Source organism: Canis lupus, chromosome 3, assembly GCF_011100685.1.
Source record: "Canis lupus familiaris isolate Mischka breed German Shepherd chromosome 3, alternate assembly UU_Cfam_GSD_1.0, whole genome shotgun sequence".
Lineage (NCBI taxonomy): Eukaryota > Metazoa > Chordata > Mammalia > Carnivora > Canidae > Canis > Canis lupus.
Window position 1 is genome coordinate 78,281,741 of NC_049224.1, and position 72,089 is coordinate 78,353,829.

Sequence of the window (72,089 nt, forward strand, 5' to 3'; positions counted from 1 at the left end):
TAATGATATGAAATAAAAAAAAAAACATGGAATTACTAGAATTAATACACTTTAATTTTAAAACTGAATTCATCAAGAACAACTAAAGATGACTTTGTATAACTCCATGCAATATGCTGTGTATGATAGTCAGAATTCTGTTTAAATGTTAGCTCTGAGATCCATTTTTCATATGTTAGAACAGGAGAAAAAAAGGGAAGATACCTGTTGATTTAGAGACAATCCCACATAGAGATGAGTTTGAAGATCTAGGAATCAAAAAGAAATCACTTATAGCTTGATTCTACCTATAGACATTTATCCCCAATTGTGTTATTGTGTATTACATTCTGGGAAGTAATACCACTTATTCAACATTTGGATTTACCTCACAAAACATTTTAAGAATTGCCTTTTCCTGAAAAAATTCTGAATATCCAGCAATGCCATGCCAGCATTCTTTATTACAACTGCCTAAGATATGATCATCTGTTATTTAAAATTTCTACAAAGCAACCACAAGTTGGACAAGAAGTGAATCACAAGAAAGTTCAGGTCCTCATAGTCTTGGTTAAAGGTTTTTATATAGCAGACACATGCCTCAGTAAATGCTAGAGGTGGTTACTGACTATTCCAGAAGAATATAAATGCTTAGTATTTATTCAGAAAAGGAAGAAATATAAGATGTCTTACATCCTAAATATTATTAGAAAAATATATTTGTCTTAAAAAAGAAAAAAAATATAGCTTTGTCTTAAATTCTGGAATTGTTTTCAACCAAACATGTACTCTCCAAATAATATTTATCAAACTTTTAAAAGTAGATCTTCATGTCATATAATGATTGATATAAATAAGATTTCATCTGATTATAAAAAACTCTGAACTGTGAGCATATTTATTTGTAATAGTCAGTCATTTTTGTTGAATTAAAAATTGATACAGAGAAACATGCACTTGGCCCAATTATATAGGTAATTATGATTCTATAATACTACAGCCTTAAGTAATAATTCTCTTTTAGTTCTATATAGTCCAGAGGATTGGGGTCTTAGATATTCACTTTTTAAATGATCTAGTCAAAAGAAGCAATCTTGGGAAGGGAATATATTATTTAATCAATACATATCCATATAAGAGCATCTCTATATTAAAGCTATAGCTTAAACTAAAATGGTTAATGGAATGGACAAAACTATTTCACTTGAAGCAATTAAAGTATTTGTCACATGAAAAATTTATTACCATATTAATTTGCTTAAAATATGATGTGAAAGAGACCCAAATTCAGGCTGTCATTTAATTAAGGTCTTTATATACAGAAATAGTAAAGCTGACAACCTGAAAAGTAAAGCAAAAACATATTTTAAAGGCCTATTTTTAATTGTAAAACAGAATTCCAATTTCTCATGAGTTAGGATGAATAAAGCTTTCTCTCAATGGAATTAGCATTTTCAAATTTGGCATATAAGAGAAAGTATTTCTAGTATTTCCCTGTGGCTATCATGACTCCATATTCTTTCTTTACTTTTTTTCCACACTGGATAATAATAATGGCCCCAGGTCAATAGAGAAGTCGATCTAGATGTACTGTATCCGCTATCAGAATTATGACTAATTAATTAAAACAGTTGTGTAGTCATTCTTAAACTTCACATGTGTGCATTTGTATAGGTAAATCATCAAGGGATCTTAATATATATTTAGCCTTTCACTGTACACAGGGATTAAGAATTTATAGAAATATGGGTTTTTCCCCCCTTAATCTACCTGTATACTTCTCATGATTCCATTAAGTAGTGATTGTTTTGCTTAGTCTTGGTCAAGGAAATAAACTTCACATTTATTCTCTTTGAAATTCATATTTCCTTTAATAAGGGGGTACCTCACCAAAATATTACCTAATTTATAATACCAATTATTTTGTGTTAAAAATTTTATCCTTTAAGAAGTCTTTACCATCACCATACCCAGCCTCCTAAACTCTCCCTTTTGGGATCCATGTGTGGGCATACAGATCTTAAAACCAATGTATCTTCTTTTCACCATGGCTTAAATGAGATATTTGTGTGAGTAAAGAAAAGCTGCATTCTGCAAAAGTGTTCTTTGTGAGCTTAAGATATGGTTTTAGAGGAAGTTGCAGGATTTCCTTCCCTGGACATTTAAAAAATGAGATAAATTCTCTCGTTTCTGAGTGACTAGAATTTTTCTGCCCGAGGGCAAGAAAATGAACTCTATGGTTTTTAAACTTCCTACAATCTGAGCAATTCTAACTTTTGAAAAAATACAATCAACTGCATTCATTAAATCAATACTTATGCAATAGCCTGCAGCACTCCATGCTAATTAGTCATTTTAAAGGGCTTGCTCTCTGAAAGAAAGAGCAGATGTATTTTCACATTAGTTCAACTAATTGCTTTCATGATTTTGTTCCTTCTACTCCTTCCTTCCCTCCATCAATTTCTCCCTTCCTCCCTCCAGGCATTTATCCTACTTACATTCCTCTTCAGTTATTTCTTTCTTAACTAATGGTTCTACCTCATTTTATATTAATGAGATTTAAAGTTTTATTAATTTGTAACATAATGTGAATTATTTCAGAGTGTTTTGAAAATATATAAATGGAGTTTGAAAAATCTACTTATATTTGTAATGCTTCATTCACATTTAAATCTAGTTAAGGGGAAAGATTCTATTTATTTATTTATTTATTTATTTATTTATTTGTTTATTTATTTATTTTAAGGGGAAGGATTTTAAAATTTCATCTTGTATAAATCTTGGATTGATAAGATATTAAAAATGAGTTTAAAAATTACATACATGAAATAAAGGTATTCATATTCAAGATGGTAGTAGGAAAAGTATACATGTATATGTACCTTTCTTGTTTATGGATTACCATCCAACATAAACTGAGGCCATTGTCACATAAACACATTAACCACATTAAATATTCTGATCAATGATTATAGATTGTATTTCCACTTATTTAGATCTTAATTTTTCTCAAAAATGTTTTCAGTTTTCAGAGTATAAGTTTTGCATTCTTTTTGCTTGATTCATAAGCAATTAATCCTTTATGATGCTATTATACAATGAAATATTTCCTTAATTTCATTTTCAGGTTGTTCATTGAAACTATATAGAAATGCAATTGATTTTTATATATTGATCTTGTATCTTGCAACCTTGCTGAACTGATTTTTAAAAATCTAATAATAGTCTTTTAGTGAATTCCTTAAAATTGTCTCTCTATGAGATCTTGTCATTTATACATAGATATATTTACTATTTCCTTATAATTCAGATATATATTTTATTTCATTTTCTTGCCTAGTAGTCCTGACTAGAGCTACTAATACAATGTTAAATATGAGTGGCAAGAGTAGCTATACTTGTTCCTAATCATAAGGTGTCTTATTTTGGATTTCTGTAACAAAAATTCCATAAACTGGGTGGCTTTAAAAAACCACAAATTTATTTCTTACATCATGGCTGCAAAGTTCAAGATCAAGTCCTTATCAGATTCAGTGTCTGATAAGAGCCTGCATTCTTATGCAAGGATTGTTGTCTTTTCACTGGATCCTCAAATGGCAGGAGTAAGGGATCTCTCTGATGTCTCTCATATAAAGGAACAAATCCCATTCACGAGGGCTTCTCTTTTATGATTTAATTATTCTACAAAGGCCTCACCTCCAAATACCATCACTGTTAAAAACTAGGTTTCATCATATGAATTTGGGGGAAACATAAATATTCATTCTATTGCGTTCCATCCCACTCCACCAAAAGTCATGTTCATTAGTCTATTAGAGCTGCTGTAACAAAATACCATAGGATGAGTAGTGTATAAGCAACAGAAACTTATTTCTTACAGTTCTGGAGTTGGAAGTCCAAGATCAGTGTGGCAACATGGTCAGGTAAGGGCTCTCTTCTGGGTCACAGATTTACCACTATCTTCACATGGTGGAAAGGGCTAGGGAGCTCTGGGGGATTTTTTACCAGAGCACTAAATTCCATTCAGGAGGGCTCACTGTCAAGTCCTTATCACTCCACCTACTAATAGCATTACCTTAGAGGTAAGAATTTCAACATAAATTTTAGGTGGGGTGAAACAAATAGACCACAGCAATGTCCTTCTCATGTGCAAAATATATACATTCCATCTGAATAAATCCAAAAATTAACTCATTCAGCATCAGTGCAAAAGTCTAAAGTTCAGAGTAGATATACTAAAAATATAAAAATCATCTAAGTCCAATATGGATAAGACTCAATACATGACTTATTCTGAAGCAAAATTCCTCTCCAGCTGTAAAACTATTAAACCAAATAAAGGTCCTTCCAAAATACAATGGTGGGTTAGGAATAGGATAGATGTTCCTTCTTCTACTCCAAAGGGAGAAAGAGGAAAGAGGAAAGGTGTGACAGGTTGTGGGTGAGTCCAAAACCTAATAGCGTACACAATATTAAACCCTAAAACCTCATGGACTGGCTCCCTCACTCTGAGGACCCACTGCATTCTACCTCCAAACCTCTCGAGGCTTAGAGTTACATACCTGTCACTCTCCAGTGGTTCTGCTGCCTTGAGACTACACAGCTCCACTGGGCATTGCCCTAACAGATTTTTTTTGTGTTCACTGTATATAATACTTTTATATATTGATGGATTCTACTTGTTAGTATTTTCTTGAGGACTTTTTTTCCAAACTATATCTATAAGAGATATTGGTCAGTAGTTTTCTTGTAAAGATTTTGTCTGGTTTTGTGTCAGAGTAACACTGACGTCATAGAATGTGTTGGAAAGTGCACTTTCTTCAGTTTTGGGAGAGTTTGTAATGGGTTTTATTAATTCATCTCTAAGTGTTTGGTAGGACTCAACAATTAGCCATTCAGGTCTGGAGTTTTGGGGGGAGGGTAGTTTTTTTGATACTAATTAGTTTTGCTTTATACATTTACTCAGATTTTTATTTTTCTTCGACGTCATTTTGGAAGTGGTATCCTTTAAGAATTGGCTATTTCATCTAAATAATCTATTAGGATACAGTTGTCTATAGTATCCCTTCATAATCTTTTTTATTTCTGTAAATTCTTCAAATTATTGCTAGTCATTGTGTCCATTCTCAAAAGAGAGGTATTGAAGTCTCTCCAATAAATATTGTTGAATCATCTGTGTCTTCTTTTCTGGAATTTTTGTTTCACAAATTTTATTGTCCAATGATCAGGTATGATATGTTTATAACTGCTATATCTTCATGATGGGTTGACTGTTTTGTTATAAAATATTCCTGTTTACTTCTAACTTTTTTTCATTTTAAAATTTATTTTGTCTGATATTAGTATACCAGTCAAGTTTTCCTATGATTTCTGTTTTATTCATATATTTTTCCATCATTTTTCTTTCAATCTAGCTTTGTCTTTGGATAAAGTATGTCTTCTGTGGACAGCATGTGTAAGGATATTTCTTTCTCATCCAGTGTGATAACCCCTACCTACCCTACCTTTTAGTATATGCACTTTAAGCTATCAGAATCTATTAGAAATGTTTAGCAATTCTAGTGAGATATATAAATATTATTTGTAATGCTCTAATCTCTTTCTCCTTTTCTGTGTTATTATCATTATACATATTATATATATGTTACAAACCCACATTCATTGTTGACTATTGCTTGATATAATTTTATGTTTCTTAAAGAAGATGAGAAATGAGAGAACGTGTATATATTTACAGTTTTTATTATACTCATCTTCTTTTTCATATTCTTGGTCTCTTTATTTGTTGCTATATGTTTGAGTTACATGATACTGTCTTTCTTCAGCCCATAGAACTTTGTTCCCACTCACTTCCTTCATAATATTAATGGCAAATATACTACATTTCTAAATATTATAATGGCTTATACATGTTATATATTTGACATTATTATGTGCCCATTGCTTTTGAGAAATTCTGATGCCTTGCTCATTCCCAGAAAGATAATGTATTTCTCAACTCGGACCTATCAGAAATCCTCTGTTGTTGACTGCTCTCACCTTCAAGTGGAGTATTTGTTAAGACACGCTGAAAGAGAGGTTAAGAGTGAGTCATGGTTCAAATGCAAAACACTCTCTCACTTACTGAATTTTAGTAGATTTTCTTGAATAAATGTTTCTTCATTATCTATATGCTATTATGACCATTTTAGGAGACTTAGATGATTGATGGTTTTATAATTTTCAAATGTTTCATGGGGGAGCAGATACATGGAGTACTTCACATTATCAATCCAGAAGTGGAACTTGTATGTTTATTTCTTATGCAGACCAATTCAGGCTTTTTGTTTGTTTGCTTGCTTGGTGCTTCCAAATCATGCCTTCAGAGACTCACCCTCAAAGGAAAATTGGCTACTCAAGGGGTTTCCTTACCCAAGAGAACTCTATAGTTTTTCAAATAAATTTATCTCTTTTCTATATTGCTAAGTTTGAAACATTGTTCTCATTATTGAAAAATAACACAAAAATCATTATGAAAACCTTATAATTCATTTTATGAAAATTATCTTATACTTCAGAAAAATTAATAATAGAGTACATAAAGTTTTAAAAGCAAGTGTATTACATAATCAATCTCCATAGATAGTTAAAATATATAACTTTTTTATTTTCCCCAACTTTTATCATTTGACTTATGTATAAACAAATGGCTGGTAAATGTTTTGTCACCTTATTTGACCAGTCATTCATTTTTTAGATTATTAATTCTATTACTTATATATGTATTGAAGAGACTTTGTGTTAATATATAGGGTATAGAATCACAAATTATAATTTTTAACAAAGTGTAAAATTATTTTGGAACCTGTATTTTTCTTTTTAAACAAGATTCTGTGCTACTCATTAGTCTCTCCTAAAACCTTAGCATAAGTAAAACACTCTTTCACTTGTTATTAAATATGAAATGACCCAGAACACACCAAAAATTAATTGGCTATAAAACCAACTTTAAAAACAAAACAAGTTTATGAGAAATATAAGCATTCTTATTCATATGTAAAACTCCATATTGGCAACTTGACTTTCTTTTTTTCAGATTTATATTCAGACTTAAAACTCTAATTTCTACTGTGTAAGCAAAAAATACAACTCTATGACTAAAAGTATCAGGTAATTAAATTGCTCCTGACATCCCACTCTCATGATAGTAGTAGGAGACATTCCTTTGAGAAAATAACTTGAAAATGTTCTGGTAAATATTATTTTTTCATATGGATGTAGGGTTTAATTTTCAAAACAACTTCTCACATATCAAAAGTAAGTATTTTAATGATCCCATAAGATTGTGGCCTAGGATGCTATATTGTGCCAATATTTATACATATTGAATATACTTAAACTTCACTTAACTCACATAGCCACTATGTTTATATTTAACCATAGATCCTACACTAATTCTGATGGATTTTGGTAGTAAGTATGGCTGAAAAGAAAACAATAATATCAGAATAAGTTCGAGCAGAGGATAAAAGGAAAGAATGGCTATCAGGCCCCATTGAAAGCAATACCATATAGTATTTCAGGTGTTGGTTTATCAAACTCTCATGAACTAGGAACCAGCAAATTGAATTGACAAGACAGGGAACAGAGGCAAAAAAAGTGAGGAATAAGTAGGGTTTTGTTATGTTTTTTGTTGTCGTTGTTTCCAGAAAGGAATATTGTACTCTGGGGAAGTGTACCAGGGGTATAAATATGTCCTAGGGATGAGGACAGAAAGAGGTAGGTGGAATATCTGGACCTGGATATGGAATGGGTATTTAGTATATTGAGTAACCTGGAGGTAACTGCTATTGGAAAAGAGGTAAGACTTATGTGAATGGAAGTCCTTAATAGTGCCAAGGCCCAATAGACAAACATCCATTAGATAGCAAGTAAGACCAAAAGACTTTTAGATTTGCAGATATATATAAAAAAAAAAAAGAAGATTTGCAGATATATGACTAAAAGAAGTATATCATGTGTATTTAATTGACTCTTTTTTCTTCTGGGTGATTGGCATGTGAAGCTATAAGCTGTATTTTTTTTTTTTTCAAAAATGACCAGAATCTCTTTAAATGTAATAATATTCTAATAGAATTTCCTGCTATACTTTGAACACAGTTTGAGAGTATAGGCTCATTTTTTAGAATTTTTTTTAATCATGAAACAATATGGTTATACATTTAAATAGTATGACCAGTTGAATTGTGGATGATAAAATGGTTTTATATTTTTCAATTTCTTAATTTGCCATGAGAGTACAAATCATGAAACCAATACCCTATGTCTATTATATAACTGTAAAAGGATTTTGCCCAAACATTTTGAACAAAGGAGCATGAAGAGCATCAGAAGGGTAAAAAAAAAAAAAAAAAAATGTATGATAATCTCTAAGATTTCTACTCTGGAGAGTAATAAGGGTCATGATTGTAAAGATTATAAAACAAAATTTTCAAGTCATTTGCTTGCTCACCACCTTTCCTATGATCTTTCCCTGTCCCTAAGTGAAATTCCCAAATCCTTAAAATTATATTTAATGTTCTTTATCATAGAGTCCCTGCCTCCCTCCCTAGTGACAAGGCCTTTTTGGTCTATATGACCTAGATACACTAGTTCCCTTTAGATTTCTCGAGAAATCTGTATTCCATCTCCTCAGGGGTTTTAGTTATGCTGTTTCTTTTCCTTAGAATACTTTTATAATATTTATTAACTATCATCTATTCATCTTTCAAATTATCTTAATTATTAATTTTTCAAGGAGGCCTTCTGTGATCTCAGACAAGGGTAAATTTTGTTGTTATATATTCCCATAGCCATGTGGACTTCTCTTTACTTTATACTCATTATGCTAAAAGTTTTAGTTTCCATCAACCTGCTAGACTGCAAATTCTATGAGGACTGGAAAAGCAGCTCTTCTATTCACTGTTGTATCTCAAAGTATATATCCTTCCTATCATACAGCCATATTATATGTTAAACTGAACTGAAATTTTTATTATGTCTATTACTGCATTACAAATACCTCCTGCTCAATGATATTTCCCTTAATTCCCATAAACAGAAATAATTTCTTTCTAATTTATATAGTTTGACCTTCTCTCAAGGCAACATGCTACTCCTTTAATAAAGCAGAGTGAAATGTTTTTAATAAAGGAAAGTAAAATATAACTTCAGGGTTTTTTTTAATGCATGTTTGTGTCAACTATATTGTTTCATTTAAACTACCATAAAAGACAACAATATGAAAATATCACCCATAATTTATATATTGCTTGCCAAAGAGCACAGCTATTAAATGGCACTCGGGTTTGCTTAGTGCTACATTTTCTCTTCTTTTCCCTTCATGACAAGGGAATTCTGCCAAATTGTGGAGGGAAAAAAAAATTTCACCTGCTATTATTTCTGTCATCTTAATGCTGCAAAATAATCTTCACATTTAGTGGCATGAAACAACCACCGTGTTCTTATCCTCACCAAGTCTGCAGATCAGAGATTTGGACATGACACTGACTTTACCAGTTTGCAAATTCTGGGGCCTCTGAAAAGCCTTGGGTGACTAGCAATGAGTTCAGTGTTGGGTAATAGAATTACCCGGAGGCGTCTTCATTTATTATTTGGTGTGTCAACTGGGATAATTCAAAGTATGAGTTCAAAATCGTTGACAAACAAGATCTGAATACAGTTTCTCCATGTAGCTTAGACTTCTTCACAGCATGGAAGCATAAAAGTAGTTGAGCTAGTAGGTGGGTGAAGGATCCAAGAATGAGTGTTCTAAGAAGTATGCATATGGCCTTTTATGACCTAGCTTCAGAATTCACACAGAACTACTTCAGCCAAAGGCTATGGGTTGAAGCAATCACAAGCTGGTCTGACTTTAGGGGAAAAAACACAGTATTTATAGCCATTAACCATGTATCTTCTTCTTCAAGGGAAGACCAGTTGTCAGCAGTAGACTCAGGATTTGAACACAGTTTGTTAATGTTACATATGCATTTTTTCTCATCTTCCTTGTCATTATACTCTTTTTGTGAGAAAGGATCAAAGTGTAAGCGTTGTAAGTCACTCCTCAATTATCTTACTGTATATAACAATAAATAGGATATGGTACAAAAGGAACTCAAAAAGTAGTTCAAAGAAAATATAAGTTTTCATGTTCAGGGTATAAAAAAAACATGCAAATATGAATAAGATTTGGAGCAATAGTTTAAAAAACTAAGTCTTCTTATTTTATAAAAGGAGCCAAGATAATCGTCTACCAATCACTCTTTAAACCTCCTCCTTAGGTCTGCTCTCAAAGTTGATGTAGCCATCTATGAGATTACTTTGGACTTCAGAAGAAAAAATGGAAGAAGAAAAAGTTCAGGGAAATGGACAATAGAGCAATCTTAAAGGTAACTACTATAAAAATAGATGGTTCGTTACTTGAAAAACGAGGATATGGTTCAAATTTTCAGTTTCACTAGTCCATTGATGCCAAGAATAAGATTTAAGTAATTATAAATGTGCTGTATTTAAAATGATCTTGTAGGGATGTTGCATGAAGAAATGCTATGTTACTGGTTTCTTGGTTCAGAAAAATATTTAACTGGAGCAGCTTAAGTTGGGTAATTGTAGTATTTCTAATCTTTTTAATAACCCGTGAAAACAGTTTCTGTTGAAAATCAGGGTTTTGACATTGAGTTAGATTTTATTTATATTTTGAAAATTTAAGGACTCTTGAATCTCCTTAAGTAAATTGTAATTTAATGCAATTTCAGTAACACTCAGCAGTGTAGTTATGTCTTGATTGAAGTCATTATAAAGGAAATGTAATCACATCCTGATGATCTTCCTCACATTTCATTTGAATTAAGGATTAATTGATTTTATTGTGATTACCTTTCAGAAGAAAGAGTATCATCTACATGCTACCTATATTATTGTCTAAGCAACAGCTAGGTGTTCAATTTGCATGTTTATTATCTTTGAGCATATACAAATGTAATATGAAATAATAATATGTTTGCAAAATTATGTACTTAAAATATATGCAAATTATGTATTTAAAATATATTAAATAATAACATTTAAAATAGTGATTTGTTTTTTGTTATATGGTAATGTCATTCCTTGAAACTGATCTCACTGAACTATATGAAAGATACTACCAGTTAGTTATTGGAAAGTGTAAGCTAGAATTATTGTTTTTCTCAAATTTTGTGAACAGCAATGATCTCTAACAGACATGCTGGGAGTCTTGATACTACAACCTTAAACTGGAATTGGTATAAGAAAATTATCTGGAGAATGTTAATTGTGTATTCACCAAGAGTTTCATATTACAATTGCTATTAACCCTACCTGATGTTTTCATGCAAATAAATACTTAAAAAGTCAGTTTATGGTAAGAGAGACTTTCCCGGAACTAGTTACTTTCTTATTCCATTTCTCCCCGATCTTCTCTTGTTTAGGTCATATCTCCTGGGTTTCTACCACAGCTCTTTATATTTTCTTCTCCTTCTCCTGTCTTTGGACATGCATCCTGTCTTACTGATCTCTGTTCCCACCAAGCACTTCTTATCCTTGAATAAGCCATCCTTGGTTATAGGACCACCCAGATAATTCTAAGCAAGATACTAGCATACACGTGTTTCCCCTATTTTGCACTCACAACCTTCAAATAACACAACTGCTTCCTCTGTCTCTGTCTTGGAGTAAGAATATAGACTCACAACTTTTAAAAACTAAGAGCAACAAACACTTCACTGTAAGGATGAAAAAACTATAGTGGGCAATGATTATGAGAAAAATAATAGTCAGAATGGACAACCTCCATAGTATGTGTCATGTGAGCACCCAATAGTTACCCTCCTAATAGTTCCTCTACTTGATGAAGAAAAGTGATAGAAGAAAATCGAACAGCTTCATTCTCTTGATTTCTTGTATTCCATCATAAATATACAGTCCTTCATTTCTGTTAAATAGGAAACCAATGATGATACTGCTTACTGAAAACCATCTGTCCATGTTCATCTATATCAACAAACTCTGGCCAATTTGCATTAGTACAAGCTGTTATTTCTGTCTTTGCCAATGTTTAACAATGTCAGGTGCTTTTACCTCTTCTCAAGGCAGCATATTATACGAAATTCTCAATGACATATCTGATTTTCTGGAAACATAATATTTTTATTCTTCATAGGGTTCAAAATGAATTACAAATTCTGTGAGCAGTAAAATCTGTGGACTGAAATTGTTTCAATTTAATATATAAATAATCTTATAATGGTTATCACATAACTAAAATATTTATATTTCAATTAACTTTATACTAACACTTTGCATTCCTTTATTTTAATCAATCAAAAAGGAGGTATTACCTGTCCAAAGAAAGCTTAGCCATGCATTATGCATTCAGTCTCCAGCAAAGAATTCACAAAGCAGTAAGTTTTGGATGTTAAAATGGGATATGAAAAAAATAAAAACAACTGTTTATTCATAATTGAAACTTTTTAAATCCTTAGTTTCAAGTGTTTCAGGATTGATACTGCCAAATGCGAAGATATTTGAATGAAAATTGTCTACTAGGATACCAGGCTAGAACTTCAATTTAAAGAATAAAATACTATGGTGAGTGAAAATTAAGATTTGTTTTCCCTAAAAAGAACTAATCTTTCAAATCAGTGATTAAAATTTGGAATTGCATAACTATTTTTTAATTAAAAAGTCTGTGGAAACATATTATTTCAGCTTATGAAAGTTCAATTCTAAAAGGACTGAACTGCAAAGCAAGGAAACAAAACATCAGATTTTTTTTTCCTTTGGTTTATTTAAGCAGAATTTACCTCTGTGACTCATATAGTTAGTGTTATAATTATGTACAGATATATATTCATTCCTCGAACCATCTAAAAAATTCCCTAAATGGAAGTCATTTTAGATTAAACATAATCTTAATGATCAAGTTAGCTTTTCATATTTAATGCACATTAGACTTATATTTTACCAAATATCCTTTTGAAAGCCTGTTTTCTGTATTTTTATTCTATGAATCAGGCAGAAATAAATGCTGAACAATAAAAAGACATGCACTTTCTCTCCCTCCTTTTCTTTATAACCATTTTCTTCTGTGATTAATTATTTGCTATAAGGGTTGGAAACATAGATAATTAAAACAAGAATTACTGATATCTCTTTCCCTAACCCCCAGTTGCCACTATATTCACTGCTCCAATCTCTTCTGATTCCTCCACATTTGTTTATAATCTTACTGAGCTGTGAGTCAATGTGAAATTTCACATACCACCTACCTACCATGTTCTGGTTCACAATGTTGTGAACATGTTGCTGGTTCTCCATATATTTAAAAATTTTGATTTTCAAAAATATTTAAAGTAGAGTATCTACAATACAACCTGAGACATAACTGTTCCTTTTTTTTTTTTTTACAAATACATGCAGCATAGTAAAAGTAATATTGTATTTAATTGCAAGTATTTATTGTGGTGGGATTACTCACTGCCTACCATGCTTCCAGACCACCTTCCTCACCAGTCTGTTCCAGAATCAAGACATACACAGGTGGCTGATTGTGAATGTTGTTCCAACTCTGGGGTGCTCCATTTGATGCAATCAGATTACCTCAGGCATGCACTTCTATTGATCACTGGCACATTCCCTTTTAAAATGAGACATGAAATCCTACAGACATCTATCTAAATTCTGTACAATATATTTTTTTTCCTTGGAGTGCAAATCCTTAACGCAGCATTTTACAGGCACAGAGGAGATTGCAATGCAGTAGACAAATTAAAAATCAAAACAAAAGACTTTTATTTCTTAGCTGTACCTTTTGTCACATAATAAATACCATGAATCCACTTATTCCTTTGCATTTTATTTTTGTACTCTAAAAAAATATATTATTACCACCATTACCCTGCCTTTTTTTCTTAATGATGTCCTTCTTCTCTAGTACAAGTGCTGAAAAGCATTATTGATTCCTTAATACCTTTCCAGGAAAACTCTGCTGGAATATTAAATGACAGCTATTAAAGATGAATAATTAATAATGATTATTGTTAATCTGAAAGAGATGAAGCACACATTTGGTGTAGGGAGTTGCATGTTGATGGTACATCATTACCTAAATAGTTGAGGGTTTCTTTTTTTTTTTTAAATTTTGGTTTGGTTTTTATAAAGTAATTGGCAACAAGAATGGAAGCTGTTGCATTCATTTGAAGTATACTATTTTAAATAAAATATATTTATATTGTTTTCAGGGAAGCAGACATTTGTGATGACACTGGCTCTGGCTGGAGACATTCTGTTCACAGTATTCTCATCCCGAGAATTATATATAGGAAAATCTATCAATATACTCTATCTTCTCCTCCCTCCCTTTAAACACAATTTTATGATGCTGGATTTTTAACATTTGTGGTAAATTAGTCTCGCAAAATTATTTTTCATTTATTTCTTGAGAAAACATACCCCAAAATATCAATATCGATTTTTTTCTTTAATGCACTAGGTTTTTACATTTTCTTTTTTTTTTCTTTTAGGTTTATGTAGACCATGCATTTGTATTTTCAATCAATTTTTAATTTTTTTTTAGGAAATAAAAAAGAAATCGTTGTGTTAAATTCATTATTCTTTTCAATTGTTAGTGGATTCTGTTTGACTTTGGCATTAATAGGTTGATTGTTTCATTTTCAGTGCCATTTATATATGAGTTTTAGCTGAGATCTCTGAGGAGCTCTTCCCTTTGAGGAGATGAAATTAATGACACAGGACATTGTAGGAATGTATCATTGCTATTATCCTCGACAAAGCTCCTCAGTATTGAAAAATAAAGTGTTGTTTTTTTTTTTTACTCTGAATTGAATACCATCACACAGATATATTTATATATTTAAAAAAAGGGAGCACCAAAAACTTAAGTATACAAAGAGTTACATGCACACTTCTGTTAATAATGTTAATGTAGTTTGCGTCTTATAACAATCTACACAGCCCCCAGCTTCAGAGCTCCTTTAATATACTATATTAATAGTAAAGTTTTCTTCTGAAAGAGGGGGTCTTGGTGCTTCTATTTATGCATTCTTATTGCAAAAACAAATTGTAAATATGTAAAGAGGAAAGGAACAAATATTTTTTAGCATCTACTGCAAGCCAGACATTGTCCCAAGTACTTTGGAGAGACCATTGTCTATATTTTTGGAGAATTCATCCAATGGAAGCTAATATTTTTAAATTGTGAAAGACACTTCGATTTGCCTTTTCAAATTCATCTCCCACATTTCACCATCCCGTCTGATTTATACAGATGTTGACCTTTACGGATAAGAAGGCTCCTGGGTCCTCTGACTTCTAATTGGTCCTCATCCAGGGAGCTCTAGCAGGAGATCTAAAGGATAAAGCATGAGGTCAGGATATTAATTCCCCTCCCTTCTTCCCTGGAAGTAGCTGAGTCCTTCACTCACTGATAGGAACAAAACACAGAGTCTATAGGATGTTTTAATTTTGATTTTGAGACCTAGTGGTAGTAAGGAAGTGACTGTTAGGAAGTGACTGGTTATTTCACTATCTTTTGTGATATCTCTCCCTCTCTTCAGCATACCCACACTTTTGTAAATAAACTCTCCTTGAATTATCCTAATCTTAGCATACTGTTGGTTTCTGTTGGGACCTGAATTATGTATCCACTATCCAGTCAAAAAAGCTTAACTGATATGTTATTTTCCACATTTGTGGAATTGAAAAATTTCTCCCAAATTTCTGTAAGTGTTAAGGGTCTTGATTTTCTTTTATCTCTGTCTCTGGATTGTTGCTTTTGCTAAATTAATTAATTTTATTAATTACATTTTATTAGCTTTTCCTGGATGTTGTGTCTCACTGCATTAACTGAGTATAGTCTCTCACTTGACTTACATGTAATAATTTACACACATACCCAGATATACATACATAAACATGTAAAGACATTTGTGCTTGTAAAACTTACTGAAGATCAGAGAGATGAATGCATAAAAAAGATGTCATAGTTACGGAAACAACTGTGATTTGAATATTAAAGATTCTTCTTCATGTAAACTTCTTTATCCCATTACTGGAAATTTTGACTCTTGTTATTGGTATTCCAAACTCATGCTACCAATCTCCTGCCAGTCTTCTTTAATCCTTCATATTTTCTGTGTTCTTCTAATATAATCTCAAATATCTTCCTCCTTCTATTTCAGAACTTCAAGGTATCCTCTCTGTCTTACACAGAGAAATTAATGTTCCCATTCTGCATATCTGTATTTGCCATTTTTTAAACAAATTGAATATATCTTCTGTGCAACAGAATCTACTTTCCTAAAAAAAGACTGCCTTGCAAATTGTATACATGTAGTATTCTGTGATATATATGATATGCGTATGCATGATACATAGTTGTATTCATGAGTGTGTACATATATGTATGTGTGTGTTATTATCTTCCATCAACTGATTACTTAATTCTATAATAAAAGAGGGCATCTTACTTTGAGACAATAAATAAAATCTGTTTTGAAAATGTGTTTGCCTTCTTTAGTTGAATTCTATCTGAATTTCCAACAGGAGATATTAAAACACCAGAAAGTAGAAGAAGGACTAAATAGTCTTTCAAGAAATAGAAGCAATTCCCAGAAAGGGTGTAGGCTCCATCTGGCAACAGGATTCTCAAAGAATAAGGAGAGAATATTGGGCCATGGGCATTCAGCCTCCTACCAAGTCCTCTGGATTGGTTCTGTTCTCAGGTAGTCTTTCTTCAAAATGTTGGAAAGTATGGTGTCTTAGTCTGTTTGGACTGCCATAAAGAATTACCACAGAATGAATGGATTCAACAGCAGAAGTTTATTTGCTTACAGTTCTGAAGCCTAGAAGTCCAAGATCAGGGTATTAGCAGATTTGGTTTCTTCTGATACATGTCCCCTTGTCTTGCAGGTGGTCACCTTCTTGCCATATCCTTACATGGTTTTCTGTAGCTCCATAAGCTAATTTTCTCTTCTTATAAGAACACCATTCATATTGGGTTAGGGTTCACCCATATTATCTCATTTTACTTTGATAACTGTTTTAAAGGCCTGATCTCCAAATGTGGTGTATTTGGACTACAAAATATGAATTCTTGGTGGACACAATTTAGACCATAATAAATTATGGCAATTCATTCCTACAGATATTGATGTTTTCTGGTCATTTTGAATCAAGTCTTGATGATAAATTCCAATAGCTTAGCTTGGTTGCTCATCTTTGAACCAATTACTATATTTGGGAGGTCATGTGCTAACCTGGATAATCAGGGAATGGATATTTTCCTATTGAGCAATATAGACTAAAAGGAGGGGAGAAGATTTAAAAGGAAAATAATCAGATTATCATAAAATGCATAGATTACAGTAGGCTAGGCAAATATAAACAGCAAATGTCTACTAGAAACCATCCCAATCATTGCTCAGAATCCATATATATTCTAATTCCCATAGCACACTTTAAAAAATTATCTTGTATAATTAATATAAGTATTTCACATACATTTTTATAATATATTATACTTTCATCCCCAGAGCAGAACTTCCACAATTTCATCCATTCTTCTAGATACAGCTACTCATGTTCAAAAACCTAAAACTAGATGATAAATTTAACCAATCTCAGCATGTTCAACATTCAAAGGCAGACTTAAAAATAAACTATCTGAAGGTCACTTGGGTGGCCCATTGGCTGGCAGTCTGCCTTCAGCTCAGGTCATGATCCCAAAGTCTTAGGATCCAGCCCTAAGTTGGGCTTCCTGCTCAGTGCTCAGTGAAAAGTTTGCTTCTCCCTACCTCTCTGCCCTTACCCCTAGTCTCTCAAATAAATAAATAAATAAATAAATAAATAAATAAATTTTTTAACAAAATTTAAAAAATTAAAAATAAGCTATGTGAAGTGAAGTCTTCCATTTGTCAAATAGAAGGGAAAGTCACACTGAAAGATCACTTTTTCCTAGTGCAGACTATATCCTCCTTGAATTCCTTGCCTGTTGGAGAAATTTATTTCTTGGTCAGCTAGTGTAACAGCCCTTGAGTCTGCTCTGAGATTTGCCACCTGTCTTTGGTTTTCATTGTTATATTTTCAAAAGGTAAAGGTAAGTTTTCCTTCCTGACAACTGCCATACTGTAGTAACCAAAAAGTTTCTGATTCTAGTCCTGTAATTGGTCTTAGAGGTTGAGTAATAATAGCCTTTTGTTGACCAGACTTGTGGTTTCTCTTAAAATTCAACACCTTAAAAATGAGAAGATCTGACTGTTTGATTTCTTTTTTCCCCATTGTTTACATGAACTTTATTTTCGTCTGTCCTAGGGAGTTGTGAAATATAAGGCCAGAAGCCGGGTACACCTAATCTTTTCTTACCTCTTACTGCTTCCCAGAAGCTGGCTCTATAAAGTTTGGATAATTGTCATCTTGTCAGGCATGGGTGTAAGGTTACCAGAATGAACTAGTAAGGAGGAAGAGGACCACATTTCCCCGGATCCCAATTTTGTTTTTAGTTGTATCTATGTCCTCTCTGACTTTCCTTATATGCAATCTTTAGTTTACAATGGAGAATTCAGCTTTCCCACCCCTTAAGCTACATGGTTATCAGATTTCCATATGCTCTCTTGGCAGGCATATATTTTTTTCCTTTTACAAACAGTCTGATATTTTCTAATAGACATATTAGAACATCTTTATAAGGAAGAACAAGATCTGATATCTAAACATTAGTAGGTGACTGTTTAATAAGCTTTTTTATTTCATAGGTAATGTCAACTTCTTAATTGAAAATAAGAGACGATGTTCTGTCTTAGATCCCACTTCAATTAATTAATCTAATTCCACATGCTAGAATCTATCACTTGCAATACCTATTACCAGGTACAACTAACTGACTCTTTCAGAAACATGTTAGAAATCCTACTAAAATAACTTAATGATTAGTGTATAACTCTGTGTGCTGGGAAATATTTAACAACTAGCTCTCAAAAAAAGAAAACAGTGGCAATATGTGCTATATAAATTTATTATGGTTTACTAATGTAAAGATACATAGCATACAACTGACAAATGACAAAATATGTTGTTATTGTAAATTCTATATAGTCAATTTATTTCCAGAGATAATTTTTGTTAATTTTTGCTAAACCCATAAATCCATAGCTAGTTGGTTGCAGTTAATCAATTAGTATAGTCCCAATATAAATCTTTGGTTGCTATTTTAATTTATGTGAATGTGGGGATGCCTGGGTGGCTCAGCGGTTGAGTGTCTGCTGTCAGCTCAGGGTGTGATCCTAGGGTCCTGGAACGGAGTCCCGCATCGGGCTCCCTGCATAGAGCCTGCTCCTCTCTCTGCCTGTGTCTCTGTCTCTCTCTGTGTGTCTCTCATGAATAAATAAATAAAATCTTAAAAAAAATTATGTGAATGTGTAAGGTGAAAGTAAAATTTTAAAAGAACTATTTTGGACCTTTAATCATTCATCAATGACAAGAACAGCCCTCCACTGAATCTTATGATGATAATTTTTGAATATTGAATGTTATAGAAAAACATTTCTATAATATGTTGGGGCTTTTCACAATGTAATCGTTAAAAACACAATTTTGAGTATAATTTGCATTAGTAACATATCCATCATTATTTTATTAACTCTAGATGTTATAAAATAATAAATCAAACCCTGATTTACAGTATTTTCCTATCTCTATGATGTGAATACCTTCTTCATGACAGAATTACAAGCTACAACCTGAGGTTCTAAACATGAAGTTGGAAAGAAATACACATTTGTTTACATTATGCACATTATAAAGTATCACTATACCAATGCAAATGACATAAATAATTTTAGTAGCATAGATAACAGGAAAAGGTAGTATAATAATTAGGAAGTGTTGCTCTGAGAAATTAACTTTATAAAATATAATTTACTTAATTATAAATAACATACTCTTAATAGTTGATTTTTCAATAATCACATTACAAAACTCCTAAAAGTTTAATAGTTGAATATTATAAGCTGATATGAAGCAGCTCCAGAATACACAGTGAATCATTACTAGTTTTAGGAACATAAAGTAAACTAATCTTGTGAGCAATTTATTTCTCTCATCTAGGACACAGAACTAAAATCATGTTTGGGTTGGGCTACATGTCTGTATTTGGGCCAGTTAGTCACAACCAGATGTGTGGAATACATTGGTCAGATATAGGTTGTGAACCAACTTCTGAAATTTGAGGATTGACCAAGTCATCCAAACCTTATTGGCTGAGACTTACAAATATGTTATCCCCCACAAGAAAGTTAAGAAAAGAGATATTGAACATTTACTGCATGATACTTTCCAAAAATATAGTATACTGATAAAGTAAAATATTACTTAGTGTTGAGAATAATATTCATTGAATATTTATTATATATTAAACACTGTGCTAAATACTTTTTATACATTATCTTAGTGGACAAAATAACTACTTTGTCATTCATATTATTATTTCTCTACAATTTAAGATATGATTAAGTCTCCAGGAATATCTTTATATTTAAGATCACATAGCACATATTTGTTAGAATCTGGATTCCTATCTCGTATTGACTTCAGAATTTACATTTCATGTATAGAATTTTATACATTTAGTGAACCCCATTTTCTCAATATCAAAAGTTTATCTATTTTTCCCCTGGCTCTTTTGCTTATGATCTAATAAGACATTTTAGCTTCAGGGGAGGTTGCCTATTGTCTTGCATGTGGGAATAAGTGGAAAGTACACTCAGCTAAGATAAAAAGAAGTAGATCATGGCACTAATTTAGGAAGCCTTTTCAAAATATTTATTTATTTATTATTTATGATAGACATAGAGAGAGAGAGAGGCAGAGACACAGGAGGAGGGAGAAGCAGGCTCCATGCCAGGAGCCTGATGCAGGACTCGATTCCGGGACTCCAGGATCGCGCCCTGGGCCAAAGGCAGGCGCTAAACCGCTGAGACACCCAGGGATCCCCAGGAAGCCTTTTTTATAAGGCAATGACCTTGGATAATAAATAGCAAGTTAAAAAAAACACATGAATAAGTATGTTTGGATAGTGTAACTAGGAAGAGATGACTAGAGCTGCACACTGCAAGTAATGGACTAAAGCTAGGGATGCATGCAAAAGACGACTAGAAAAATCGAGGAAAAAGAAATTTTAAAATCACCATTTTGTCTTTATTATAGGTCTATTTGGCTCAATTAAGCTTTTCTTCCCAAGTCCACATACTCTTGGAAAGACAGAGAACTTTATTAAATTTATTTCTGATATTTTAGATCCTTCTTTAGCTAGGAACTACCCTGTTACTCTTAAATATCATATGGATTCCCAGTCATCTGTTGCAATCTATTTAGATTTTTTAAAAAATAAATTACCAATATTTTATATGTAATACAAGTTCAGAGTAGTAAAAAAAAAAAAACAGCTCAATAAATATAAGCAAATTAATGAATTAATGAAGTCAGTTATTCTCAAAATAAGATAATCACTGAGGAATCTTGCCATATAGGACAACTACTCTTAAACATGAGGGCCAAATGCTTCCATGGGGCCAATTAGTTTCTATAAGCAGAAGTTTCTTTCCAACACTCTCCAACTGTGATACTGTTATATGTAGCCCTGAGTGTGACCTACAAGTCAGTTCTTTATTCTGTTACTCTCTCCAATTTTTAATAAAATGCTCAATATTGTCTGAGGGAAGAACTTGGAGACTAGGAATCAAGATACTGATACTACTGTCCTAGTCTACTAATTACAATTATAGAATCTTAGGTAACTAAATGTTTTGTGATATATATTACCACAGATGAAATATAATTAATAACATATTTGAGAACATGAGATATTATGGAAAGAGTATCAGATAAAGATGAAAAGCATCTAAAAGAAAGTATGGAAAAAATCAAAAGTCACCAGAAGAGAGCATGGGGGGAGCAAAGTTTACTGATTCTTTTTAATAATTACTCTTTAAATATCATAAGCCTATTTATTAAAATTAATGATCTGAATAACAAATTTATTCTGATCTATCTACCTCGTGGAGATTCCCATATCTATCTTTTCAATTTTTAATTTAGGAAATGTTCTTTACTTGCCCCTGCTTCAGTGTGGGTTCACTCCAATACAAAATAAATTAATAAAATGACAGAGTGGACCCAAGGCTTTTAAAAATCTCTTCTAGTTCTAACATTGTAGTTCTTCTAGATATCACTTTTAACACCTGATAGTTAATATTTCAACTAATGGCATCAGTAGGACAAATTTATTTTTAAAACTACCCTTCAGGAGAAAGGTGTAGTATTTTATTTTTTAACACGTGAAATCAGTCTGGACATAGAAACAGCCTTGCCACTAGAAAATATTCTAACAAATGATCTAAACATTAATTTTCTGCTCTGATACATACTAATCTTTATTTGGATCTATGGTATAGAAGACACTTTTTTTACACTGAATATGTCACCAAAAAATAGAATAGTTTATGTTAAATGTAGTTAGGAAATACATAGTGACTCACAATGTATTTGAAACAAAGATTTTATGAAGCTTAGCCTCTGGCTAATAAAAACATTTCTTCCCTTCTGATAATGTCAGACTAGATAGTCAATCTTTGCACACATACTGAGTCTGACTATAAAAATGAATTATCCCAAGTGAAAATCCTCTAAATGCTTACTTACCTATATATGGTGAAAATTCTCAAGCAAGCAAAATTGCAAAGAAAGCCTTAGGGGGAAGGACGGAGCATCAACATTGCAATGAAATCTACAGTTTACCACTTCCAAGTCAGATCATGTAGCAGGACTTACATAAGCCTGTTATGTTTAAAATTATTTCTTGAACTTGCTTGTATGTTTTAAACATTGAAATAATCAATACTGTTCTACCTATAAATTTTGGACATAATTAAACTACCCCAATAGCACAATGTTTGGATGGGAGCTTTCCCTTTTCCAATGTACTCTTAGGATGTTTTTCACTTGTATTTGAAAACAGGAACCACTTGACTTAGAATTCCCTGCTTGATATTGTAAAGAATTTACTTTGATTTAAGTTTTTTAAGACTTAAAATGTTCCACACTGTCACCTCTAATTATGGTAACATGTGGGCAATGAAGCATAACAGGGCATCCAACTTAACTAGGTATGACATACTGGTCCCAAAATACCTCAAATTTGATATAATACCTCCTTTTCCTTTTTTATCATAAATATCTTATTTCACTTTCTCATAATTTTTATATTCTTTTCTTTCTAGATTTAGTAATACAGAAGAAATACTATGTTCTAACGTTTAGTGGCACAAGTTCTCAGGCCTTGAAATAATTAATAAATAGGATAATATATCCTTAAATATGTAGATGCATTTAAATATATTTATTAACACAGGCATTTAGTAGGACCACATTTACACACTGCCTTCCAAGTGTGGAATGCTGTACTTTGCAGCAGCCTAGTTTTGACCTTAATTAACTATGCTCTGGGAAGCCAGTCACTACATTTTACTGGAATGGTGAGATTAAAATTATTCCAGCATGAGATAGTGTTCATCTGCACATACCTCTTATCCTCAAGTCTTTGGTAAAGAAATGTTTGTTTGTTTGTTTGTTTTTTGATCAAAACTCCTTATATAGATCTATTATTATGTATTTCCCAATGTTTATATTATTGTACTGACCAACTGCTTATCCAACATTCCTTCACAGAGATGTTTCTGAAGGGAAGCAAAAAATGCCACCCCAAAATATGCCACTTTGGCTTATTGGTTATTTTGAATTAAAACTATTAAGAAACAGCAGGTACAAGGACACTCTGAGACTCCTTTGTCTCCTTGAAAGCAGGGATGAGAAGGTGACATAAATAAGCCTTATGAGTTCCTCACTAATTTATGACCCTAAATCTGAACATTTTTGTCTTGTCAATTCCTCATAAAATTATTCAGTCTCTATAATGTAAACAAGCTGCCTGTATTGGTTCCTTCTTTGAGCCTGATGTTTTTGGGGCCCCTGTACATACAATTTTTTTTTTCCTCTTTGTTAATCTATCTTAGGGCACCTGGGTGGTTCAGTGGTTGAGCGTCTGCCTTTGGCTCAGGTTATGTTCCCAGTATCCCAGAATCGAGTCCCACATCAGGTTCCCATGGGGAGCCTGTTTCTTCCTCTACCAATGTCTCTGTCTTTCTCTCTGTGTCTCTCATGAATAAAGAAATAAAATCTTTAAAAAAAATCTTTCTTACATTTAATTATTATACCAATTAAAGAACCTAGAAGGTAAGAAAGAAAAAGTTTGGGGCACCTGAGTAGCTCAGTCGGTTAGACATCAGACTCTTGATTTCAGCTCAGGTCATGATCTCAGTGTCGTGAGATAGAGCCCTGCATCATGCTCTGTGTTGAGCAAGGAGTCTGCTTGAGATTTTCTCTCTCCTTCTCCCTCTACCCCTTCTCCCCACTGGCCTTCACTCTCTGTTTCTCATAAATAAATAAATAGAATCTTGAAGAAGGAGAAGAGGAGGAAGAAAAAGAAGAGGAAGAAGAAGAAGAAGACGAAGAAGAAGAAGAAGAAGAAGAAGAAGAAGAAGAAGAAGAAGAAGAAGAAGAAGAAGAAGAAGAAGAAAAATAAAAGTCTCTACTCCACTGCTCTAAACTTCCTGTCTTCATGATGTATTCTTTCATTCAGGTGTTTCTGTTTTTCCCTTTTGATTTTGAGATTCAGATCTGTCATTCACAACCCTGAGAGACAACCATGAAGTTATTTTCTTTTAGATAAAGTAGTTAAGATCTATTCCAAATAGACACTTGGGGAAAAAGCAGACATTATATTTTTACTAGGGCCAATTTAAGAATTTGTTAATTTTGTTAAATTGTTAAAAAAAAAAGTTAAGAAGATGCTAAGACATTATAGAAGGAATTTTAACTGTCCTGGAATATTACTTTATATACACACCCACAAGAAATGATAACCCATGTAAATTTCGCAATGTCAAGCTTATGTGAACTTGTAGATTTCTCTCAGTAGAAAAGAAAACCCCAAAGATTAGTTTATTATTATGTAAGATATTAACAGGTTTTGTATTTTACCCCTTTAATCTTTTATATTTTTCCCCTAAAATATCTTTCAATGCAGTTCTACAAAATGTTTTTCGAACCAGTTTTACCTTCTGATTCTTTCATTAATTAATGAGTTGAAAGCAAACTTTAAATGCTTATATCATGTTCTCAGGAAAGTCATATTTTTAACTTTCTGGAAAAAATACTTTGACAATTCCATTAATTATGGTAACTACAATCAATTGAATCTTTTGCTCTATTTCTCACTTTACATATAAATGTGAGATCAGATCTACTACTCTGAAAGAAAATGAAAATACAAAGTCATGTTGAATGCATAAAATCGTGAATACATGGAACACATGGACTGGGACTAGCACTTTAGTATTTTTTATTTAATTTTTATTTTTCAGGAAACTGAGACACAGAAGAAGTTAAATGATCAAGTATAGCACCACATGAATAATAACTGACTAGAGCCTAAGAACAAACCAAGCGATAAGGAAGATAACTGACCTAAGACATAGGTGGAAAACAAAAATAACTGGAGTGCCCTCAAGATGATGCAGTCTCCCAGAAATGAGACAAACCTGAATGTACATTTGGAATAGATTCATACCCATTATTTTGACATAAGTAAAAGTTTAGGAAAAGGTGTTCTTTTTTAAAAAATATTTTATTCATTTATTCATGAAAGACACAGAGAGAGAGGGAGGCAGAGACATAGGGAGAGGGAGAAGCAGGCTCCATGCAGGGATCCCAATGTGGGACTCCATTCCGGGGCTCCAGGATCATGCCCTGAGCCAAAGGCAGATGCTTAACCGCTGAGCCACCCAGGCATCCCTAGGAAAGGTTTCTTAAATTTGTCTTGTATTCACTGTCTACTACCTGTACAAATGTAAGAAAAGAGAAAGAAAATAAAATATAGGCTACAGGATTAAAACATTTCATAATGCATCCAATTCCATAGTTATTTTTCTGAGATAAATACATAGTACTTTCTTTAAGAATTTTCTCTTAGATTCAAATTATCGACTAATGTCCTGCTGAAATAGTGGAAAATTTCTAACTCTTAGTTCTGTATCAGGTAACAGATAAAGAAACGTGATTGTACATGAAGCATTTTAAAACTTGAATTGGGGAACCTGGGTGGTGCAGTCCATTAAGTGTCTGACTTCTGGCTTCTGTTCAGGTTGTGATCTCAGGGTCACAATTGTGGGGTCCTGTGCTCTGTGCTCAGTGGGGAGTCTGCTTGAGATTTTCTCTCCCTGTCCCTCTGCCTCTCCTGCTCATGTTCTCTCTTTCTCTAAAATATATAACTAAATCTTTTAAAAAAAAATTTTATTAAACACTATAACATATCTACTTAGTTCAATCAATGTTTGTGAAGTGACTGCTTAGGCAGGTAAACTGATTAGGAGGAAGTCGAAAAAAATGCCAAAAATCTGGTGACTTCATTCAAGTCGCCACATAAAAATCAAAGTAAAATATAAGGGATAAAATATGGTGAGTTATAAAGAAACATTTATAAATAAAATATTTTATGTAAATGGAATGCTATGGAATCTGAGTAAATAAAAAATGGCTTTATCTTCAAAATAACTGTAAGAGAATATATGATTTCTACTAAACATTAAGTGTTTATTAAATTTATACTACAAATGATGCTGTATAACATTGCTCAGTAAACATAATTCCTTTAGTTCTACCTTTCTATTTCTAAAACTACCAACCCTTTCATTTGATCGGTGTTCTTGTCCAATGGCTCTCATTTAAGACAATATGCCTCCAATGAACAACTATTGGGATATGCTACTATATGGGGGATACAGGTGCAGCCACCACCTTTAGAGATCTCAAGACTAACTGAATAGAAGCCACAGACAAAAAGCTTTCTGAGTAAATAATCAGTTCTCAACACTACATCACTCTCAGTAAAAACCAGGTATAACTTCATTAAGTATAACCTCCTTTATTTTGGTGGAAATACGGAAATCAGGTGACTAGTACATTTCTTCTGAATCTTTTACTCATAAAAATAATTTTATTAGAAATGCTCACAACATAAACTGTTTAATTTTTCTACTGGGAATAATTTCTGACCCAAAATGTTTCTTTTTTTTTTGAAAAAGGGGATTTATTTATTAAACCCAAAATGTTTCTTAAGTGAGGTTTTATATTTATCTCCCAATATACCTCAAGCACTTTCAAGCATAAATACCCCACAAATACAATAGTAATTGTATGGATAGCAGGTTTATAATTTTTATTTTCAACAGAAAATACTTTACTTAATTCACCTGATAGAGAATAACAATACTAAAGAAAAAAAAAAAACACATTTCACTTTATATTCAAGTAGTTAAAACTAATTAACTTACTCTCAAAATGATGAAATAAAACAATAATCTTGCAGTGTATAAGACCCAATGATATACATGTATTAAAGATAAGTCTTAAAATTTTGTCTAAATACTCTTAGTTTTAATATTTATTTATTTCAGACAGAGAAAGGGAGAGTGAGAGGCAGGGCAGAGAGAGAGAGAAACTCAAGCAGACTCCACACTGAGGACCCCTACGTGGAACTCACTGCAGGGCTTGATCTCACAACCCAGAGATCATGATCTGAGCTGAGACCAAGTCAGAGACTCAACCAACTGTGCCACCCAGGCATCCCTTGTCAAAATATTCTTATTAGCCAGTTTAAAGTTAAAATCTGTCAAAGCCCAAATTATGCCACTGTAGAGGATCCAATACAATGTGTCTGATCAGGTAGTCATGAAGGTTTATGACAAATAGTATAAAATGAAGCAGATCAAGTGTGAAGTATAAGGAAATGATCTAATGCCCTTAAGTGTTGACAAATTTCAAAGACTTAGAGATTACAAAATTAGAAAGGGGCTAATGAGTGGTGTGAGAGGCAGTAAGACCCTCAAGAGTCACTACACAAAAAATAGAATTACTTCACAAAAGCAAAATGGATATTTCCTAGAAGTTATGATGCCATCTGCAACTGCTCTAACTAGTGCATGAATGACTTCCTAAGGAAAAAGAGATCAATCTTTTCTCTACCTTTCTCTGAACATGACAGTCAATGGTGTTCACGTGTCCAAGTGATGTAGTAGGGTAGATAAATTAAACTTTTAATGATAGGATATTCCTGAAACACCTACCCTACTGCAAGAAAAAAACATAGCAAATATGAGCCAGGTTGCTGGTGTCGAGATTGAACATGCCTGTGCAAAGACCTACCGTGGCCACACACACCTCTTGCTCATTCATTTCCATAGGTATGAAGCTACTACTATGTTCATGAAGGGTAGTAGGCGTTGGAGATAAAATGGTAGAAAAGATAGATGTTGTCCCTATGGTCACACACACTTTACTTAAATAAAATATATAGAAGTAAACAAGCAACACAACAAATAGCAGCAGTGCTTCAGTGAAAAAAACACTGTAGTAGCACATTTAGGAAAAAATAATTTTCTATGGAGGATTTTGGGAGGCATATTTATTACACAAATAATTACTCATCACATGAAACACATTTAATTATGCACTTATAACAAGCTATACATTCATATTCTGTAATTTACATATTATATAAACTTATTTCCATTATTCTCATAATATGAGTTTATCTCACTGTAGAGTCCTATTGCTCTCATTATAAAGAAGAAAAGAAAAATCCATACATACATATGCATATGCATATTTGTGTTTGTATAATAACTTAGTTTTTACCAATTGTTTAAAAACAATGTTACAGTCAATTCCAGTTTTCTCTCAAAGCTAGCCAAGATTAATTGCTCCTGCTCAAAAATCATAAGTAGATTTAAAATCTTAAGCAAGCCTAGGATGTACCTTCATGAATTTTTGTTTAAGAAAATCAATATTGAATGCCAAAAATAGAATGCTTCTTGGAAAATAATTGAAAGAAGGTAATTCATTTTGTAACAGAGAAAATCAGCACCTGATGGAGATAAAGTGATTGTTATATGCATGAGTTAAAAGACTTAATTGTATTCTGGATCGTATATCAGAAAAATTTTCCTTTTTTTTTTTTTTTTTTGGTTATCATCCTGGTGTGCCCCTTGGATGACAAAAGCATAATTTACACATGCTTCATGGTGACCAAATACATTTATAACTTGTAAATATGATCACTTTTCACAACATTACAAAGGGTTTGTATGTAAGGTCCTCATTAATTTCACCAGGACTCTTAATGTCAACTTAGGTAAAATTCATTAGAAAAAAACATATTTTAGGAAAATTGAGTAGATGAACAAAGACTACCACATATTTAAGGAAAATAAGAACAGATGAAAGCTGTTCCTGAGAAATGGAGTAAGGAGAGTTTGAGTCAGTGACAGATGGAGAAGGAGGGAAAAAAAATATGACATCTGTTAAAGCAGATTTGGAAGAGTCATTTACACACCATGGACAAACCGCAACTTATTCCTGGAAAGTGCTTGCTGCCGAGGTTGTGATAATTTTTGGTTATGAATAGATTTAGTTATTGATCAATGAGATTGCTTATTTTCTTTGGATTTCTAAAAAAAATATTTATACAAGCAAAGTCCATTTGCTTCATGGTATTAAATCAGCCTAAGGACGTTTGGAGGCCAGTACTCTTTCAGACAAGGGTATTCTGGAAGGCAGATGTTTTTAGGATCATCACCTCATCGAATGAGACAAATTGTGTATATTTATGCCTTACTCTTGGGGAATTGATTTATATATATATATTTTTCTGATCTGAAAGGCTCCTAGAAATATACCAAATTAATTAGCATCATTTTAATTTTTATATTCATCTAAATTGAAATTCTGTTTTACCTCAAATAAGGTATCTTATTCTCTTATCTATTGCCTGTATTTCTTCATCCTGTCAAGAGTTCTTGCCATTCTGTGTGTAAAAAAGAGATTCTGCAACTCCCTTGACTCTGTCCCCAAGTGTTAAAAGAATCTTTCCTTATCTGCTGAATAACCCTTAGTTTCTCTGGTCACTGCATTTTCATTTTCTCATTCTTCTCATTAAATTTCTATCCTCTTTTTTTACAAAGGTGGGCATCTTTAAAATATCTTCTCCATGGAATGAAAAGTAGTCACAAACTAGAAACAGAATGTAAAATAATGATCACAAAATATTTTATGATTTTTCAGTTTTTTTCTGGACTTCTATAGAAAAAAAATTCAAATGCATTTAGGAAAGAGAAAAAGCAATGGGCTTTGGTATATCTTTCAATCTGAGCGGATTTCAAGACTGAGGGAGAACAGGCAGTAAAGAAGAGAAAATAAACTTTTAGAGAAGGACAATAAATGCAAAAAATAAATTATCAAAAATAAAAAAAAAGAACTTAATGTTTTGCTTAAAAGGATTCCCATTAAAGGAACTTACATCAGAATGGACATGAATAAAGCTGAAATAAAATTAAAATCAACAATAAGATATTAGAGCTGGAAAACCTTTAAAGAATCTTTAATGAAAATCCCATTATAGAGATGAAAAACAAGCCCAAACTCAAAAAGTTTAACTGATTTGACTAAGGTCATGTCACTGTGAAAATTTAGATACAGGTTCATTTCTAAGACAGTGCTTCTCCCACTGAGATTAATAAAAGTAAGAGAGCAAAAGAAAAGTAGAAGATAAAAAAATATATCTTAGATCTTTGCTTTACCTAGAGGCCCTGATTCATTTGGTCTAGGATGGAATCCTATCTTATACCCTTGACTGACAATAAAGAACCTTAGAAAGGAAGAAAATAAGATGTGAGCTGAAGTGTAGAAAAGAAAATGGGTAGAAAAGGAGAGGTGAACTTGTTTTTGATAGTTTCCCCTAATGTGTATATTTCTCTCTCCGCAACCAATGATGGCTGAGTCTACATCAGAGTTCAGGTATTTCTCCATTCTTTGGGGAGGTTTATTTCAAAATATGTTCAAGAGATTATCACATGAAAATCATCTGGCAGGGATCATATTTCCAAGATTGTCTCAATATAACTTGACCAAAATCTCTATGGATAGGGCACCTTTTACCAGCTCTGCTGTGACCCTTCACTAACCGTATCATTTGTAGAACTGTCTCCTTGAGTGCAAGGAGGGCATGCTGCTTTACTTCGTATGTGAGATACTTAATGCCGACCCTGAACTTACTAGATACTCCATAAATGTGATAGGTAAATGGTTAAATTGAATGAACAATTATGAATAATAAAACTTACTAAATTTCAATGTTTAATAAATTAATTTGTATACATGTCAATTACTGGATATGAATGTTTTTGCTTTTGTTCGTTCTTAAATAAATTGTTGGCTTTTGCATTTTTCTAAGAAATACCAGTTACTGTTCTGGACTCTAGAATCAGAAGGAAGTCATTTTGGGCACATAAAAATGACATAATACTTTTAAGATGTCAAGAATGCATGTTTTGTTTTGTTTTTTTTAATCACTGTAATGTGTTAAATCAGAAATCTCCAACAAAAGTATCTAAGAGATTTTAATAATCAAAATAAAATACTAATGATTATGTGACTGAAGCTTTAATGTATCTAAAGACTGAAATAAACTTGAAACAGTTCAGTTTCTGTATACCTTTTGCTTTTTCCAAGAAGTTTTTTTTTTTTTGCAGAATAGTCACTAGGCTGCAGAGATAACCCACATAGACGACGTTATTAATATGCAATCTTCCTTCCCAAAACAGTTTACATATGCAATATACAGCATCTGGACCTTGTAATTGAATTTTTGAAGTTCGCTGTGGTTTGGGAGCTGCATATGGGTCAGTAATCATTATCCAGACACCATCGTTCATGGTACACATATAATTAATCAACTCATTAATTATGGAAAAAGAGTCTCAGGGAAGTCTAGCACACCTATTTCTTAAACAAATATTTTACCCTTGAGCGGCAAAAGTAGCATCTCCATTACCCATTGCCTTAGATTACTTCTAGTGATTTATTTAGGGAGCTTTTAGAACAAGGTCCATAACAAGAGTCAATATAAAAATCTTTCAGACACAGGACCCATCATCTATATCCACAGAATTTAATCACTTTCTGGTTAAATCTCTGCTTTGGATCTTTATCTTCTGAAGTTAATGTCAATAACACTTTATTTTTAATGTAACTATATTCAGCCAACTGTAGGAGAAACAAATCATGCTCTTTTTTATTTGTAGTTTTAGTAGATGGTTGCCAGGGTAAAATTGATAATTAGGGAAAGTAAAATGTTTCTCAGCATTTTTTTCCTATTACACATTAGCAAGCCCAGGTTGTTTAATGAAGATACTTTATGGATGCATAAGGGGGAAAAAAGTCTGTAAATATATTTTCTCACTTTCTTGGCTCATTAGCTAACCTGACCTAACCATTTTCTTTCGCTATTTGTCAATCCTACTTTTTGCTATTTTTTCCCCTACTCGTAGCAATTCATCTTCATGATGCTCTGGCTTACGTTATGACCTACAAAACTCCTTGTGGAGAGACATACAGCATTAATATGAAAAAGAGGCTAATTGCATAAGATAAATGCCAATCCTAAAATAATAATAAAATATAATCGGATATAGCTCAAGGTAGAGACAGGAAGGATTGTTTAATCGAGTTGTTGTGAAATGTATGGGGAGCTTAAAGAAGACGAACAGCTGTTTGCTATCTTCACTGAAGCTAGAAATAACTTCAGCTTAAAATGAGAGACATGAAGAAGAGATTTCGGTCTGTAGATTTCTAATGAGATTTCTAGGCAGAGAAACACACAGTCCATAGAATTTTATTTCTGGTTAGATGCAGAGAAACAGGAGATAATTTAGGGACTATTCAATTTAGAGATAGGAGGAAAGATCAATTGATGTTTTAAGGTTCCTTTTTTTTTTTTAATACCGCATTGTACTGACTTCTCTGCGCCTCACTTTTCAATCTCTGAGCCCCTTTGCTTTGAAATCATAAAATTCCACACTGACCAAGGCTTAAACTCCTAGCCATCTGGGCCAAGGCCAGGCAGCATATATGCAATAGCCAACACAAAGCTGACCTCCAGAGGTTTTAGAACTGTCACATCTATCTCACAATTTAATCCAGTTTTAAATGATTTTGGTGGAGAATTGGCCATTGGAGATTTGCTTCTTACTTATTACCCAGACCCTAAAAACCTCTCTGCTACCAATGAGGCATATTCCCAACTATCAAATTGGTTCCTGCATCTCTGCTCTATGGTCCCTTGGGACTTTTTCTCCATCCTGTTACGTAAATGAACATGGGACAGTGTGATAAGTGGTGTGACCTAAAGCTGGGAGGTTATAGGTGGAAGAAAGTATCCAGGCAAAGGAAACATTTCATTTTTTTAAAAAATATTTTATTTATTTATTCATGAAAGAGAGAGAGAGGGGCAGAGACATAGGAAGAGGGAGAAGCGGGCTCCATGCAGGGAGCCAGATGTGGGACTCAATCCTGGGACTCCATGAGCCAAAGGCAGATGCTCAACTGCTGAGCCACCCAGGCATCCCCAAAGGAAACATTTCAAATGAAATCAATGGAAAATCGACGGAATGTCTCAAGGTTGTTTTGCATGGATACAAGGAGGAAAGAAGAGGAAACAGACCACAAAAATTCAGAATGTTAAAGAGTTTTATGCATGGTTTTCAAACACATTTCAGCTATGGATATCTTTTTTTCAAAAGAAAACTATTGGGGAAGTTTTATATGGAAATCAGATCAACACAGAGGTGCAATTCCTCTGGAGAATCCATAGGGAATCTGGAGCTTCTACTAAACCTCAGCAATGCTTTTGAAATAGTTTCATGAAGCCTTTTTCTGTTCACATGCCAAGATTTCAAACCATAGCCCTCGATGCTAGAGGCAAGTTTTGAAATAGCAAAAGTGTATAATCAGATATACATTCTCACCTTTATATATAGCAATATATGGCTGTTTAGACCTTACAAATATAGACCATCAGTACCCCCCTCATGTCCCCTGCCTTAAACCAATGACCATCAAATGCCACAGGGTGCCAGTAAGGTCAGGACGAAAAGAAAGCAAGTGGTCCTAATATCCTAATTACAATAGCGTGGGAGAGAAGTACCACTCACTCCAAGCCCAAGTATTTGGAAAATTGAATTAGCCAGTATAAGATTTTTTTTAATATATTATTTATTTATTCATGAGAGACACAGAGAGAGAGGGAGGCAGAGACACAGGCAGAGGGAGAAGCAGGCTCCATGCAGGGAGCCCGACATGGGACTCGATCCTGGGTCTCCAGGATCAGGGCCTGGGCTAAAGGCGGCACTAAACCGCTGAGCCACCCGGGCTGCTCCCCCAGTATAAGATATTTTAAGACAGAGGAGTAGTTAACAGCATCCCATTACTTCTACTTAAATCAATGAAAGAAAGACTTATGATTTATTTTAGTTTTCATTATTCCTTTCTTCTTGGAATACCTATCTTTACCACCTCTGAAGATCTATCTCTTGTTTCTGCTTTTATTATTCAATCTTCTTAATTTAAAATTTTCCTCTTCTTTAATATCAAACCTTTCATGAAAGCAAGGACCATAATTGACTGATATTTACATACCTGTGTTTACTAATAGGTAACAACACAGTAAATATCAAAATATGAACACAGCACGTAAGACTCTTTAATACTGAGATGCCAAACATCTAATCCAAATAAAGATGTATCCACAATTCACATTTTCACAGCCAATGCTCCATATTAATAAATACAGATTCGAAATGTGTTTTTAATAATTTTGCTTTTGAATCATTAAAAGTATCATTTTCTCTTTTCATTTTTTAGAGCCCTTTTTTTGTTTTGTTTTATTTTTTCCTCATTTTTACACATTAAAAAGTTCATAGATACTAGTGGCTTAGAATGTCATTAAACTAGTTCAGATAATAAAGACCAATCAGAACTAAAACACTAAATGAATGAAAACTAGAGCCAAATTTAGAAACTGCCTCCTCTTCACCAGTAACCAGATTAAAAAAAAAAAAAAAAAGATTGTATTATTCTTCACAGCAATTGCTGTTCTGCTCTAATGTGGTTCATATATTTCTGCCTAACACCATGTAATAGTCACTGACTCTCCGGAGGAGAGTATACTTCCCCATCCCACTGCTGTCAGGTTTGAGCATGTAACCTACTTACTTAGTGTGTTAATCAGCTCGGGCTGCCACAACAAAATACCCAGACTGGGAGGCTGAAACAACAGAAATGTATTTTCTCAGTTCAGAAGGCTAGAAATCCAAGATCAAGGTTGGATTTCCTTTTTTTTTTTTTTTTTTTAAGGTTGGATTTCCGAGGAGACTTTTCTTTCTGGCTTGCAGACAGCTGTCTGTATGGCCTTTCCTCAGCATCTTTGTTCTCCCTCTCTTCCTTTAATGACACCCACCAGTCATAGTGGAATGGAGCCCCCACATTTGTGACTATTAACCTCAATCACCTCCCTAAAGCCCCTATTTCTAAACGCAACCATGCTGGGAGTTAGGGATTCAATATTTTGGGGGAAGAGGGGCACAATTTAGTCCTTAACAGTTGGGATAATGAAATCTGAATGAAGGTAATACTTGCAAATTCTGAGTAAAAGATTGAAGAGCCGTTACAATACTACTTCTGGCACTGAATGCAGTGGTTGGCTTTTGCCCACAAATAATGATAGGATTATATTGCTAAGGTGCTCCATGTAGAATTATTCCTTAAGGCCATTATGGAAATGTTAGGATATCCAGGCATTGGTTTATAATCTACTATATAGTTGGTCATAACAAATGTATTGACAGATGTGGCCAGCTGAGTCAAATTTGATGGTATCATGTGGTTAGCTATTCAGCAGCAGCTGATAATTTTTTGGAATCTACTGTTTTCATTTCGTTTCGTTCCCATATGAAACTGCCCAAACTTCCTAATGTGTCTGGTTTGTGTAGAGTTATCTTTCATAAAAGTAATTGATTCTAAAATGGAAAAAAAAAAAAAAGATTTAAGAGCCAATTCATGGTTCTACTACAGCTCCCTTCTCTGCCATTAGGCCAGCATGTACTTAGGAGCTGCTGCCTTTTCACTCTGAACTCTGGATTAAGAAGGAGGTAGAACAAAGAGGTAGACTGTTCATAACTAACATGTAACAAGAAAAAGAAGTAGACATTTTCTCCTACTAAGATTCTGAAACTGTCAGATCTGTTGATGCCACAGCTTAGCTTAGCAAAAACTTTGATAAAGGAATTAGTTATCAGAAATAGAAAACTGTTTTTTAAACAATTTGGCTTTTGCTTTGGGGTCAGGCCTTAGGCTGCAGAAATTTATTATTAGAGGCTGAAGGAAATCCAGAGACAAACGATTTGGTAAAAATGATACCTGAAGGTACTTAAAAGGCAATTGATTAAGCAAATGGGCTCATGGACTATCTTTCTCAACCATTATTACCTGCATTTGAAAATAGTGCTATGAGAGAAAGATAAGAAAGATAAGACAAGAAAGAAAGATAAGGTATAAAGGGATTGGTCATTGAGCAAGGAATGTTAAAAAAGAAGAGAGAAAAATCCAGAAATTCTGGGACATACAGGATTAAAAGATGTTACATATTTCTCCTATCCAACTGATAAGAGATAATTTGAGACACGTTTTGAGTGACAAAGGCCAATTAGAATTTAGCCTTTGATTTAAAAAAAATTAAGAGTGTAGCCTTCATAATCTTGTTGAAATCAATTAAGTGAGCAACAGCCAGTAATTCTTTCCATTTGGACAAAAGGGCTCAGAAAAAAAGAAACTAATGATGTACCTCTTATGTGAAAGCTTGGAAATTTAAGTAACCTATAATTTAATTTAGAGATAGAGTTGCATATGGAAAAGGATCATGGATGCAACTATAGGAAATTAAGTTTGCTGTAATAAAATTAATATTTACACAAGTTCATTACAGTTTTAACGAATTATACTACCAAAAGAGCCACCATTCTGGATTAAAAGAGACTAGGACCATTTGATTTTACATTTTGGCCTGCCAATATTCTATAAACAGAGAAGAGGCTGGTAAAGTGTCCTACCCCCATGGAGAATATATTCCCCATGCCCTATATGCCTGCTCCAGATTTCTTCCAGGAAAATAAAGAAAAAGAAATAATCTCCCAGAGGTTGTCATCAAACACTGTGGGAAACACTGGATAGGGGAGATACTGCTAGGAACTTTGAAGGAACAGTAACACCACCAGCAAGATGTCACAATGATCAGATCTACTCTGAGCATTCTAGTCTACTATTTCATGAATGGAAGCCTATGAGTCGTATGTGTGTGTATGAGAGACAGAAAGAGGGACAGAGAGGAAGAAAGAGAGAGATAGAGAGATGTTGGGAGGGAGAGAGAGAGGAATTATTCAAAAAATAGACTTTTTTATTCTTTCACAACTTCACAATATGGTTTATAGCATGTTCTACTTTTCTGACACTTCTATTTTACATGTGTTGTGGTAGATTTCTTTAAAGTCATTCAACCTTTTACCTCTTCCTCTTCTCTTACCCTCTTCCAACTCAGCCTATTTCCCTCAAACTCATGCTTACACACACATGTCTTTTAGTAACAGAGAAGAAAGCACTGGGTTTCCAGTTTCTACAGTACAGCTAGCAGCTAATAGGGCAAGTAGACAATGACCTCCATGTAGAAATACAAAGAAGATACCGTGTAGAACTCTCTGTCCAAACACAAAGAAACTCTTGTTAATCCTCCCATAGTACATCTTTTTCTTTTTTTAATATTTAATACCTGTTTGTTTTCCAGTTGTATCAAAATAATATTCGGATGGCATGGGAATACTTTTTTCCCATTTGTATTATACATTTAAATTTTTGTTAAGGGCTTCTTGGTGGTTAATCAGTGAAGCATCTGCCTTTGGCTCAGGTCATGATCCCAGAGTCCTGGGATTGGTCCCCTCATTGGGATCCCTGCTCAGTGGGGAGCCTACAACTCTCACTCTTCCTGGCTCATGCTCTCTCTCACTCACTCTCAAATAAATAAACAAAATCTTAAAAAATAATTTTTTGTAAATATATTATATAAATATTCAAATTGAAATAAAAAAATATCCCAGTGTTTCTCAAGAGAGCAGGACATCTGGCTTGCGGGTAGGCCTTTTTGTTTCCAATGAGGTGAAAGAGTGATTTAAAAATGGATGATATCGACAAGAGCAAGAGGATTTTTGTCCAGAAGTGGAAAAAGTGCCATAACATGGAAAAAGGAGGCAAGCACAAGACTGGGCCAAATCTCCATCGTTTATTTAGTCAGGCCTCTGGATTTTCTTAACCTGGATGCCAACAAGAACAAAAGCATTACCTGGGTAGAGGAGACACTGATGGAGTATTTGGAGAATCCCAGAAAGTACATCCCTGGAAAAAAAAAAAATGGTCTTTGCTGACATTGAGGAGACAGGGGAAAACACAGACTTAGTAGCTTACCTTGAAAAAGCTATTAAAGGAAGTAATAGTTGACCACTGCTTTATGTATTACAAAACAAAAATGTCTCATGACTTTTTTCATGTGTACCATATTTTAAAAAAAATTATCTCTTTATTTCTTTGAGAGAGAGTGTGTGTGCAAGAGAGAAAGTATGGGCAGGGGGAGAGGCAGAGGGAGAGGGAGAAGCAGACTTCTCACTGAGCAGGGAGCCTAACATCAGGCTGGATCCCAGGACCCCAGGATCATGACCTGAGCCGAAGCTTCCGCAAACACTTCACTGACTGAGCCACCCAGGTGCCCCTCATGTGTACCATATTTAAATTGACCACATACATCAGAATTCAGATCATGAATCTCTGATAGAATATTTCTTTTGGACAGTCCTTATTTAATAAGTTTGGCCTGTGGTTAAAAGAATATGACTGGCTTTTTGAACTTTGATAGTCGTTTTGGTTCAGCAAGTACTGTCACTCTTTTCCCCTTCTAAAAATATGATTGTAAGTGATTAATAATGTTCAACTTTTCACAGAATTGATAAAAGCTATGTCTAAACATGTAAGAAATCGGTCTTATATTTAGATGTATATAACTGGTTATATTAACTATGTCAATATAATTAAAATTCCCTGCCTCTAAAATGTTGCCTTTTCCTTAATATAAGGCATTGTAATGTGGTTTATGTATAATATTAAATAAAAAAAAATATTTAGCACTTCTCATATTTTATAGATGATCTGTAAGTTCAGATTCTTTTAAAATTCAGTGTAACAAGATATACCAGCATTAGAAGGCTTAAAGTAGAGGAAATACCTCATTAGTACAAATTTGTAAATTATGCAGTAAGACTTAAGAAAATTAAAAACAAAATCACAAAAATAATGCTCTTCTATAGAGTGTTTGTTGTTTATTGGTTCCTTTAATTTGACATAGTGGTGTTTCATTTACTGTACTATTGAAGTGGTTTCTTAGTACAATGATGAAATATATTTAATATTACAGAACATTTATCTGTTAGATATCACACTGCTGAAGTTACACTTATGGGTAATATTAAGGAGTCTATTTCTCTACAATGTGAAAACTAATGGGAGTTCAAAGAGTAAAAGCCATATTACATCCCAGTTCTCTGTTACACTAAGCTCGTCTGAGAATTATTTTTCAACTACGTATTGAGTAAGTTGTTTATTGTTAGGGGCCTCTGTTGAAGAGGTGAGGAGTGGTTGTAATTGAAGGTGTTTATCTTGGAAGGTTCTGGGAGATTGGGAAAGAAGAGGTCCCAGCACTGAGCCAGTGGGAATGGAATTCAGTGATTGGAAGGTAGCACGATGGGAAATAAGATACAATGAAGGAGACAAAGCCAACAGAAGCAGAGACATAGAACAAGCTTTGAACAATTGATAGGAAAAAAAAATCTAGCCTATTGTACTGATGTGCCTAAGCAATATAGTTGCAAAATTGCAAAAGGTAGGCAGCTCATTTAGAGATCACACAGGGATTTTAAGTGATAAGTAGCAGAGTCAAATTCAATAAAGAAAAAAAAAAAAAACACCCTGCATTTTACCTTACAATTAGTTTCAAGTTTGAATCAGATACTCATCTGATTCAAAATATATTTTGCTTGATATAAAGCAAAATAATCACATACTTTAATTCAAGTTAAGAAATATTTACTGATAACTTTTTATATGCATGTGGAAAATAATAGTAACTGAAAGAATAAGACAGACTCTGACTTTCAGAAACTTGCAAACCAATTTCCAGGGATATAATAAAGGTTGAGAAAGGTAAAAACATATTTTAAGCAAATACCACAATAGAGATACACAGTGAGCAGTATAGTGATTTATTGGATCTATCGGAGGAAGCCAATATACTTAGTTGGAACCCAAAAGCTTTTCTTAAAAGATATGGCATTTGATACGGTCAATAAAAGAGGAAAAAATATTAAAAATAGGAAATAGTGTATACATATTCCATGCAGGGAAAAATGTTTAGACCATATCTCAGAAATAGAAAAGCACAGGATTTATTTGTTCTGATTTGTCAAAATAATAATTATATATATGCATTCATATGCATATATAATTATCATTATATGTATTATATAAATATATATACTACATATGCATCATATGTACACACACACAAACTAAAAAAAGACTGACAAAATAGATTGAGATTCCTGATGTTTTTTTCCCCTCATTACCTTTTCCTAAACTAATAATAATAAACTCTACTCTCTTGAACACATAAAACAGATTTGGTCAATAAAAATTCACTCCACTTATTACAGTGATTGTACATTTATTCTTTTTTCCATTCAACCTACCAAAAGACATCGAGTGCTTGCCATAAAATAGGAAATACATAGTGTTGGCATGAATAAATAAAATCTCTAGCTTCACCAAACTTATACTCTAATGAGGGAAATAGAATAACTTGTGATGGAGAGAATAGAGGTACTGGAAAAATTATACAAAAGTCTTTCTGAGGAAATAACATTTAAATGGCAAACTGAAAAATACAAGGAGTCACTTATGGCAAGAGCCAAGGAAAGAACTGCCCAGTTGTGAGTGTGAGGACATTCTGTGGCAAATCACAGGCAACAATAACCTTGGTAAACTGATTACAAAAATGGTTGCAGTGCTCCCCTCTCTCTGTCTCTATGTGTTGTTATATTATATTCCAACTCTTTCTATCATGTGGTAGAACCTATTTCCCCTTCATGTGAATAGGAACTAGCTTTACAACATCCATTGGCCAAGAGAATATGGCACAAGTGACTTTGTGTCAGTTCCTGTGTCAGGCTTTGACACCTTACTCATGTTCTTGGGAATCTTGGTACTTGCATGAGAACAAGCCCAAAGTAGCTTGTTGGAGGATAAAAATTCTGAGGAACTTAGTTGATTCAGTTTGTTGGCCACAGATATGGGCCAAGATCAGCTAAGCTGAGCTGCAACCGACCTGTTAGATGACCATGAATATGATGGAGTAGGCATGTTAGCTAGATAATGAACTGAAGACAAGATGGTGGTAACAGTGGTTTGTGATTTCCCGGGATTATCAGAGCAAGAACAGCAGATGCAGAAAGCATGAACTCCCTTTCCAGCTTGTCGTTCTGCAGTAACCTATAGCTTCATTATAACATGTTTACCTTGTGGTTTCAGTGCACACACACACACACACACACACACCTCATAGGTGAAAATGGGCATGATGGTTCCAGCAAGAATCTTGTAGGGCCCAAAGCTCACCCTCCTGACCAGTAGAAAGAGTCTCTAAGATGACTGGAAACAACCTCGGTGGGAGATTGCCCTACCTATGACCTGTGAAAAAAATGAAAGAGAAGGCACTTCAAAGCCTGGTGCACTTGACCCCTCGAGGTCATCCTCAGCTCCCATCTAGAGAGTGTATTGACCTTAACAAATGGCTTTGTGCTCACCACTTTCATTCTGGCTGTCTTTATTGAACATTAATCCTCATGTAAATCTTCATAAGGAATCCAAGAAGCCAGGCCTCCATTCACACAATGCAGGATCTCCCACTGGTAACAGATGCTTGCGTGAGCCCAGGCAGTATCAGTCAAGCCTGGTCCAGATCAAGAGAACCAGAGAACCAACCTGTGCAATCTTGAGCGACAATAAATTGCTGTTTAAGCTACTAAAAAAAAATTTAGAGATTTATTTATGTATTTATTCATGAGAGATACACAGAGAGAGGCAGAAATACAGGTAGAGGGAGAAGCAGGCTCCTCACAAGGAGCCCAATGTAGGACTTGATCGCGGGACTGACTGGGACCATGCCTGAACCAAAGGCAGATGCTCACCCTGAGCCACCCAGGCATCCCAAAGCCATTAAATTTTAAGGTGATTTATTATTCAGCAACTGATATTTTCCATGGTCTCTTCTGCAAGAAAATATATTTAATTTTACATTTCAAAATTTTTCAAGTTGGTTCAGATGCTTAGCATTAATGACTTAAACATTTTCTGCTGTATATTGTTTTGTTGTTGTTGTTGTTTGTTTTTATCCTTAGACTGATACTCTGATAAGATAATTGCTACTTTTCAAAACATCATGTCTTTATACAACAGTTTCCAAGATAGGAAGAAATAACATTTCTTCTCCTCATTTCTATTTTGTTCAGAAAGAAAAAAATATATATATCCTACTCAGAAGTCCCTCAGTATATTTCTTAAAACTTTGTTGGCCAAGACCTGGTTACTCAGTTCTAATGCATTACATATATAAAAGAAATTGGAAAGAAATTGACAGGCTTGCCTTATTATGATTTGTTCCATGGACAGGTTACCACCTCAAACAACAGTAAACATCCAAAAATTAAAGAAGGTGAAGAAAGCTAACAGCTAAACTACAAAGAACAAAGGGGGAAAAAGTAACTTTAAAAAAAGTTTCTGTTAATTATCTCATAGGCAGCATATCTGAAAAAGTACAGAGAATAGAGAAAATCAGTTACAATGGTCTTGGAGAAGGGGGACAGGGTCCATTCATACTAGCGGCCATGGTAGAGATTTTGGAATTTTTAAGTGGGAGGGAATGTTACAGCAGCATTTAAAGTGAGTGAGGAATGGATCTTAGGTGAATAATATACGAGAGTAGGAACAAAGAAGAATTGGGAGGATATTTTCCTAAGTCCAAGTGAAAGAATAGGACTAGTGTGACTCAGACTAGAGTAAAAGTATAAACAGAAAACATAAATGGAGTCAGGATGAGTTTGAGCAGAAGTGGATGGATTCTTGCTTATTTTAAGGGCAGACTTACTGATAAAGTACATTCTGTGAAGGAACTAGAGCACTGAAGATTGGTTCCAATGTTTCTGCGTCACTGCAGTTCATGGCCTGGTCATTTCCGAAAACATATAACAACTGGTGCGAGGTTTGGAAGACAGAATGAATGTTTCAAATATTTTAAGTTTAAAACATCTATTAGACATTTAAGTGGAAATAGTCAGAAAGTGATTAAACACATTTATATCTGCTGAGGATTTATGAATGGAAATAGACATATGATCGAGCAATTCCATTATATATATATATATATAATGGAATAATAATATCCATTGTTATTCTGGGATAATAATATCCCAGAAATTATATATATATATATACACCTCAGAAATTGAAAGCTGACCTTTGAGCATACATTTGTACATCAATATTTATAGCAGCATTATTTGTAGTATCCCAAAGGTGAAAACAACCTACATGTACTTCAGTGGATAAATGGATAAACAAAATGTGGTATAGACATAAAATGGAATATTATTCAGCCTTAAAAATTAATTAAATTCTGATACATGCTACAACATAGGTGAACTTTGAAGTCATTATGCTAAGTAAAATAAACCAAAAACAAAAAGACAAATACTGTATGATTCCACTGACACGAAGAACCTATAATAGTTAAATTTATAGAGACATAAAGTAGAATAGTGATTATCAGGTTCCTTGAGGAAGGAGGAAGGAGGAATTATTATTTAATGGATATAAATTTTCAGTTTCAGAAAATGAAAAAGTTTTAGAGATACTTGGTGGTGATAGTTGTTCAACAATCTGAATGTAGTGAATGCCACTGAACTGTACACTTAAAATAAGTAAAATGGTAAATTTTATGTGTGCTTATTTCATTTTTTAAAGATCTATTTATTTATTTGCAAGAAAGAGACAGAGAGCACAAGTGGGAGGGACAGAGGGAGAAGGAGAAAGAATCCTATCAAGCTCTGTGCTGAATGTGGAGCCTGCCTTGGGGCTAAATCTCACAACCCAGAGATCATGACCTGAATGGAACCCAAGAATTTCACCACTCAGGTGTCCTGTGTGCGTATTTTAGCACGAAAGCAAGTAACTGCATAAACTGACATGAGACATCTTGTATTTGATATTGTTTTCACCTTACTCTTTCTAAGTTGAAATAAGCAGTACTACCACTAAATGCCTATTGCAAAATAGACTCAACTTTTTTTTCTTTCTGAGAGGAGTCCCATTTTAAAATGTAATATTATTAGTTTTATTAGAACTAACACATGTGGATATATCATGAGTCAAACAATACAAAAATAAGGTAAAACTGTCAAAGTTCTTGAAATCTAAGAGTTCTCCAGAAAAAAAAAAATAAAAATAAAATTTGGGCTTATTCCTCTTGCTATATTCCTTTAGTGTTGATTCATCGAGTTACTGAATCTTATTGATTTTATTTCCACAATATTCATTTTGTTCTGTATTCCTTTTCTTTTTTTTCATGTTTTAAAACTTTTTATTTGCATATGTAAAAACTGTGCATTGCAATAATTAAAATTCTTTGAATAAAAAAATGGCACTGATTAAACTGACTTTTTTTTAGATCAAAACATTTATTTTTTTGTTACAAAAACAAAAAAAAATCCAAACAGGTAATGAAATAAACATTTTTTTTAGTGTCTCATCCTGGCTTCTCTGTTCTAGAATTTAATAAACAATTCATGTTTAGGTTGCTTCAACTCTTCTTCTGGATGCTATGGGATCTCCATCTTACAACCATGTTTCTCTAGTTCAGCTCATAACTGATTGGAGAAGTCATCCTCTACGTTGTCATCATCCCAATTATCCTTCCAGACAAGCCTGAAGGATGCCATGGACCAGTTTTGTTTTTACACTAGATTTCACCATGGTTCCACCCAGCTTCTTCCTCCACCAGTGACTGCGCAAACTGGAGTTCGCTTGCGCATTGGCCTCTACATTTCTTCTCTAATTTCATTTGAATCACAGCTCTCCACGAAAGCACTGAAGTTATCTCATGGAATTATTGAGAATCATTAGTTTAAAGTCCTAAAGTGTCTGGGATCACAAATGTGTAATGCATCACCATATCTGTAATGCCTAACATAATTCCAATCACATCACAGTTGTGTAATAAATACGTGTTTAAATAAATGAACTACTCTGTGGTTCTACTTCCTTGTTCTTTCTTGTTCTATCTTCCTTCATCCTTTCAAATTGAGTTTTGTATGTGATGGATAAGGGAAAAAAGGAAGGAAATGAAAAAACATATTATGGAAATGTCTTAAGAACCCAGGTGAGAATTAGCAATAAATGGGGCCTTGCTGAAAAATACATGAAGCACTTGGGTGGAATCACACACTCTAAAAACAGAGCAAAATCTCAGACTACATTAAGAGAAACAGATTTTCCTAAATATGAAAAGTAATAGTTTCCCTTCACTCTACTCTGTGCTAATAAAATTACCCAGAGTCTTTTATTCAATTCTGGACAACACGTTTGGAGAGAAGCATTGACAAAATTCCTGAATTGAATGGAGTTGGATGTATTTGCTCAGTTCCAATTGAATTTGACAAGCGGGAAAGTGATGTTTGCAGAGCAGATAAAGAATATTTGAAGTCCAGAAGAGCTGATTACACAGATGACCCCAAGAACCACGGTGAATGAGGCTGTACATATGAGATGCACCTTTCTTTCGCACTTTCAAAACTGGAATATTGCTTTGATTGTTCTGACAAACACAATCATCCCCAACGGTCTTTAAAAATTCCTATTACGATTCATAAGGTCTTGGAGTCTGGTGAGTGATTATTGGTATCTTGTGATCATTTTCCTGGCAATTCTATAACCCTTACTCACCTCCTCCAGCCATGTGTCCCCATTCAAAGTCTCATGCTTCTTTCTTGAAAAATCAGTTAATAACTTGCCTTCCTACAACCAGCTATTTGTAAACTTCTTTATCTAATATCGTTTATAATTCATTCACACAGAAAAGATAAAGTACCTGGACATTTTCTAAAGTAAAACTAAGAATTTTAGTAATCTTATCAAGGTAAGTTTTAATCTTTTTTTTTTTTTTTTTTTTTTTTTAAGATTTTGTTTATTTCACAGAAAGAGAGAGCACAAGCAGAGTGAGTGGCAGGCAGAGGGACACGGAGAGGAGAAGTCTCCCAATGCAGGACTCAGCCCCAGTACCCTAGTGATATGGGAGAGCTTGGTTCGGTCTTATGGAATCAAAGAATGAATCTCAGGGACAATAGCAAGTGAGCAAATGATAGAAGTTTATTAAGCAGATATACAGAGAAAGCTTTCAAAAGTGAGAGGGGTCCTAACATGGTTGCCACTGAGGGCTTTTATGGTCAGTCTTTTATAGGAAACTGACCAGGGAACTTGGTAAATTTCTTGTTAATATCAGAGTAGATTGGTAAATATCATGTCTATATTTAGAACAAACATGGTGGACTTGTAACTATCATAATAACAAATAAGACATTCTTGTAAATTTCATGAGCCCAAACAAGGTGTTCCCTCCTCTTTGGTTAATATCTCCTCCCTAACACTTCTCCACATCTGGGATTTCTGTGAGGCTAGTCAGGCCTTGAGATTCTTGTGCCATCTTGGTTTGACCAAAGATTATTGATAACACCTTAATGACATATTTCTTTGTAGTCTGGTGAGTTTCTGTGATTACTTAGTAGCCATTAAAGGGGGATACTCCCTAACATTTTGGAGCTAAGGAGGCAGGTATTTTTGTTGGTGGTGTTATTTTTACTGTCTTAGCTCTGTTTTCTTGAGATGGATAGAAGCCTGACTCTGGGGCCTTTCCCTGCCTAGCCTTGTCTACCCCTAGTTCATTCCTACATCACTAGGATCATGACCTGAGCCAAAGGCAGATGCTCAACCAACTGAGCCATCCAGATGTCTGGCTAATGATAGTCTTAACAAACTTTCTGATAAATAATATCTGCTATATTATATGTTTGACTCTTGAGATACAAATTTTATTTTATTTTTTTATTTTTTTTGAGATACAAATTTTAAGAGACACATGAACAAATTAGAATGTGTCTGGAGGGGAAGAAAGTGATGCTGAAGTGTCTGGAAGATGAAGTATAAAAGAGATGACTGATAGGTTGGGAATATTTACCTTGAAAAAAGTCATATCTAAATAGCATTAATAGCAGTATTCAAATATTTGAATGGCTATCACATAGAAGAGTCAGTAAATCCACTATTACTTCCAAGTAACATACTAAGAATAATGATTGAAAGTTATAAAAGAAGATGAATTTGGCTCAGAATGGGGACTGCATTTTTAATAATTATGATTCTGCTGAAGTAGAACATTTAACCTTACGAAGGAGTTCACCAGAAGTTCAAAATTTTAACTTTTGACCAGATTACTATATACGCAAAATTATGAGGAACAGATTTTAAAGGGATTATAAAAAGGGTTTCGGGGCATGCTTTATTATGTATTTTATTCTTACAATCACTCTCTGAAGTAAATATTATTTCTATTTTATGTAGAGAAAGAGGGAAATAGAGTTTAAGTAACTAGATAAGCCTATACTGGTCACAAGCAGTAGAATTTGGTTTCCAGTAGGATTTGATTCTCTTTGACCATAAAGCCCTACCTTTAAATGCCATATTTACAGCACTGGAAAACAGAAAAAAAACAGAAAGAATTTATCAAAAGCTGTTTCCTCTGAGTGGTAAAATTTGAAACAAAACAAAATAAAACTTTCTTCATCTGTATTTTTTAAAGCTTTCCATAACAAAAATTTATTATCTTAAAATTATGACTATTGTGTCTTTTAAAGCAAAAATGGGAAAATATTTTCAATTAATTTATAATTGCACGCATTTTTTATTTCAGGAATCTCTCCTCCAAATATGTAACTTTTACCTTTTATTTTGAAATCATTTAAACCAAGACAAAAATAGTAAGACTCAATCAAAAAGCTTTATACCAAGAACTCCCATTATTATATTTATCTTTTCTCTCTTCTGTATGTATGTATGTTTGTGTATTCATAATGTTACTTCTGAAATTCTACTCCAACACCACAGGATTCATTATAGCCTTCCATGTTTCTATATTTATAACTTCCTAATGCAATACTAAAAAAATATGGTTCCCATTTTTAACAACTATTTATTTGCTCAATAATTCTGTACGTGACTGATATCCCCATCACAAATGCTGCCTCCTCAGTTCTATCCCATGGCCAGCACTGTACCAGCTTCCACCTCAGTCAGGGCCCTGTCCCATCTATCCTACTACAGAGAAGAGCAGTGCCCACCAAAATCTCAAACTAGCCAGAGGCAAGGAAGTAGGAAAGACGAAAGGGAGACTATTCCCAGGATCCCCAACTTTTTTAACATTTCATATATTCTGTTCTTTTAAAAATCCTCTTTCAAAGTGTGTATTATTCACATGCTGGATCTTTGGTCTTCAGGCTTTGAAAATAAAATGATCACTTCTCTTACAATTCTTACCTCTTCTGTACTTTTCTTTTGCATTCTTATAGGATTTTTTTTCTTCTAGGATTTTTTAAATGTATACTTGACACCCATAATTTGATTCTCTGAAGTTTCAATTATGTTCTCTATTGGCTTCAATATTGAATTTTAATGTTGCTATTGCATTGTAGTTACCTTGCAGGACTTCCTTACATTAGCCTTGGTTTCAATAGAATGAAGCTTTTGTCCTTGTACCTTATTCTATTCTCCAATTTTGATTTTATCTCACTTGAACTCATGGGTCCTTATCACTATTCAGAAGTCCAAGTAGCTATTCTCCTTTTTTATTTGCAATTATAATCAGAAGCATGATCTCTTTTTGGTATTTTTTTTTCTTTTTTATGTTTAGTAAATTTTATATATCCCATGCCCTATTTATTTGCTTCCTTACCATTTATTGAAGACTTTTATCTAAATGTGATTTCTTTTCTTAAGAGACAAGATGAGGATTACTTATCTCTGTTCATGATGCACTTGGCAATTCTAACATTTTCTCTTTCACATATACTGCCAGAGAGTAGAGCAATTTGTAGAGCTTCAGTCCCAATTTCCAGTGACTGGCAGGCATTCTTCTCATGAAGATCTGCTATTTTGATAGTAGAAAAAGAAACTTCATCTTCTTCGGTTGCCTAGAAATGACATTTAGCTCAAGTGTAGTAAGTGAAAAGTCACATTTTCTTGCATGCACTGTTTTTTGCTTTTTCTTTGCTTCTGCTCCTGACTAGTTGTCTAGAGACAGCACTGGGGAGATGGTGATGGATCGCATAGGCTTTCAAGAGCCCACTGAGCACACTTCTTCCCAACTTCATGTTCATGGATGACATATTGGCTACTTGAAAGGGATAACTGTAGGGATGTTTACAATATGAAAATATGTAAACACTAGAAAGGAGGGTTTATCTTTCTGGAAAGCCAGTTGTAAAACATTCTCCAAGATGCCACTGGACCAATGCCTATTTTTACCTCCTATTAAGCCAAACAAAAGTTTGTGTATAAGAGAGTTTATCTTCTGAAATAATGCAAGGTGAAGCTGTCATTTCATCTTCATCAAATGACAGAACTGAAAATTTCTCACCAATTCAATCGCTGTGAATCTTAGTTTATGTGTCATTATAATCACGAAGACATTTTTTTTTTTTTTCCCAAGAAAAAGCTGAGAGGGTAGAGAGTGGTAGTGAATTTAAAGAATATTTTTTTTCTGGGATTTCTAGCCTAGCATCATGTTTAACCTGAAAGTTCCATAAAAACAAATATTTAAATGTTTTTCTTTCTGTAATTTATTTCCAAAGAGGAAATGATTTGTTATAATTGTTCTTGATCTAAATATAAATGTAGGAGTGTTACTATGTAAATTAAGCTTCATTTGTAGGTGAAAAGAAGCTGGTTGTTGTGAACATTATATATGCTATTTATTCTCTTTTACTTTTTTACTTTTTAATATTGGAAGCTTTTAGATATTGAAGACAACTTAAAAGCCTATTTATTTTTTAGCTTTCAAGACATGATTAACACCCATAATCCTATTCCTTCTAAATAATACAAGAATCCATTCATTATCAAATATTTATTGAATGTCTAATGTTATCCAGACTCTTATCTTAGTAATAGGGTAGGGATATAACAAACACTCTGGCCTTCATATGGTTATTCTGTTCAGGAGTTTTCAGTTTAGATCATTATTTACCTTGTTTCATTTTGTACAAATGGCTTTACTTTACTTTTTTATCTATCTTTCTTCAAAACCTGATTCTGCTGATAGCATTTTGTTATTGACAATACTTTTCAGCGTTTACATCCTATCTTGCTTTAGGCAAAGGCAATAAAGAAAGCATCGGCTGAATCAACTTAAAAATATGAAGGAGAACCTTTCCCCAAGTATTTTTGTCATGCAATTTGCCTCTCCATAAACATACTTCTTTTAAAAATAAATGTAACAGGTAGCATGTACACATAGATCTGTTATTTACTTTTATTTACATCAAAAAGGACAAAAATATGTGCAAAGTTTAAGTATCAGTTTCTTTTCCAATTTGTTGTTTTGCAAGGATCTTTGGTTATTGTCAATGAGCTCTGAGTCATTTTTTGAAGTCAATATTGTTACTGGCTACCATGCAGGATTCTTCATATGAGTATTCTGTATTTCTGGAGTAGAGTGTGTGTGTGTTTAATGACTGAAACATAAAAACAGAAACAAAAATTTTTATTTTCCTATAGCTAATACTGTTTTTTAAAGATTAGCTGTTTGTAAAATAAAACCATTCTCTGAAGCCACTGTGATTTCAGCACACTCTAAAACCTTTTCCTTCTAAACATTAGAAAATCCAAGGCATGTGATCCTCCAAAAATAAACCCAAAATATAAAAGAAAAATCCCTAGGTGTCATGAAAGAAGAGAAAACCCAACAGCAGATCTGTGAGTTTGTGGGCTGACAACACAGGGCCACTAGACAGCATGGGAGAGGGTAGAGAATGGGATGAGATGGAAATCTAAATTCTAAGGGAATAGATTAGGCTTTATGACTGTGATGTAGAGTAGAAATCAAGATCTTGGCGTAGAAGTAAGACTTTTGATATATCGGACCTTCAAAAAAAAGGAGAATTAGCAAAACTTTGTTTCAGGGAGGTGGCACCAAGTTCATCTTTTCCAAATTCTAGGTATACAAATAAAAATATATTGTAAGAAACAAAGAAATAAACTTTTTTTTTTCTTTTTTGTTAAGTATGAGATTTAAGGCTAACTTCTAAAGTTAAGTTAGTTAAGGAAAGTACCAGAGAGAAATTTAACATAAAATTCAACCAGACAGTGGTGTCTCTAAGGCATTTGGCTGAAAAAAACAAAACAACACAACAACTACAAAAATCTGTGAAAGAACATATTCACAACTGAGTCACATTTTGTTCCCCCATGGAAAAGAAATACCTGTCAAAATGAGTTCACATTAAAAACTTACAAACCAGCATGAGCTTGAATCAGTAAGGCAATAAATAAGAAAATTACCACTGCGATTTTGAAAATCCTAAGATAATGGTACAATATTAAAATGGGGAACCCTGGGTGGCGCAGCGGTTTAGCGCCTGCCTTTGGCCCAGGGCGTGATCCTGGAGACCCAGGATGGAATCCCACGTCCGGGTCCTGGTGCATGGAGCCTGCTTCTCCCTCTGCCTATGTCTCTGCCTCTCTCTCTCTCTCTGTGTGACTATCATAAATAAATAAAAAATTAAAAAAATATTAAAATGATTATAAAATATATTTTGCATCTCACCACTTCTTATAACCATCTACAGTCCATGAGAGGCAATTACCACCTCCTACCTCAATTTTACAAAGTCTAAATCTGGTTGTCACTTAACAGAAGTGCCCAATGAAGTTTTCTCACCACAGCAGGTAAAGAGAACTTGCAAAAACGTAAGTCAGTTAGCCCCTTTGCTCAGACCTCCCACTCATTAGTCTTCTAGTTCACAAAGCCCAATTTTTTGCAAGAGCTCAAAATGTCCAACAGAATATGCTCCACACAGCTTGTGTCCCTGATCTCATCTCCTGTTTGTCATCCCTTTGACCCCATCCCTCAGGCCATCCTGGATTCCTCTCTGTCCTTTGCATACATGAAGCATCGTCTTGCTTCAGAATCTTTGAATTCACTTTCTACTGGAACATTCTCACATAATCTCTCCTAATTCCTCCAAATATCTATTCAAATGTCCTCTTCTCAGTGAGTCATCTGTTGCTATCCAATCAAAGCAGCACTGCCCAAAATTCTGTATCTTATACTTAATTATTTTTCCCATCGTCTGCCTCCTAAAAATCTAAATTTAATGAAGACAGAGATTGATTGATTGATTTTTGTTTTAAATATGTTTCTTCATGGCTATTTGGTAGAACCAAGAACAAAGCTTAAAATAGCTGTGCTCAATATTCTTAATAAATACACATTGAGACTGTAATTATGCAAAATGTATAAATGTACAAAGTAAAAATGTCCACCAACAGCAAACAATTAAAAACTGTCATAAAATAGAATAGCAAAAAACAAACAAAAAACAAAACAGAATAGCAAAATAAAACTATTCTAGCAAACTTAAGGACAATCGATTAGGAAAGGGAAAGCATCATTATAGGGAAAATTTCACAATTTTATTTTTTATTTTTTTTTTAATTTTTTTATTTATTTACTTATGATAGTCACAGAGAGAGAGAGAGAGGCAGAGACACAGGCAGAGGGAGAAGCAGGCTCCATGCACCGGGAGCCTGATATGGGATTCCATCCTGCGTCTCCAGGATCGCGCCCTGGGCCAAAGGCAGGCGCCAAACCGCTGCGCCACCAAGGGATCCCAATTTCACAATTTTATTAAAGGAGATAAAATATCTAAATAAATGTAAATAGATCTTAAAAATTCATAGATAATTTCCATAAGTCCAAAACATCCATACAAGAAAAATTTTCCCCCAAATAATCTCTGAATTCAGTATAATTCTAATCAATATGCAGACAGGATTTTTACAGAGTTATCTAAATCAATCTTAAAATCAATATGGATGATAACAATACCAAGAATCCTAAGAAATATTTCAGTTAGACAAAAAACGATGGGGAGGGGGGTGGTAAGTAGGCCTGCTCTATGAAATACCATGTTGTAAATAAATAGTGTTCGAGAATGTGGTATTTGGGCAGAGATAAAAAAAAATAAAGTCATAGAAGACAAGAATGAACATAAAAGCATATTAACATATTTTTTGGAAATAAGTATATGTGGTAGGCAGAAAAGCAGGTCCCCAGATATGCTATGTCCTAATCTCTGTAATCTGTGAATATGTTTCTCTATGGGCAGAGGGGACGTTGCAGATGGGCTTAAGGATATTGAGATAGGGAGATTGTTCTGGATTATCTGGGTGAGTCCAATGTAATCATAAAGATCCTTATAAGTAAAAGAGGGATGCAGAAGAGTCAGAGTAGATGTGGTGGTAGAAGCAGGATGAGAATGACAAAATCGCTGTTTGGAAGGAGCAAGGCAGGCAGGCTGCCTTTGGAACCTGGAATAGGCAAGAAAAAATCTACCCCAGTGACTCAAGAAGGAATGTAGTTCCGTGACATATTGATTTTAGCCCTAGCCCTCTGAGACCCAGTTAGGATTCCTGAACTTCAGAATTGTAAGATAATAAATTGGTGTTGTATTAATCACTAACTTTATGGTAGTTTATCATAGGAATAATAGGAAACTAATACAGTATACAATAAAAAAAGCCAATAAGGTCAGTAGGAAAGAGTCAAAGCATTCAATAAATTACAGACTTTTTGTGAAAAGCAAGACTTAAAAGATTTTTTTTTTTTACTTATTTATTGTAGAAAGAGTTTAAACGGAACAGTTAAGGGGAGGAGCAGAGTGAGAGAGAATCCTGAAGCAGACTCCCCACTGAGCATGGAGCCCCACTCTGGGATCAATCCCAGGACCCTGAGATCAAAACCTGAACCAAAATCAAGAATCGGATGTTTAACAGACTGAGCCACCTAGGCGCCCCACTAAAGTATCTTCATGACATCTGGGTATTTATAAGCAAGGCACAAAAAGTATAATCCAAAACATTAGCTATTCAGAATCACAGTTATATAATAAAAGATAACTTCTGTGTGTCCAATCCACCATTTAGAAACATAAAAGTGATAAATAGACTGGGATAAAATGTATAAGTAAAATTAACAAAATGTTATTTTTTAGACTAAAAACGCTGTAAAATGGAGCCAAAAGAACAAATCATATGAACATGAAATTCTCATTTAAAATAAAAATGGACAATGAACATGAAAAGTTGTTCCAACTCAAAATTAATTGGGGACATCAATTTTAAAGTTATGATAAAATAACTTTATCATAACATGATCACATACTGATAGTATTACAAATTATTGAAGCTAACTTTTTTCATAGGATAAACCCACCTGATCATGATGTATTGTCTTTAAAAAAAAATATCCTTCCAAGTGTCTTTTGATATTCATTTGTATTGTACACTGTAGTCAAAGAACATCATAAGTCAAAGAACAACGAAGGTTTTGTTTTGTTTTTTTATATTTTTGGTTGAGACTATTGTTCACATTTCCTGATTCTGTGCCTATGTAGTAACAGTTACACAACAGAAGGTTACAGATTCTTGATACAGGAATAATTGCTGATCTTGAAATTACATCCAAACTGTCTCCTCTGCACATCTTGTAAAGGCTTGCCTTTGGACTTTGTCAATAGTATGCATGTAGTAGTTTTTCTCTAGGATGTGGTCCTTATATCTAAAACATGGATTTTTGGTGTCCCAGTTGAATTTGAGGAGTGTTAACAAGGTGGTTTTTTTCCTGGCTAAGCTGGAATTCCAGTATCTTCAAGCAACGCTTAACATTTAGGAATTTTTTTTTAATCACTCCCATTCCTTGCTAAGACCTGCAAACTCTAGACCCAGCCTTTTTTTTAGACAGGACATGGCAGGAGAAAACCTCTAACCCCCATAATTCTTTCTACCACCACCCTTCTTTCTAGTGTCATGTGTCTCAGATTCCAGGTACATCAGCAGCCCTGAATGCTGATCACTGCCTCCTTTGGTCAGTGGGTCCACTTTGCTCTGTGGAGCTCCAGCCACCTGCACTGAAGTTGGGGGAAAAAAATCACCAGGTAGAGAGGCAGGCAAATGTAGAGTTTATTTCATAGGGCTCCTTTTTTTTTTTTTTTTTTTTTTTTTTGAGGAATCCTATACAGCATTCATCCAGTGACTAAAAACAGATGACTTATATATTTGTTCAAGTGTTACAGTAATTTAGGGGGGACTAACTCCTTGCCAGAATTTGCCAGAAGTCAATTTATGCACTCCTGAAATTTTTTATAGGAACTGTAAGCAAATATTTATTTATATTTAACATGTATGAAGCTAAGTACTAAGCATGTGGAGATATGATGAACAGCACACACACACTCTCTGTCCCAATGAAATTTGCCAACTAATAATTTAGTACAATGATGGAAATATATATATATATATATATATATATATATATATATTCACATACATTTAGTCATTATTGAATTATTTTGTCATTCACTGAGGAACTGTGCCAGTGGTTCCTATGGTTTCTTTCTATTCTTAAAAGAGAATGAATGATGCCAGATATTTACCTGTCAAGCTCCCTGCCTAGCAAAAGTACTCACAAGAAGTAGGTCCAGAAAAAAAGAGTTATTTGACAATTAGTCAATTTATATACACATATGTTGTTGTTCTAAATAACTCTCAATAATATATCATCAAATGAAGGATGCAGAACATTTTTAATAAAATTATTTCAGTGTTCAAATGATCCACTATTCTACATCAGTAATAACCAACAGCACCATTTCACCAATGCTGACGACCACAGACACAGCCTTTTAAAAATGTTGAGTGTATTTAATTAAACCCACAGCCTTTGCTCAGGAATGAAAGTTGCATTTCATAAGCCAGACATACTGCTTGTTTATTTCACTGACTGGAAGTAGATTATGGGCATTTCAATGAAAGAAAAGTATTCAATGTAATGCAGAAGAAATTAATCATAAACATGATTCCTATACAAAGTAATCCCACAGAAAATATGGTAAGATTTGCAACTTTTAAAAAATAATATACATATTTCATCTAGGGAACAAAATCAAAATTAATTGAATGGGAATTTCCAAGTTTAGGACTGCAACAGGATCATGACTTAATTAAAATAAAAATCTCATGGTGTCCTTCAAGTGACACCATAAAGAAATATCAGTAGAGAGGAGTAAGAAATTAATTAAACATCATAGTGAATAATAACTCATATATGCCTTTAGTAAAATAAGCTGCAGCTTAAGTTAAACAGGAGAAATCTCAGGCATTTTTCTTACCTCTGGGTAAAACAAGACATTTGACATTTAGCATATATTGTCGGAATATTTTTATTGAAACTTACATAGCTTTTTCTTTTTAATTCATGCCTAATTATTTTACTAATAGATCTAGATATTTTATATTCCAGCTTTTGCCTTAATTATTCCCATAGTTTACCCTGAGGAATATTTGAGGCAGAAGGGATTAGAAACAACACAAAATCATACTGCAATCTTATTTCTGAGTCTTGGTCCAGCACAAGGTTATGTGACTAAATGTGTATGTCCTTCAAAGTCTCCAACAATAGAATCTAATTGAGCATTTTAATCAATGTTTAACCTTGGAAAAATTGGCCATTCCACTTACCAGCTACATGAACTTCAGCAAATTAGTTAATCTTTCTGTGTTTTGTTTTTCTCATCAATACAAAATAAATAATGTATTTACATTATAGGATTAATGAAACTATAAAATAAAAAAATAATTAAAATATCTCATGTGCTTCTCTAATTGATAAATATCCACTCCACTACTCTGGGAAGGGTCTTTTTGTGAAAAGGAAGAGATTTGGACTAAAATCTCAATCTCTCTTTCTTTCACTGATGCACGACCTTCTTACACACACCAACAACACCATCACATACAATATATTTAGACATATTTAGATAATTTCATATCTAATTTTGAGTTTTTATTGCAAGCCTAAAGATCTGTAATGCCACCTCTGTCTATATTGAGCCAATGCTGTAAACTTAGACATGTTTTTGGCCAGTCTTCCTGGCATTCAAATGTCATCTTTGAAACTCCAAAAGAGTTTTATGCTATTGGCTTGGCATCTTCTCAGAGGAAACCCTCTGTTTAACCTACTCTTTTCTCTTTAGTCCTCAGACCTGTCATTCTCAATTCCCAGTGCACATCCCTTGTTTTCCGTGCCTGGAATGTTCACCCCCTCCACTCAAAGGAATCCAATTCTACCTTGCCTCGGGGTCCAGCTCAAATTCCATTTTGACTGACTGCTAGTACCTACTGATAGAGACGCTCATTTAGACATTTTCTGATCATATATGTCCTATTTCTCTAGGACTAAAGTCCTAGAAATGAAGTTCCTTGAAATTAGTCTATGAGTTAGGGTTCTTTGGTCTCTAGTAACAGAAACTGAACTCTATCCAACTTTAGAAAAAAAAAAAATGAAACATATCGAGAAGCATGTAGGATTTAGGGGATAGGTCTCTAACCTGGAAACAGGCTAGAAAACAGAACACGCGTTGCCTGACTCCCTTCTTGGTGTGAATGCAAGTTCTATCTCCTTGTTTATTTATGTATTTTGTTTTGTTTTCACTGTCCTTCAACTTCTGCTGAAAAGTAAGTCCTGGAGGCAGACAGTGAGGTGTGGGAATAGTATTTTCTCTCTATCGCTGTACTAGGGTGATGAGAAGAAATTTCTGGCCATGTAGCCTCAAGCTCCTTTTAGACTTCTAAAGTAAATGCCACTGCATTTACTTCTCCACCAAGACTACATGAAATATTAGGAAGAAAATACCCCCTCTCCAATGTCTCTAGCTTTTAGGGAAAGAAAACCCATGCCAGCCACATAAAACAAATCAAAACCTTCACCTGTTGAATGTAAGAAACAGATTCTTCTTGTTTCTCATACTGAGCTTTTCATCTGTTAGAATCTGAATTAGGTGCCCTCTCTGCACTGTTATTGATGAGTCCCTTATTGAGTATTAAGTGCACAGAAAATGGTATGCTAAGAGATTCAGAAGTGGCAAGCAATACTTTTTGGTATTATATCACATTACCTAAAGGAATTATTACCTAATATTTATTACCTATTACTCAACCGATTTATTGTTAATAAGTCACTGAACCTATTTGGAAAGTGTTGATTAGAAGACATGAACAGACATTCCTCCAAAGAAGACATACAAATGGCCAACAGACACATGAAAAAATGTTCAACATCACTCGGCATCAGGGAAATACAAATCAAAACCATAATGAGATACCACTTCACATCAGTCAGAATGTCTAAAATTAAGAAGTCAGGAAATGATGTTGGCAAGGATGTGGAGAAAGGTGAACCTTTTTACACTGCTGGTAGGAATGCAAGCTGGTGCAGCCACTCTGGAAAACAGTATGGAGGTTCTTCACAAAGCTGAAAATAGATTTACCCTATGACCCAGCAATTGCACTACTAGGTATTTACTCCAAAGATACAAATGTAGTGATCCAAAGGGGCACCCGCACCCCAAAGTTAATAGCAGCAGTGTCCACAATAACCAAAGTATGGAAAGAGCCCAGATGTCCATTGACAGATGAATGGATAAAGATGTGGTATATATATATATATATATATATATATATATATATATATATATATATTCTTTTCTCAGGCCCCAAAATTTTAAATATCCTTTTTTTTTTTTTTTTAGATTTTATTTAGATCTATATATATATAATGGAATATTACTCAGTCATCAAAAAATGAAATCTTGCCATTTGCAATAACATGGATAGAACTAGAGGCTATCATGCTAATTGAAATAAGTCAAACGGAAAGATAATTATCTTACGATGTCACTCATATGTCAAATTTAAGAAACAAAACAGAAGATCATAGGGGAAGAGAAGAAAGAAAAAAACAAAACAAGATGAAATCAGAGAAGGAGACAACCATAAGAGACTTTTAATCACAGGAAACAAACTGAGGTTCGCTGGAGGGGCAGGGTGTGTGTGGGGGATGGGGGAACTGGATGATGGACATTAAGGAGGGCACGTGATGTAATGAGCACTGGGTATTCTATAAGACTGATGAATCACTGACCTCTGCCTCTGAAACTAATAATACATTACATGTTACTTCATTGAGTTTAAATTTTAAAAATTTCAAAAAAGAAAAAAAAAGGAAAAAAAGAGCTTACATTCAGTTCAGTTCACAGGAACCCATTTTAGAGTCAAATTAGTAATCAGTAAGCCCTCACTAATCTAAGATGGGATTTCTTGCATCAATTTAACTGCAACTACCAATACTCACATAAGCTGCCTTATCACTTATTATTATAGAGAATTATTTTAATTTATATTTAATGCCAAACATATCACTTGGCTACTAACTACATGCCACAACCTCTAGCCAACTCCAGAAATTAATCCAGCAACTCTCTCCTTTTTTTCCTTGAAATAATTTTCCTCTCTACTGAACAATTTTTATCAGAATAATGGCCTCCCAAGATGCCCCTGTCTTAATCCTCAGAAACTGCTTATATTACTTTGTATGACAAAAGGGACTTTGCAAATGTAATTAAGTTAAGGATTTAGAAAGAGGAAATATTCTGGATTATCCATGTTGGCTCAGTGTAATTATAGAGGTCTTCTTAATAAGGAGGCAAGAAATCAGAGAAAGAGAAGGAGATGTAATAGTGAAAGCAGAGAGACATTTGAAGATCCTCTGCTACTGATTTCAAAGGTAGGGGAAGAGGCCAGGAGCCAAGGAATGCCATTGATACACACTGTTGGAAAGGCAGACTTCAGAAAGAACCAGTCCTGTCAACACTCTGGTTTTAGCCTGGTAAGACTCATTTCCCACTGCTGACCTCCAGGACTGAAAGAATTTGTTTCCTTTGGGGCTGCTAAGTTTGTTATAGAAGAAATAGAAAATTAACACAGTGCACAAACATCCTATTATTTCTACATATTTAAAAATCAGCACATAAATCTTTTATAAAGATTAAATATCCCCCACTAGCTACCACCCAATTTCACTATATTCCTTTTAAAAAAAAAATTATTTATTTATGATAGTCACACAATGAGAGAGAGAGAGAGGCAGAGACACAGGCAGAGGGAGAAGCAGACTCCATGCACCGGGAGCCCGACGTAGGATTCGATCCCGGGTCTCCAGGATCGCGCCCTGGGCCAAAGGCAGGTGCCAAACCACTGAGCCACCCAGGGATCCCAATTTCACTATATTCCTAAAGGTAATAACAACAGACTCTCCTCAAAAGAATAGTCATTTTTTGCCATCTTTAATTCTTCTCCTATTGCTTCTTAAACACTCACCAATCAAGTTTTCACTCCGATTACTCTTGCTTAGGTCAGCATTGACCTCTGTATTGCCCCATCCAATGGCCCACACTTTAGATGGGAACTTATATGATTGGCCTGCAGAATTTGCATTATATATTTTCTTTAATTACATTTGAGTAAAAAATAGTCTCGTTTTATTTATTAGCTCACTTGTCAATTCTTTTTGATATCATTTACTGGTTCTTTCTATTCCTCCTAACATCTTAATATTAGAGTGTTCTAAAGCCAGTATTCAAAAAAAAATTTTGTACTCAAAACAAAAAATAAATAAATAAGACATGTGTTCTGATCTTTGGTATGCTTCCCTAGGTAGTCTCCCTCTTTTGGTGATTATACGCAGTCACTGGCCTCAAAGGCCACCTCTACGCCTATGATTTAGGATTTTATGGCTCTCAACAGACCTCTCTTTTAAACTCCAGCTTCATTTACAAAATTTCCTACAAAATTCAATATGTACAAATGTTAATTGATCATCCACTTCTCCACACCCCAAGAGGATCTTCTGGTAGCCTTTATGGCCTCTTGATAACAAACCCTTAACCAATTCTTTTCTCAGGCCCCAAAATTTTAAATATCCTTTTTTTTTTTTTTTTAGATTTTATTTATTTTTTCATGAGAGAGAGAGAGAGAGGCAGAGACACAGGCAGAGGAAGAAGCAGGCTCCATGCAGGGAGCCCCATGTGGGACTTGATCCCGGGTCTCCAAGATCACGCCCTGGGCTGAAGGTGGTGCTAAACCCCTGAGCCACCCAGGCTGCCCCTTAAAATATCCTTATATCTTCTCTTTCTCTTGAATTCCACATCCAATGTGATAGAACACTTCTCAATCCTTTATTACCTTTGTTCCCTTCAACATTTCTTTCCTACTATTGTTTGTAATAATTGGTATTCCTACCTCCAATCTTCAGGCCCTACAGATTATTCTCAACAGCAAAGAACGCTAAATCTCCAATTTTGTAATATCTCCCTCTTCTATTGGAACAAAATCCTAAGTAGCCCAAAAATATGTCAAAAGTGTCCTTTGGCCTCCATATCTTAATTTCCTTGACTTTATCGCCTACTCACCTCCTTCTATTATATAATTCAGCTCTACTGGCCTTATTTCTGTGAGCCCACAGCATGTCTCTGCCTTGGAGGCTTTGTTCTGTTTTGTTTTCCTGGAATAATACCCTCACCCACAGATATCTACATTGCTAAATTTCTTACCTCTTTCAAGTCTTTTGCCAGGTCTGGTTGATGAGATGTGTCCTGGTCATGGTATTATGTACTGCTATCTGCCTTTTCAGTTTCCATCCAGGCAACTCTTCATTAAAATATTTGTTGTATTAAATAATGCATACATCCAGAAACAAATTTTACCATGGAAATTGTTACTTTAGAGAAAAACTATAACTTGATCAAATGGGACATATATCAAGTATGTTAATACTGTAATGATTCAGAGGGACTAATCTGGAAAGTTCTGTGTAGCAATGCAAGCAGATTCATAGGAGTGTGTTGGCCCATTCATAATCTTCTCTAGAAGGCAACGAGATGCACATGCAGGAAGGTGCAAGGTAATAAGAGCATTTGTATGTTGGAAATTTTTCAGTGTAAGTAAGCAGTGGAGAGAAGTTAAAAAGCTAAAACCAGCTAGTAGGCAGGAGAATCCATTCTTTCCATGTCTGTATTACTTCAAAAGGACATCTAGTTATAATTGAAGAATTATAGCATCACTAAGACTCAAAATATTTTATGATAATATTGACTTGGATTATGCATATTATATACACATATATAAACAGGATCATTTACTCTTTTCTCAGGTCTTGAACACTAAAAAGACATAAATAGTTCTGCCATATATCTACTTTAAAAACTATCAAGTAAATAATAACCATCTTAAATTGCCTGCAATTAGGCATTTACACAATAATCCATAATGACTCTAATGGAGTCTTTATGTAGGATTAAGTAGTAACACGCAGTGTGTCAGTGATTAGGTATTTACATAATAGTATATAACAGCTCTGAAGGAACCATCACAGACTAACAACTAAATAAAGCAGGTTTTTAGAATCTGTAATTTACTATTTACTAAATTTTGTCAACTCTAGTAAATACACGTAATAAGCATCCTTATCTTTTTTCTTTTGATACCACGCACTGTGAAACTGCCAAAAAGTCCACCCTACAACTCAGTAAAGGAATTCTCCCCTTTACAAAAACACTCCTTGAGACATTTGTCTGAATTTACTTTCTTCATGTCTTCATTTCCACTTCTTGTGTTTAACACACAGCAGATACATAGTCAGACCTATTGGTTCATTGAAACCAGTCTTTGCAAGATCTCTTGCTTAACCCAATGCTTTATTCCCAGCTCTCATCTATCTTACTTGAGCCATCAGCAGTTAACACATTTGATTTCCTCTTGATTCATTTTTGTAACTGGTCCTTTAAAATTATATACTCTTTAATTATCCTGTTATCTCCTTCCAAATACCATTTGCAGACTTGTCCTCTCAACTGTGTTGCAAAGCACTGAGGTCAATTGTAAACTCTTCTCTTTATTCAGTAACCCAAAATACTTCATTGAATTCTTTACATTTAAAAACTGTTTATATTTTTATAACCTAGATTTATATGCCTGAGCCCCAGATGCATGTAATAACTGCTTACATGAAATCTCCATGCAAATGTTTACTCGATAGAATGACTTAGGGATAATATCTTCTGTAAAGAAATCTAATAGTAAAATTGGATATACTCTGGGAACTATATGAAGGCCCTACTTGTGAAATATGGTGAGAATAGAGGGGAGTTGGATTTTTGTTTCTTGCACATTATGTTCAGGTTAAGCCCAACTGCCCATCACCTCTTGAAACCCTAGGCCTTCTCATTTCTGATACCTCATGCATGCCCTTCTCTCTGCCTGAAATGTTCTCTCCATGCTCATCTTACCAGCAGGCTTCTAACAGGTGAAAGAGTAATGTGCAAAGATATTTTCATAGCCTAGGAAGCAAAGCTCCTGCAGATGTGCAGGGATGCCAAGGTGGTGTGTGTAGAACAGAGGGTGAGAATACTAATGATTTTCCTCAACGTTATGTACTCTTCTGCCTTTTTTCATCTTTCTTTCTTCTCTCTCTTTTTTTATTTTTTTAGAATTATTTAAAGTCGACTTAGTAATCAAATTAAATTCAATTAGATATATTGTCTAAGCAATTTACTGACATACTTGAGACAAGGGAAATTAATATTTAGTATTCTGAAAGCCTGATTCTGATTCAAAGTGAAGCTCATCTAGATTAAATACAGAACTAAAATGCTAAAAACATTACACCTGGGAATCACATTTTCATATTCATAAATTAATCCAAGCTTTGATGTATTTGATGTTCTTTGGACTTTTTCTATTTTTCAAGTCTTTGTTAACACTGAATGGATATTCATATGCAACCATATGGTTTTTGATACTTATAATGATTTGCCCATAATTCAACTTCTGAATATATCTATACTTAGGAGATATGCCTTGAATAATTTTCTACATATTGTCAGTCATAAAGTGTTTGTTTTCAAAATAGTTTATTAGGTTAAAATTGATGTTCTGCTAGCTTCAGTATGTACACACCCTTGATGATTTAATGACAATTACTTATTTTTTAAATTTTTTTGACAATTACTTATTAACTACCTAGAAAAACTGTAGATGCTTTTTAAAGACAGTGACATGCATACTGAATTTACTTAAAATTTATTAAAACAATTGTACATAATTATAAGATCTTCTTTTATCATACCTGTTTATTAAAGAGGTTACTGTGAAATGGTTGTAAAATATAAATGTTTTCATTGTACCAAATACTACAGTTAAAGTGTATTATCATATCTCCTCAAGTTTTTGATCATCTTAAATATTGAGGCTATTTTACCTTTAACATATACTGATATCTCTGTTAAAATATTTGTACTATTACTACATTCAGTAGCAGAGCAACTTAAGAAAACTTAGATCATAAAATATTTACTTAATGCTTTCATGATACTGACCAGAAAAAGAGGTGGGTTAAAAAACACACAAGCCATAAATATTTGATTAGCTGTTTGAGAGTTACTGAATGAGACCACACTACTTTTGTCTTTTTCTTATTCTGAGTCATCATGCATTAGTGCCATGATATGTATTTACTGGATTATTCCCAGCATTAAGACATAAATAAATACAATAGAAGAGGGTAAAGTAGATTGGCAAATATCCTAGTGTATTGGTAGGATACTTCTGGTCCATGTGCACATGTATGTCTATCTTTGTAATTTGATCTTATATTTTTCCTTGCTTCAAATCAACATGGTTTGAGAAATAGGTCCATAGTTTATACATATATGCTTTAATTCTTTCCCTCTGAGGAACTACCAGGTATTTTAATTCATATGACAGAGTAAAAACACTGATATTTGGTAACAATACATAGATATTTGAAAACTGGCCATTTTGATAGATGTTTAAAGAATAAAAAGAACTTTGCAAGAAGGTATGCAGCAGTAATCTCCCATTGGCCAGGATTTTGACACATGCTTCTCCCCTGCCCCTGCAAAAATTTTGTTTGTTTGTTTATTTATTTATTTATTTATTTATTTATTTATTTATTTATTATTTGTGAGAGAGAGAGATAGAGAGAGAGAGAGCATGAGCAGGGGAGGGGCAGAGGAAGACAGAGAATCTCATACAGAATCTGTGTGGAGGGATCCCTGGGTGGCACAGCGGTTTGGCGCCTGCCTTTGGCCCAGGGCGCAATCCTGGAGACTGGGGATCAAATCCCACGTCGGGCTCCCGGTGCATGGAGCCTGCTTCTCCCTCTGCCTGTGTCTCTGCCTCTCTCTCTCTCTCTCTGTGACTATCATAAATAATAAATTAAAAAATTAAAAAAAAAAAGAATCTGCGTGGAGAAGGGAGACAGACACTGGACTCTATCTCAGGACCCACAGATCATGACCTGAGCCCAAATCAAGTGTCAGATGTTTACCATCTGAGCCACCCAGGCAACCAACACATGTTCATTCTTAAAATAATTTTTGGAAGGGAAACAGGCATTGATATGAGTGGATCATTAACTGCTTGAGATTAGAGTAGGTCTAACTCTAAGCCAGCACATAGCTTCCACTTAGGGAGTGAATAAAATTGGTGTTCTGTTAGAAAGAAAAAAGATCATCAAAATTTGTTAAATAAACAAAAAAATGGGGCACCTGGTCAGTTAGTTAAGTGTCTGCCTTTGGCTCAGGTTGTGATCTCAGGGTCCTGGGATCAAGCCCCACATCTGCATCCCTGCTCATGGGGAAGCCTGCTTCTCCCTCCACCTCTGCCTCACTCCCTGCCTGTGCTTTCTCCTGCTCTTTCTCTGTCAAATAAATAAATAAAATCCTAAATAAAAAGAGACAAAAGGCAATGTTTGACAAAACCATTTCAGCTTGATATATTTTTAAGCTTTATTAAAGTATAATTTATACAAATAAAATTTAGAAATTGGAAATATATAGTTTGATATGCTTTAAAATATACATACACATAGATACATAATCATACAAGACATTTTCATTAATTTAAAAAGTTCCCTTCTGCAATTTTTTACATTCAGTACCTTTTCTCATTCTTGTCCACAGACAACCACTAATACAATTTGTAGATTTTCACATAAATGAAATAATATAATATGCACTCTTTCGTGCCTGCCTTTTTTAGTTTAGCATTGTTTTGACATTTATTGATGCTATTTCATTTTGCTCTGTTTTACTGGTCAGTAGTATTCATTGTCTGGATATACCACAATTAATTTATTCATTCACTAGTTAGTTGATAGCCACTTGGGTTATTTTCATTTTTTTTCTAGTAAGTAAATCTGTGAACATATGAGGATAAATATTTTTGTGAGTATGTCTTTGTTTATCTTTGGAAAAAACCTAAAAACGTATTTGCTGGGTAATAGAGTAAATGAATATTTAACTTTATAAGAAATTGCTAAACCATTTTCCGAAAGAGTGGAATCATTACTCATTCCAACAAATATACTGTATGAGTACTCAAATTATTCCATACTTTCAGAATATTCGATGTTGCCAATATCACACACACAAAATAAACATAAATATAGTATACACATTACACATATATACAAACGTATATATGCACATATATACAAACACATATGCATATATATAAACATATATACAAACACTTACATATGTGTGTGTGTGTGTATATATATATATATATATATATATATATATTCTTTAAACTTTAACTGGAAGAAAAAAAAGCTTCTAGCATGTGAAAGATTTTGTCCTATATAGACTCTGAATTGAATGATTTCAAAGAGAATTCTATCATTTATTCACAATTTTGTTCTTTGTACATTGTGTTTTTTTTTTAATTTAGCTGTACTTCCAGTTTTTTTTCTTTATATCGCATTCTTTGCAATAAGATTATAATGTATCTGGATATAGTTTTTAAGTGACTCTTCTGCACTGAAATTTATAGAGTAAAATTTCAGAATGCACACTACTTGATTTCAAGACTTACTTTAAAGCTATGGAAACCAAGACAATGCGATACTAGGAAAAAGATAGATACATAGCTCATTGGAACAGAAAAGAAAACTAGAAGTAGACCCATGCATTTATGGTGAATTTAATATCAATAATGTTGGAGGAAGAAACGCTTTCTCAATAAATATTGCTGAAAAAGTTGGACATCCCTATGCAGAATAAAAATAAATAAATAAATAAATAATAAATAAATAAATATCTTAATTAATTCAAATGGATCATTGATTCAAGTAAAAGGTCAAAACTCCAAAACTTTATTGAAGGAAAAATATGAAAATACACTTTCAGCCTTAGAATACTCAAATATTTCTATATTTTAATACCAAAAATATAAGCCATAAAAGAAAACAGTTGACAAATTGGACTTCATCAAGTTTAAAAATAACTGCTGCTCTTCAAACAAATTTGTTACAATGGTGAAGACAAAAGGCATAGAGAAAAAAATTACACACAAAAATGTGATAAAGGACTCACTCATAAAATATATGTATGTAGGGCATCCCTGGGTGGCTCAGCAGTTTAGTATCTACATTTGGCCCAAGGCATGATTCTGGAGTCCCGGGATCGAGTCCCACATCAGGCTTCCTGCATGGAGCCTGCTTCTCCCTCTGCCTGTGTCTCTGCCTCTCTCTCTCTCTGTGTCTCTCATGAATAAATAAATAAAATCTTTAAATATATATATATATATGTATATATTTATGGATTTAATGAGCAAAGAAAAGTGAAGGAAACAGTCAACAAAACTAAAAGGCAACCTATGGAATAGGAGAAGGTATTTGAAGCTGAAACTCATATGTTGTTGGAGGGAATGCAAAATGGTCAATCACACTGCAGAAGAGTTTGGCTCTTTCTTATGAAGCTGTACATACCCTTTCTGTACAGCCAATGCAACCTGGTCTTGGAAAGTTAGCCAAGGTAAATGAAAAATTATACAGATACCAAAACCTCAACACAAATATTTATAGCTACATTACATATATTATAATAATACCTCATATCTATGAACCCTAACAACCTTCATTTATTAAATGATTAACTATGGTATATTTATTAAATGCAATACTTCTCGGCCATAAAAGGAAAGCATTGATACATGCAACAGCATAGGTACAAGTAAATGTATTGTACTAATTGAAATAAATCCAATTCGAAAGGATAAATTCTATATAATATTCATTTGATATTCTGGAAAAGGCAAAATTACACTGGGAGTAAACAGATCAGAGGTTGCTAGGTATAGCAGGATTGATTGAAACAAGAAGTAATATCTTCAGAATATCAATTCTGTTATATATCTTGATTATGATGGAGGCTACATGGTTATGTGCATTTGTCCAAATTATGAAAGTATCCTAAAAATGGAGATTTTCACTGTATGTAAATTATACCTCAGTAAACCTGATGAAAAAATCTTTTTTTTTTTTTTTTTTTCTGATGAAAAAATCTAATAAACATTTGGCCTACTAGATGATTTACTAAATGATGATATGAAATATGGGTGATTAAAAAAACAATATGGGTGATTTCAATTAAAAAAAATAAATGTTTATCAACTTCTATTTATTTGCAGGAATAAGTGCAAGGAACAAGGTAGTGAGCCACAGTGTGGGTAGAGATGGGAAGTAACAGGATCTATGGTGACTGGAGGATCAACAGGAAGACATCAAATATCAGGCTGAAAAAAATATATCAAAAAAGGAGTGGCACCACCACTGCTTAGGGATTGCACCACAAGCTAATATTGCTAACATGGCTGCTCTGAACATTATTTTCCATACTTCTATCCCTAGTTGGTCTTCTACACTTTTCTTTTGCTAGATGAAGATTATGACCCTTCCAAAGCCTATATCTAGTTAGTCTGCTTCCACAGTAGTGGGGTTTGTCTTTTGTTCTATTTCTTAGTATCAGGAACAGGAGGTACTGAATCTGTCTATTATAGTGTGGAGTGTCTGAGAATGATAGACTGATGGATGAACAGTATCGCAGAAATCACACTGATCACCACCTCTCCCCACTCTCTCATTCTTCTCTTTTGTTTTTAATTCATAGACCAAGGAGTTGTTCCCACCAAGATGAAGGGGCCACAACTGTAGACCTAAAACAACTTACATGATTCATGTGGGAGAGTAAGAAAAAGAGTTATAATTCTAGAAGTTTGTCTGTAATCCTTTCTCACTCTGACATTTGCCTACTTGAAAGGCTTTGGGGAGGGCAGCTAGCTTATGCCATGGTATTGGAGAATATTGTTGATGTCTCTGTTATATATGCCGGCTGAGTTGAATCCTCTTTGCTTCCTTTAGAAAGATAAACACTATTTGACATCACCTTGTACTTCTCTGCCTGGTTATTCTGAAAGTCTATATTTGCTATTGGCATTTGCCAAAAGAGTGGATGTACAATTTTCTTCCAGAAATTATAATACCTCCTAAACCAGTTTCTCTCCATAATCGTTGGAAATTTTACAGTGAATTAGATTGGTCAAACAAAGATCAGAAATTTTGCCTTCCAGGGTTTTTGGAGGATCAGCAATAAAATAAATTCGTGCTCATATATAAAATATGAAATAAAATACAAAAAACACCTATTACACTGCCTTTTGCTAAATATTTTTTTAAATTTTTGTATATTTTCATAAACATTAGGAAATATCACCAAAAGCACAAAATTGTGAGCCAGATGGCTCTAGACCTGTCAGTTCCTCTAGTCACTAGTTGCATTACAGCTTTTGAGTTTTTGTATTCTCACTTCTAAACTAAATAATTATGCTTCCCTTAAATAACTAAATTCAATTTAAATACTGAGATAATATCTGCAAAATTCATAATAGAGTTCCTAGCACATACTATGTACCTGACAAATACCATTTTCCTTGCCAATAATAAGCAATCTTGTTTTTTGCAATCACTCTTTGCAGAGGAAAAACTTACCAAAAAGTTAAATTTAAATTCATCAGAATTTTTAAAATGACTTTTCCACATACTGCAGTAGATTAAAAATCTTATATTTCACTTCTTTCTTTGTAATTTTAGAGCTCATATTTTTATTAAAATAATCGTTGCTAACTTAATTCTTTAGCTTGTATTTAATTTTGCAATAGTAGATGGGTGGAAATTTCCCTTCCTGATCTGAATTAAAAAACAAGAACAAAAACAAATATTCTGACATTATTGGAAGAGGAAATGTCTTTAGAATGCAAAAGCAACACTGAGCTTCCAGTGAACATATACTGTGTATATGTTCATAAGATTTTTATTGCCCCAGACTTATAAGGTTGGTCTGATTTTTGTCAGAAGAACTCTACTCAATTGAGAAATGTTAGATTTATAGCACACACTCAAAACCATAATTAATTATCTCCCCATCTCCTGCCATACTGGAATCCATCTGACTTTCATTAAAGTTTGGATAGCAAGTCATCAGCTACAGAAACATTATTTCCTACAAAAAAAAAAAAAATCCTTTTATTTATTTAAATATCTGAGCACAAGAATAAATTCATTTCATTTCTGTTGTCCTAAATGTGAAATGGAGTTTATGAAAATGTAACTCATATTTCCTGATATTAGCTCAGAGAATCTAGTTAACTGAATAGCTATTGCACCCATATTCCCATTTTGATACAATGATTTGAATTTGTTATTTTAGTATTTCATTTTCTATTCTTAATGACTTTAAAGGTAATTTGGAAGACTCCCCATAAATGTGGTAAATGTTATTGCCTGTAGAACCTGTAAGTGTTTACACATTTTGTGTCAACAGGGTTGAACTTTTCTTACATGATAAAAAAGTGACTAATGAAATGCAAGTGGCACTAATGAGTTTAATGACGTTATCTTGCATGCTCTAGCAAAGCCTGAAGCTTGAAAAATATATGACTTTCGAGGTATCCCTTAATTGCTAAAGTTTTAAATCTTGTCATCCTAATTAAATAAAATTAGTTTGGATTTGTGACCAAACGATTTTTTAAAAAAATATTTTATTTATTTATTCATGACAGAGAGAGAAACAGGAAGAGGGAGAAGCAGGCTCCATGCAGGGAGCCCGACGTGGGACTCGATCCTGGATCTCCAAGATCACACCCCCCGGCCAAAGGTGGTGCTACCGCTGGGCCACCCGGGCTGCCTGACAAAACAATTTTGTACAGAAAGTATTTTGTGCTGATATTTTAACTTTCAAAAATAGAATTTGTCAAGATATATCCATTTTTATAATACCACCATTCTATATAAATTCTATACATTACTTCAGCACAGGTCTTCTCCTTAAAGATATTGTCAAAGCAACCTTAATGGGACTTGCAAATTCAACTTTAAAAAAAACATCCAAACTTTAGGATTAAGTGAAATTAATATATCTGTGAGAATATTAAGCTATTAGCTCACACATAGGCTTATGTAAGATGCTATTTAAGACAGATTTATTGTCTTAAAATTATTATATATCTCATGGTGTGTAGGGTCAAAATTTTTAAATACTCTATATTCTAATGTTCTACATCAATAAAAGATGTGTAGATAATAATTTAATCTCAAATTCTTTAGAAGTTTTAAGATACAATACTGCAGATAGTGCTAAAGCTAAAACTATCTCCCAAAGCTTACACTCTAAATTATTAAAAGTGAGACATATTTTACTCACGTTTATAAAAAATGTTACTGATCAACTCATATAGTATGTGAACTGAATAAAAAGAGACGCAAGTTT

At 33.7% G+C, this 72,089-nt stretch overlaps 1 long non-coding RNA gene and 1 pseudogene across 2 annotated transcripts; both read left to right on the forward strand.

Annotated features, from left to right (window-relative positions):
* The first annotated feature begins 9,822 nt into the window (after positions 1-9,822).
* On the forward strand, positions 9,823-25,831 carry LOC102153121. Of its 2 annotated transcripts, none has more exons than XR_005357321.1 (4): positions 9,823-10,051; positions 10,281-10,388; positions 12,501-12,606; positions 25,512-25,831. It is a non-coding gene; the product is annotated as an uncharacterized LOC102153121 (long non-coding RNA). The 2 variants fall into 2 exon arrangements; XR_005357320.1 differs by lacking the exon at positions 25,512-25,831 and adding an exon at positions 14,259-14,537.
* A 12,375-nt stretch (positions 25,832-38,206) lies between these two features.
* Positions 38,207-38,580, forward strand: LOC100685522 (annotated as a pseudogene).
* The last annotated feature ends 33,509 nt before the right edge of the window (positions 38,581-72,089 follow it).